This window comes from Oryx dammah, unplaced genomic scaffold, assembly GCF_014754425.2.
Source record: "Oryx dammah isolate SB20612 unplaced genomic scaffold, SCBI_Odam_1.1 HiC_scaffold_5, whole genome shotgun sequence".
Taxonomy (NCBI): Eukaryota; Metazoa; Chordata; class Mammalia; order Artiodactyla; family Bovidae; genus Oryx; species Oryx dammah.
This window is the reverse complement of record NW_024070189.1, coordinates 90,267,941-90,338,200: the sequence shown is the minus strand read 5'-3', so window position 1 is coordinate 90,338,200 and position 70,260 is coordinate 90,267,941. Positions and strand designations below refer to the sequence as shown.

Here is a 70,260-nt window from a genome sequence, read left to right as displayed (position 1 = left end):
GGGTCAGGGAGATTCCCTGGAGAAGGGATAGGCTATCTTCTCAAGTATTCTTGGGCTTCTCTGCTGGCTCAGATGGTAAAGAATCCACCTGCAATGTGGAAGATCTGAGTTCGATCTCTGGTTTCTGAAGATCCCCTAGAGGAGGGCATGGCAACCCACTCCAGTATTCCTGCCTGGAGAATCCCATGGACAGAGGAGGCTGGCGGGCTGCAGTCCAAGGGGTTGCCAAGAGTTGAACACGAGTGAGCAACTAAGCACAGCACAGAGCAACTCTTTTGGTATGTAAGCCCAAGAAGGGTCTTCACCACGCTCCTTCTAGCTCTTTTATGATATCAAAGACATAACAACAATATAAATGTCCATCATGGAGGGGGGATGGGTGAATAAGCTATTTTGCAGCACACTTCACCGCCGTTGTGAAAATGAATGAATCAGAATGACAGCCACCAACGTGAATGCCTTTCAAAACACAGAATGTTAAGCGAGGAAGGCAAGTTGCTGGAAAACATATGAGGATTGATTTATACAAAGCATTCAAATATGTAAAACAATATTGTATAATCCAACCACAAATAAATGTATTTCTAAACAATGCAAACATCTGCATGAGAATAACAAATGCCACACAGACACACAAACACACATATTTATAAAAGTATCGAGTTCATCTAGAAGAAGACACAGGAAGCCAGCAAAACTGGAGAGTAACTCATTGTAAGCACACCCCACATCACATCAAATCTTTTTAATTTTATTTATTTTTAATTAAAAAAATTTTTTGTCACACTGCAAGGCTTGCAAGATCTTAGTTCCCTGACCAGCGATGGAACCTGGGCCCGGCAGTAAAAGTCCTGAGTCCTAGCCATTGGACTGCCAGGGAATTCCCTCAAATCTTTTTAAGTAGTATCCACTAATAAAAAGTAAAGTGTTACCCAAAGTGTTTGTCCGCTCAGTCATGTTCCACTCTTTTCGACCCCATGAACTGTAGCCCACCAGGCTCCTCTGTCCATAGAATTCTCCAGGCAAAAGTACTGGAGTGAGTTGCTGTTTCCTCCCCCACGGGATCTTCCCAACCCAAGGATTGAACCTGGGTCTCTTGTAGCTGGATTCTTTACCATCTGAGCCACCAGGGAAGCCCTAAGAAAGAGTAAAATGTTACCCAAGGCACACATTAAATATAATGTATATATGAATTTATTTGCAATCCAGCAGCTAACCAGTTGATATAAAGACAGCATTTTGAAGTTTTTATTTAAACATGTTACATAATTTCAGTTCTATAGTTTTCATGATACAGAGCCCATAATATTTTTTCCTTAAGTCTGAACTACTTGGGTAAGCCCTAGGTCTTGGGCTATTGACTATAACATATTCCCTGTCTTCCAGAAAACTAGGGTTCAGAGAATTCAAGGTACTGGTTCAAGGTCACACAGCAAGTGAGTTATGGATGTAGAGATAAAACCAAGGTCTTATGAATTTCTTAGGTTTATGTTACAGACAAGGAAATTGACACTCAGAATGGAAAAGGGCTTTGATCGTTTATTTTTCTAAATTGAAGTATAGTATAGTTGATTTACAATTGTGTGCCAATTTCCGCTGTACAGCAAAGTGACTCAGTTATACACACATACTGTTGTTTAGTCATTAAGTCATGTCCGTCTCTTTGCTATCCCATGGACTGTTTCCCTGGCAACAATATGGAGTGGGTTGACATTTCCTTCTCCAGGGGACCTTCCTGACCCAGGGATCAAAACCCCATCTCCTCCACAGGTGAATTCTTCACCACTGAGCCTCCAGGGAAGTCCATACACATACATACATTCTTTCTTCAAATGTTCTTTTCCACTATGGGTTATCACAGGATATTGAATATATTGCCTGTTCTATACATTAGGACCTTGTTGTTTATCCACTCTAAATTTAATAGTTTTTATCTACCGACCTCAAACTCCCAATCCATTCGTCCCCCTCCCCCTTGGCAACCACAGGTTTGTTTTCTGTACCTACGGGTCTGTTTCTGTTTTGTAGATAGGTTCATTTGTGCTGTATTTTAGATTCCACATATAAGTGATATCACTTGGTATTTGTCTTCCTCTTTCTGACTTCCTTTTCTTAGTATGGTAATCTCTAATTGCGTGCTTATCGCTGCAAATGGCCTTTATTTCATCCTTTTTTTGTGGCTGAGTAATATTCCACTGTGTATATTCCACATCTTCTTTGTCTGTTCATCGATCCATGGACATTTAGGTTGTTTACATGTTTTGGCTGTTGTAAACAGTGTTGCTATGAACACAGAGGCGCATGTATCTTCTTGAATTAGAGTTTTGTCCCGGTATAGTCCCAGGAGTGGGATTGCTCGTTCATATTCTATTTTTAGCTCTCTGAGGAACCTCCATACTGTTTGCCCATAGTGGCTGCACCAGTTAACATTTCCACCAACAACGTAGGAGGGTTCAAAGGGCTTTGGAGAGTCCCAAAGGCTCGAGACCAGGTGGACTGTTAAGTGAGCAAACAGACTTGTGGCCTCAATCCCTCACAGTTGTCCCTCCCCGCCCCCACTTCTTCTAGAACCCTCTGTTGGTGGAGGCTGAGAAGAAGGTGTCTTACAACTGCTGCAGCCAGGGCACCATCTGCCTGCAGGTCCAGATGGAAAAGAATACCTTCACGCCGGGGGAAAGGGTCATTTTCACCACGGAAGTCAACAACCAGACCAGCAAGTGCATTAAGACGGTCATCTTCGCCCTCTATGCCCACGTGCACTATGAGGGCTTCACGCCCAACGCGGAGCGCCGCTCCAGGGTGGATAGCAGTGAGCTGCTCAGGCAGGAGGCCAACACCCACATCACGGCCTTCAACACCACCAAGATCGTCAGCACTTTCCACCTCCCACCCGTGCTGTCCGTGAGCGGTAGTGGTTCACAGGACAGCGAGATCATGAACACCCAGTACGAGCTGGTCAGCACCGTCCACCTGCCCTGGTCCCTGACCAGCGTCAAGGCCAAGGTGCCCATCATTATTACCAGCAACCCCGTGGACTCAAACTAGACTGTTGCGGGCTGCCGGACCAGGGCGGTGTTACCAGTGAGCCCGGATCGACAGAATTAAATGCCCAAACGTCTAAATATTAAAAGTTTTATCAGACTCTAAGGTAGATCTTTCCTTCACCTCGCACAAATGGCCTTTGGATGAGTCTGCCTGTGAGCAGCATGTGACCCAAACCTCACCAAGCTCCAGCCATACAGGCATCCACTTCTCCCATCCCAAGAAAGATCTGTAAATGACAGGAGAGGCCAAACCCTTCCAGCCTGACAAAACCTTCCAGGACTTGCCCCGGTTAGCACCCCAGGCCCATCTCCTTGCTTGCTCTAACACTACCTAGATAAGGGATCCCACACTGTGAGATCCTGCCCTCCAGAGGATATTGGCAAAGTCTCGTTGTATTGGTTGTCCTGACTGAAAGGAGCAGCGTGTGCTCCTGGGATCCCCTGGGTGGGGGCCAGGGATGCTGCTCCACAGTGCCCAGGACAGCCCCCATGGAGGATGTGCGTAGTCGCTCAGTCACGTCCAACTCTTTGCAATCCCATGAACTGTAGCCCGCCAGGCTCCTCTGCCCATGAAATCTCCCAGGTAAGAATACTGGGGTGGATTGCCTTTCCCTTCTCCAGAGGATCTTCCCAACCCAGGGATCAAACCTGGGTCTCCCCAGGTTTGCAGGCAGATTCTTTACCCTCTGAGCCACCACGGAAGCCCATAGTGGATGACCCAGCTCCAAAGGTCAGCAGTGCCGTGGGACAGAGACCCGGGCTGGGGCCCTGCCTGGGGACAGATGGTTGCTGAGTCCACAGGCTGGGTCTGTGAGCCTCTTACCCATGTCACATCCCTCCTCTCCTCGCAGCTGCTCCCCTGGGGATCCTCCACATCACTCAGAGTAAAAACCCAAGTCTTCTAGGTTCATCCACCCACATCTCATCCATCACCAAACCACAGAGGCACTTCTCCAACCTGCCCCCTGTTCAGTTCAGTTCAGTTCAGTTCAGTCGCTCAGTCATGTCCGACTCTTTGTGACCCCATGAATCGCAGCACGCCAGGCCTCCCTGTCCATCACCAACTCCTGGAGCTCACTCAGACTCACATCCATTGAGTCGGTGATGCCATCCAGCCATCTCATCCTCTGTTGTCCCCTTCTCCTCCTGCCCCCAATCCCTCCCAGCATCAGAGTCTTTTCTAATGAGACAACTCTGCATGAGATGGCCAAAGTACTGGAGTTTCAGCTTTAGCATCATTCCTTCCAAAGAAATCCCAGGGCTGATCTCCTTCAGAATGGACTGGTTGGATCTCCTTGCAGTCCAAGGGACTCTCAAGAGTTTTCTCCAACACCACAGTTCAAAAGCATCAATTCTTCGGCGCTCAGCTTTCTTCACAGTCCAACTCTCACATCCATACCCCCGGAACCCCCTATTTCTCTCCCCTCTGCCTCCAACTGGCTCCCATCCTTCACCTGGGCCACCTGCACCTGGGTCTCGCGACTCCTAACCTGGTCCCTCACATTCTGTTCTTCCTGAGAACAAAAATCCAGGACACCTGGGTTAATTAAACTTGAATTTCTGAGCAATAATTGTTTTAGCATAAGTATGTTCCCCACCATATTTGGGGTCTCCTGATGCTTTTTAAAAATCATTCGTGAATCACTCATTGTGAATCTGATATGCCAGTTTAACTGAGCATCCTGAATTTCATCTGGGATGGGATTCCCCAAGCAACTAAAAGACACCGCACACAAATCAGGCCATGAAAATCTTTAAACGTCTGATGGCGCTAGTGGTAAAGAACCCTCCAGAGATGTAAAAGTCAGGTTCGATCCCTGGGTCAGGAAGATCCCCTTGGAGGAGGAAATGGTAATCCACTCCAGTACCCTTGCCTGGGAAATCCTGTGGACAGAGGAGCCTGCCTCCATGGGTTCGCAAAGAGTCAGAAATGACTTAGTGACTGGGCACAAGCACTGCTCTGTCGGGTCCCCAAAGCACAGGCCAGGTCCCGCGCAGTCAGGAATGAAGGAATGGGCCAGACTGCTTCTTCTGGGCTAAGGACTCTGAAATATTTCTCCCTGAGCGCCCACAGGCTAGGAAATACCCACACCTGCCCCACCCTTGCCGCAGGCCCTCGGTCAGCAGACAGGAGGCTTAGACACTTGAATGGCTGGCCTGCGGCAACTCATTCAGAGATGCTGTTTTAGATCTAACTCTTTTGAGGAGCAGCAGTACAGATAGAATGCACAGATTTCGTTCTTTTCTGCTTTTGTCTTTGCAAATATTTTTCATGGGAGAGAGCTCTCATTTTCATACACTTAAAAAAAAAATTTACTTGTTTGGCTGCTCCAGGGCCCAGGTGCAGCATGTGAACTCTTAGTTACAGAGTGTAGGATCTAGCTCCCCGACTAGGGACTGAACCAAGAACCCCTGCATTGGGAGCGTGGAGTCTTAGCCACTGGACTACTAGGGAAGTCCCTCAAGGCACTTTATAAGCAGTCTCCAAAAGAGCTTGAGTGGCGGTACTGGCTCCCTGGAGGGGGGTCACTGCTGGGTCAGGATGGGGATGTGATCTACTGATCTACCCTGCTGATTTGGGTGTGTGATCTACCCTTTGCATCGGATAAAGGGATCCAAGTCTGGGGTGGCATCCTCCAGACAGCTGCTGGCTTCCCCAAAATTCAAAAAGGCTTATTTTAGGGATGAGTGGGATGATCTTGCTTGCCTTCGTGTCCTTGGCCCTGACCTGAGCATCCTTGAGGGTCTGAAGGCCAGTTCTGGGCCATCCCCACATCCCTAGAACTAGGTCCAGAAAGACTGTGTTCTTCAAAGCTGCAGGGCCAATGCCTCCTCCAGGAAGCCTTCCAGCCATGCCTCTTGCCCTCCACTGGGTTCCCCCATTGCAGTATCTTCCTCCATTTGGTCTTGACCACTGCAAAGGCCTTTGCCCAGCTTCATCCCATGTGTGGGGGAAATTAAGGTGGGGGTACCACAGCAGAGTCCTCCTCAGGGCCCCCTGCACTGTGCCAATCCCCAAGTGGTAGTTAAATATATAACAAGTGGTTGTTAATATATAATAACAGCCTTTGGGACTCCACTCATCCTGGATGGTGGGATGAAGCGTTTTAAGAAGGCCAGAGATGGATCATAAGATAGCTGGTGAGTGCCCTTCACAGCTGGGGTTTCATCAGGCTAGAGGAGGGTGCCAGTGAATTGGGGGACAGGGGCTCAGATTCTTTCCCATCTCACTGTATTATCCTTGCATGTCTGTGTGCTAAGTCACTTCAGTTGTGTCCAATTTTTTGCAACCCCATGGACTGTAGCCCACCAGGCTCCACCGTCCATGCGGATTCTCCAGGCAAGAATACTGGAGTCAGTTGCCATTCCCTGCTCCAGGGGATCTTCCCAACCCGAGGATCGAATCCATATCTCTTATGACGTTCATTTCTGCAGGCATCCATATCCTACTGCTTGGTCAACATTTTGTACTTTGGAACACTAGGCCAAAGGCATTGGACTTGATCCTCTGGCTGAGACAGAATTGATTGGAGCGCTTTTCTTTAGAGGGGGCTAGAGAGCCAGGATTTGAGAGAGGAGATTTGAAAAATCACTCCACTGACCCTGTTGATGGACTAGAGTTGAAAAAGAAGGCAAGAGTAGCAATACATTCAGGAAGCTGCTGCTGCTGCTAAGTCGCTTAAGTCGTGTCCGACTCTGTGCGACCCTATAGACGGCAGCCCACCAGGCTCCCCTGTCCCTGGGATTCTTCAGGCAAGAACACTGGAGTGGGTTGCCACTTCCTTCTCCAATGCGTGCAAGTGAAAAGTGAAAGTGAAGTCGCTCAGTGGTGTCCGACTCTTCGCGACCCCAGGGACTGCAGCCCACCAGGCTCCTCCATCCATGAGATTTTCCAGGCAAGAGTACTGGAGTGGGGTGCCCTCGCCTTCTCCGCAGGAAGCTGCTAGGTCTGAATAATAACAGAAATAATGAGGACAATAATAATACTGTGGCACAAAGTGGCTCCTTTTCCATCTGTTTCCTTCTTCCGCCTAGGCACATGGCTGGACTACATTTCCCAGCATCCCTTGCACTAAGGCAAGACCATGTGACTGATCCGGCCAATAGGGTATAAGAGGAGGTGGCTTAAGTCTCTTTCATCCTGATTCTTTAAAAACTTCCCACCTGTGGCTTGTTCAGGCTTTCATTTTTTGCTAGCTGTTTACTGCTGCTGCTGCTGCTAAGTCGCCTCAGTCATGCCCGACTCTGTGCGACCCCATGGACTGCAGCCTACCAGGCTCCTCCGTCCATGGGATTTTCCAGGCAAGAGTACTGGAGTGGGGTGCCATTGCCTTCTCCGTTGCTAGGTGTTTGGGGATAGCTATTCGGAAGAGAGCTGCTCAGGAAACTTGATCTGTACTTGACTGTTGCATATTCAAAAAATAAAACTTTAAAAAAGAATGAAATAAAACTTTACTGAATAACCGACCTCCGCTGAAGTTGGGATTTTCTTATTCTGGCCATTTGTTTACTCAAGAATTTCTCCAATTCGGTACCATTAAAATTTGGGATCAGATAAATCTTTAAAGGAGATCAGTTCTGGGTGTTCATTGGAAGGACTAATGTTGAACGTGAAACTCCAATACTTTGGCCACCTGATGTGAAGAGCTGACTCATTGGAAAAGACCTTGATGCTGGAAAAGATTGAAGGCGGGAGGAGAAGGGGACGACAGAGGATGAGATGGTTGGATGGCATCACCGATTCAATGGACATGAGTTTGGGTAAACTCCGGGAGTTGGTGATGGACAGGGAGGCCTGGCGTGCCGGGGTAATGGGGTTGCAAAGAGTCAGACATGACTGAGCGACTGAACTGAACTGAAATGAAATCTTTTTATAGGCGATAGTCCTGTGAATTGCAGGATGCTAAGCAGCATCTCCAGCTTTTACCCACTAGATGCTAGGAGCACCCCACTCCCCGCCCCTGTGCACCCCTCCCACCACAGTTGTGACAACAGAAATTTCCCCAAACATTGTCAAGTGTCCCTGGCTAGGCTGAATCACCCCCAATAAAGAGCCTTTTGTTGTTGTTTTGTTTCAGTCCTGTGCAACTCTTTGCGACCCCATGGACTGTAGCACTGCGAGGCTTCCATGTCCTTCACCATCTCCCGGAGCTCGCTCAAACTGATGTCCATTGAGTTGGTGATGCCATCCAACCATCTCATCCTCTGTCGTCCCTTTCTTCTCCTGCCTTCAATCTTTCCCAACACCAAGATCTTTTCTAATGAGTCGGCTCTTTGCATAAGGTGGCCAAAGTATTGGAGCTTCAGTATCAGTCCTTCCAGTGAATATTCAGGGTTGATTTCCTTTAGGATTGACTGGTTTGATCTCCTTGCAGTCCAAGGGACTCTTTTTAACAGCACAGTTAGAAAGCATCAATTCTTCAGCATTCAGCCTTCTTTATGGTCCAACTCTCACATCCATACAGTCTATTCTGATTATACAAGTAGATACATTTAGGGAGACCCTTGAACATTTTGGGAACAGGGACTCAATGTGGCCGCAACTAAACTCACCACATCATCCTCCCCCATCCCCACCTCCACCTACTCCTCCCTCAGCTTTCTATTTCAATGTAGAGCCCACCTTAGGGTCATCACTGACATTTTCTTTTCCAAAGTCCTGTTTGTCTCACTTCTTGGATAACTATTCAATCCGTCCATCTAATTCTTTCAGTCTCCATCCACGCTTGGTTGCCTGGACTGATGCTGTAGCCACTTCCCAGGGGGCCCTGCTCTCCCTCCTGCCCTCTACAGTGCCTTCGCCACACAGCAGTCAGAGAGACAGCTTTTCAAAATGCAGTTGTGGACTTCTCTAGCGTTCAGTGGTTAGGACTGCACTTCCACTGCCAGGGGCACAGGTTTGGTCCATGGTGGGGGAATTAAGATCACGCATGCCGGGTGGACAAAACAAACAAAGCAAAATGTAGTTGTGATTATAGGCCCAGCTGGGGCTGGGGCAACTGCTCCCAGGAAAACTCCCTCACGTGACAATTGGTGGGAGGCGTCAGTTCCTTGCTAAGTGGCCTTCTTGGGCCTCCTCACAACATGGCACCTGGCTTCCCCTGCAGCGAGTGACAAGAGTGGGGTTGGGGAAAGCTACAGTGCCTTCTATGATCTGGTTTCAGAAGCCTCATAAGTATCAGACACAATCAGTTCTGCCATATTTTGTTAGAAATAAGTCACTAAATTCAGCCTATAGTCATAGGGAAGAGAATTAAGCTCCATATTTTATTTTAGTATTTTTTTAATTGATGCAGCATTATTATTCTTTCTATTTTTTATTCTGGCCACTCTACATGGCATGCAGGATCTTCGTTCCCCCACCAGGGATCAAACTCATGTCCCCTGCAGTGGAAATGGGTCCTAACCACTGGACCATCAGGGGAGTCCCAGGCTTCACCTTTTTAAAGCAATGTCCAAAATGTGTGGACTTAGTTTTAAAAATTACATTTCCCAGCCAATTCCTTGGAAAATTCTGTTGAATCCACTTTCAAAAATCCTTCTAGATAATTACCTTATTATCCTTTCCCTTATCACTATCCTGGTTCAGCAACCCAAGTGTCCATCAAAGGATAAATAAATACACAAGTGTGGTCCATCTATATGGGAATATAATTCAGCTTTAAAAAGGAAGGAGATTTTGACATCTGCTACAAAAAGGATAATCCTTGAGAATATCATGCTCAGCGAAATAAGCCACACACAGATGGACAAACACTGTCTGATTCCACTCACAGGAGGTCCCTAGAGTATTCAGAACCATGGGACAGAAAGTAGGATGATGGGGGTCAGAGGCTGGGGGATGGGGAGTCAGGGTTTCATGGGCACAGAGTTTCAGTTTGGGAAAGTGAGAGTTCTGGAGACGGATGGTGGGGTGGCTGCACGACAATGTGAATACTTACTGCCACTTAGCTGTGCACTTTAACATGGTTTAAATGGTGAATTTTATGTTATATGTATTTTACCACAGTTTGAAATTTGTAAAAAGCACTTAACCCTTCTATGGTGCTTCCCGTGTTCCAGGCACCCTGTTACCTCATTTAATCCTCTCCATCATCTGTGAGTTAGGGATCACAATCCTCAACCCATTTTACAGTTAAGACAACTGAGGATCAGAGAGGAGCAGTGATTTGCCCAAGTGCTTGCAGCCAAGATTAGATGCCCTAACCCCTCTGCATACTGCCCTCGGCAGTTATTATTACTGTTTCCGCTGAAAGTTAAGGACCTGGTTCACAGAGGCACAGAGCTGAGGCAGCTGACATTCCCAGCCACCCTGGCGTCAATGAGAGGCTGAGCTGGAACAGAGACCCTGGAGGGTCTGAGTCCACACAGCCATTGCAGACTTTCTTTGTGAAAATCAGCAAAGGGGCCTGCACTGGGCTGTGGGTTCTAGTCTCCACTTTTGTCTCCTCTCTGGACTTCAGCTTTTCTTACTGCAAAGCTTGAAAGGATGCTAAGGAACCAGCCAAGAGAAATGGGTACCTGGAGCCCAGGAGTCCAAAATACAGGCTCTCTGGGCTTCAGGTTCATCTTTAAAATGAAGATTAGGGAGTTGCCTGGTTGCCTAGTGGTTAACATTCCGAACTTTCCCTGCCATGGCCCGGGTTCAGTGCCTGGTCGGGGAGCAGAGCTGGCAAGCCATGCGATGTGGCCAAAAAAACCCTAAACGCTACTGAGACTGCCAGCTCTGAGGTTCCTATGCTGTGAGGCCTCGCCAGAGTTGCTTCTATTTCTGAGCCTCAGTTTCCCCATCTATAGAACTCAGATTGATCCACCACCTCTCCATTCAGATGTCTCGGGATTAACATCTACAAACAGTATCAGCCTGAGTAAGCGCTCACTCCAGTGGCGATGGCTCCACCATTGCGACCCCAGCTGAGGGTCTTCTGGAAAACTGTGGCCCACACGTGGGGTGGGGGGTGGGCTGCACCCTCCCCGCCGACCGCCTCCCCACTGGGGCCTCAGATTCAGGGGACCACACAGGCGGGCGTTGGGAACACTTCCTGTGTGGTGGCCGCCAGTGCCTACTGGGCCAGGTGTGCCAACCAGAGAAGCAGCTGGGGCTGCCTCACTTCCTGCCCCGGATGGGGGCACCTATCATGCTCCTTTGCCCCCATCCCCAAAATAACATCCCCCCCCCGGAACTGAAGCCACCCGCACCAGCTGCAGCCTTCAACGTAGGGGACATATGACAGGCGGCGCAGGGGTGGGGGGTGGCCAGCAGCTGCCAGCATAGCGCCTGTCTCGCTGGAAATGTCCCCCCCACCCCCTCCTCTGCTGCCACCTCCGGCATTCCAATCCCAAGGGGGTGACCTGGCCTTCCCCAAGGTCCGGACACAGAGCTCCGAGCAGGCAGGACGGCTGGGGGGAGGGGACATCTCTGCCACCCTGGGTGACAAAGGACCCTCTCTGGCCAGAGCCCCTGGACTCAAGGTGCCTCCAATCTTCACCTCAAGGGACCGTTTGAGGGGGAAGGGGCCGGTTGCCAGGACAACAGCACCCCACCTCCACCGGGGAACAAAGGGGCAGCCGAGAGAGCCAAGGACTGCCCGTTCTCTCGCCGCCAACGTGACTGGCACATCCTGGCAGCTGGCGCTCGCAGGGCCGGGCCAGAGCCTCCAGGCCTGGCCACCCCACACAAGGCCACTCAGTGTGGAGGCGGTGGGGGGCAGGTGGCTGCATCCCTGAGGGATCTGGTTCCTGGTTAGCAGCCCCTAGGCCTCTGTCCTTCCGGTACTTTCTGACAAGGAAGTCTGAGCTGCAGAACTTCACAGAAAGGCCAGGGGGCCTCCAATGTCCAGCTCCGAGCTGGATGGGCCACCAGGTTGGAGGGGACAAAGGCCCCGTAGATGTCCTCCTGCTGCCCAGACCCCTGGCCCTGCATTCTGGGCCTGGGGGTGCCCAGTGTGGACCCCGCCTCCCACCCTGCACTAGCCTGGGAGGGGCTGGCCCAGGAAACATCTCCCCTCCCCCAAGCCTCGCAGGGGGCATCGGGCAGCTGGCGCCACCCGGGCGGGAGGGCGGGGACAGGCCAGGGCCTGCATGTTAAAAGACCCCCAGCTTCCCGCAGTGAGCAGACCGTGGAGACAAAACCTTGCCTTCCGCCATCAGACCACAGTCGATCAGGCTGTCCACCCACTGGCCATGGGTGGGGGAGACAAGGGGGCAGGTCTGTCCTGGCTGGGGCAGGGTTACCAGAAAAAAGTACAGGTCCCGCAGGTAAATGAGTTATTTCTCAATGTGTGTCCCTTGCAATCCTTGGGACATATTTATACTGAAGAAATATTAACTGTGTAACCTGAAATTCACATTTGGCCAGGGGTCCTAGATTTTTATATGCTAAACCTGCAATGATAGGCCAGGAGTTCTAGGAGAGGCAAAACTGCTTACCAGTGTCCCCCCAGACTTTCTCCACTGCTGGTCCCAGCCTCAGGGTCACCCCACTGTATGCCCCACCGCTGGATTTCCAGCCAGACGTTCATGTCAACCTTACTTTCCAAACCTTGGCCTGTCACCCTCTAGAAGTGTCTCTCCCAACTTCCCACCACCCCCAACAGACAGGGCCATGAGTTCCTGCCTGCCCCTCAGATATCCATTTGCCCTTCCCTGAATCTCGAAGCTTCCACCCTTGTGTCCCCAGAGATCTGAACAGGGCCCCTCCTCTGCTCTGAATCCAAAGTTGCACCCATTATTCCCACAATTAAGACCCCAAACCTCTGCTGCACACTGGAAGCCCCTTCCCCAGCAGGGCTCCAATCAACCCCTACTACCAATTCCCAGTCCCTCCTTCCTCAAAGGAGCCATGGTTTCCCCAAAGCCTCCTGTTCTCTCAGGTCCCCAGGTAGGGCCCATCGCCCCAACCTGAGTCAGGTCCCATCCCTCCTCTGCCCACAGCCTTTCATGGCTCCCACCTTCTTTAGAGCAAAAGCCCAAGCCCTCCTCTCAGCCCACAAGGTCCTGCACGACCTGCCCATCCCCTCCCTGCCCTCTCCTCCTCCATCTCTCCCCCTTGCTCACTATGCTCCAGTCACGGAGTCTTCCTCGCTGTTCCTCCAACATACCAGGCACAGTCCTGTGCCAGGGCCTTTGCACACCTGTTACTACCGCCTGGAGCACACATCCTCCTGAAAGCCACATAGTTCCTCCAAAAGCCTCGCTTCCTCCAGGTCTCAGCTCAACTGTCACCTCCATGGTAAAGCTTCCCAGGTCTACCTTATTTAAATTGTAAACCACCCCAACTTCCCATCTCCTTTTTCCACTATATTTTTCTCTGTACCTCCTACCACGTTCTAATACACTAAGGGTTGAGAGTTGTACGGGCTCTGTCTCCCCCTTTAGGATGTCAGCTCCATGAGGGCAAGGAGGTTCTGTCTGGCTCACAGCTGTATCCTGAGGAGGGTACACAAGAGGTACTTAATAAATGTGTCTGGAATGAATAATCATCACTGTTTCTGGAATATCCTCCTGTGCCCCCTTTTCTACCTTTCAAGACTTACCTGAAGCAGATGGGCTCATTTTCCTCTTCCAGGTTTCCTCTATCCACAGGATGACCTAAGAAATCCTTCAAATGCTCCAGCATGCCCCTGCTGCCCCTGCTCCAGAAACTTCTGTGGCTCCCCAGTGCCCTCAGGATTCTACCAGCCTGGCCCTTGTTGCTGACCTGTCTAGCTCCGTCTCCCCTCCCTGACACTCCCCAGCCCATGGCCATGGTCTACCCTCTAACTTTACTCTGCAGCTTCACCCTCTCTGTTCTCTCTGCCTGGAACAACTCTCTAATACCTTCACCTGCCTGACCCCTGTTTTCCATCTCTCAGGCCTCAGATTAGATATCACCTCCTCCTAGAAGGCTTCCGGGACCACTCTCCACATCTAAGTCCAGTGCCTTCTCTGGGCCCCACCATCCCCATGCACCCCATCATAGCCCCAACCAACTCTATTTCATCCACCTGGTCACCAGGGGCAACTTGTCATCCATCAGACACAGGAGACCCAGGGCCCGCAGCACTTTCAGGGACCCACAGAATGGTTTCATTTTAATTTCTCTTAAAATCAAAAGAAAAAATGAATAAAATAATACCAACGCAATTGTAAGAGATCATTTTTCCTGAAGGGAGGCATCTGATACAGAACAAGGGTCTCAGGCCTGTCAAGGTCTAAATGGGGGCCCAGCTGCCCCCATGTGGGTCTCCCCACTCAACTATGAGTGCCATGAAGGCAGAGATCGAGACTGGGTCCCCACGGCTGCCTGGCAGTGCTGGCACACAGCAAGCACTTAATAATTGTTTGTTGAACGATTGAATATCCAGTGAGTCGCTGGGTCCTCACAATCAGATCTGACCTGCCTGGTGCATCATAGGAGATGCTTGATAAATGGATGGCTGGAGGAAGGGTCAGAGGGCAGACTGACCGCGGTCCCAATCTGGGAGCAGCAGCGCCACCTTGTGGCATGATTCTGGCCTGCCTTTCCCTGTTCAGTGGAAAAGTCCTGGGAGTTTCAGAACCCTTCCACGGGAAGGGAATTGAGAGGAGGAGAAGGAGAAAGAGAAGGAGGAGGAAGCAGACAGTGATCTCAGAAACAAAGACCTTAGACACAAACCCAGCAGCCACCCATTTGTGGCTGTGTGTCCCAGGGCTGATTACAACACCTCTTGAATCTTCAGTTTCCTCATCCAGAAAATGGGAACAATCAAAATCAAGCTGCTGAATAATGTAAAAAAAAAAAAAAAAGCTCAGAAAACAGCAGCAATTTCTTACCTGCCACCCTAGGGCTCCTGGGAACAGGTGCTGTCCTCAAGGAGCCCCCCACCCAAGGCTGGGAAGTGACAGAGTTTTCAGGACGACAAGGCTGGAGCAGAGAAATGGACATGGGTTTGGGGGTAGGGTTGTCAGGTCCAGTCAAGACAATAAAATAAATAGGATGCCCTGCTCGATTTGAATTTTAGGCCAACTCTGAATAATTTTTTTAGTATAAATAGATCCAGTACTTCACAGAATACACTTAAACCCCCAAAAGGTATATTTTTCTTGACCTGAAATTCAAATTTAATTGTCCATTCTGTGTTTTATGTGGCAACCTTAGCCTGGACGAGCCTGGGGAGGCAGGCAGGAAGGCTTCCAGGAGGAAGAGGCAGTGGTGCTAAGAACCCATGGTGTGGCCACCTTTCCTTCCCCTCCCCACCCACGCGTGCACTCCTGGCTGTGCTCACAAGAGACTGGAGGTGGAGACGATCCCCATACCAGGGTTGAAGATGTGGGACAAAATCATCAAGACCTTATTTTCCAAATCAGAACTGAGTTACATCCCCTTGACCAGGGGTATTTTGGCTACATCCCAGCACTGAAGGCCACTCAGAAGCTGAAGGCTACCTACCAGTCATACATATGTCCTGGTGACTTCCCAGCTGTGTGACCTTGGACAAATCACTTCTCTGAGCTCTGCCCATCCCAGACCCATTCTCCTCTAGCTCTCTCCCTCTCCTCATTTTTCTTGTCAAATCATTTTTTAAAATATTTAATTAATTTATTTGGCTGTGCTGGGTCTTAGTTGTGGCATGTAGGATCTAGTTCCCTGACCGGGGATCAAACCCAGGCCCCCTGCTTTGGGAGCACAAAGTTGTAGCCACTGGACCACCAGGGAAGTCCCTCCATCATGTTTTAACTGCATCTCCAATTCAAAGTTTCATCTAGTCAAAGCTATGGTTTTTCCAGTATTCACTACAGATGTCAGAGTTGGGCTATAAAGAAGGCTGGCTGAGTGCTGAAGAACTGATGTTTTCGAACAATGGTGCTGGAGAAGACTCTTGAGTCCTTTGGACAGTAAGAAGATCAAACCAGTCAATCCTAAAAGAAATCAACCCCAAGTACTCATTGGAAGGACTGATGCTGAAGCTGAAACTCCAATACTTCGGCCACTTGATGCGAAGAGCTGACCCACTGAAAAAGACTCTGACGCTGGGAAAGATTGAAGGCAAGAGGAGGAGGGGGCCACAGAGGATGAGATTGTTGGGTGGCATCACCGACTCAATGGACACGAGTTTGAGCTAACTCTGGGAGACAGTGAAGGACAGGGAAGCCTGGCGTGCTGCAGTCCATGGGGTGGCAAAGATTCAGACATGATTGAGCAACTAAACAATAACAACCAATTGACTAGGCATGGTCCAGCCTCAGGGCCTTTGCATGGGCTGTTTCTATCATCAGAGATCTCCCCAAATTTCTCTGTGGCTCCCTCCTCTCCTCCATCCTTTCTGTACTCAAATGACACTCTAAAAGGCCACCCTTGTCTACCTTATTAAAAAGTGCAACCCCCACATTCTCAATCCTTTGCTTTTCTTGGTAACATTTACCACCACCTGACCCATTGTGCATTGCACTCACTTATCTTGTTTATGGCCCATTCCCCACTGGGTGGTGAGCATCACAAGGCTGGGACCTGCCTTTTGCTCCTGGGCTCCCCACACCCAGCACAGCAGCTCAGTAAGAACTGTCGAATGAATGGCTAGGAAAATGAATGGATGGGGGGGAAAGCATGCCACAAATATGAATTTTTTTTCTTTGATAATTTTATATACTTGATTTAATCATCCTGGGGATTCAGACTCAGAAATCTGACAAGTTGCTTGTAGTTACTTAAACATGTATGTTCAGTTTCTTGGTGTGCAATAGCCACATGGTGTTGGTGGCCACTATACTGGGTGGCACAGAGTTCAAGAACATTCCCAAAATCTCCAAAAACTCTACCACACAGCTCCATTGATTTTCATTTGGTCAAATTTTTTAAGAGGGAGGACACTTTGTCTAAGTCTGGAATCCCCATGGATCTGTGAATACCTTAGAGTGTCTCCCTCAGGGTTAAAATTCTGCTCCCTGGAGAAAAGGCATGCTGTCACTTTTTTTTTTTTTTTAGCAGAAGCACTTACCTTCTGCCTGGTTCCTGGGGCCATTTGAGTTTGAGACCTTGGTTTATAGGCAAAGAAAATAAAGGATTTAGGGGGCTGGTGGTGGGGTGGGGGAATCCCAATGACACGCCTTCAGGAGGGAGTTGATCCAGGAGTCAGAGAGGGTTGGCCCCTGCACTGTCCCTGGTTCCTGCTTTCTGGGCTTCAGCTTCAGTTCAGTTCAGTTCAGTCGCTCAGTTGTGTCCGACTCTTTGTGACCCCATGAACTGCAGCACGCCAGGCCTCCCTGTCCATCACCAACTCCCAGAGTTCACTCAGACTCACATCCATCGAGTCAGTGATGCCATCCAGCCATCTCATCCTCTGTTGTCCCCTTCTCCTCCTGCCCCCAATCCCTCCCAGCATCAGAGTCTTTTCCAATGAGTCAACTCTTCGCATGAGGTGGCCAAACTACTGGAGTTTCAGCTTTAGCATCATTCCTTCCAAAGAAATCCCAGGGCTGATCTCTTTCAGAATGGACTGGTTGGATCTCCTTGCAGTCCAAGGGACTCTCAAGAGTCTTCTCCAACACCACAGTTCAGAAGCATCAATTCTTCAGCGCTCAGCCTTCTTCACAGTCCAACTCTCACATCCATACGTGACCACTGGAAAAACCATAGCCTTGACTAGACGGACCTTAGTCGGCAAAGTAATGTCTCTGCTTTTGAATATGCTGTCTAGGTTGGTCATAACTTTTCTTCCAAGGAATAAGAGTCTTTTAATTTCATGGTTGCAATCACCATCTACAGTGATTTTGGAGCCCCCCAAAATAAAATCTGACACTGTTTCCACTGTTTCCCCATCTATTTCCCATGAAGTGATGGGACCGGATGCCATGATCTTCGTTTTCTGAATGTTGAGCTTTAAGCCAACTTTTTCACTCTCCTCTTTCACTTTCATCAAGAGGCTTTTTAGCTCCTCTTCACTTTCTGCCATAAGGGTGGTGTCATCTGCATATCTGAGGTGATTGATATTTCTCCCGGCAATCTTGATTCCAGCTTGTGCTTCTTCCAGCCCAGCGTTTCTCATGATGTACTCTGCATATAAGTTAAATAGGCAGGGTGACAATATACAGCCTTGACGTACTCCTTTTCCAATTTGGAACCAGTCTGTTGTTCCATGTCCAGTTCTAACTGTTGCTTCCCGACCTGCATACAGATTTCTCAAGAGGCAGGTCAGGTGGTCTGGTATTCCCTCGGCTTACTCAGCTGTAAAATGAGGTGATAAAGGGACACCAATTGTTGTGAGGATTGAGTGGCACGATACAGGTCAGGGCAAGTTGCTCATAATGCTAGATGGGGCCGGCTCCATCACCCTTGTTCGGAGGGGTCGGGATGGAGTGGTGGCGCCTGACAGACGGAGGCCTCACGCAATGATCTCTGAGTTCTCACAGCCTCGATTGGGTAAGGACAGGGGACCCTAGGATCATCTCCCATCGCCGAGTTCCCAGGGTCCCAGACAGGGAAGAGGCTCTCCTGGGCTGGCTCCGGGGTCGTACGGGTGTCGCCAACTGGGTGCACAGTTGGGAGGGCGCCCTAGTCCAGCCTTTCCTGAACTTCACTTGTGGCTCCAAAGCCCGAAGCCGGGCGAGGGGCGTGGCCTGGCGGCAGGCGGCCCCCAACCAGATTGGTCCTCCGACCCGTCACTCCCGGGCGCCCGTCCCCAAATATAAACGCTGGTCTTGGTCCGGCCCAGGACGGTTTTGGAGCTGGCTTTGAAGCAGTGGCGGCTGCGCCCTGGACTTCCCGCTGACCGCGGTGAGAGGCGAGGGACCCCGATTGAGGTGGGGGCAGGGTCCGCTGAGTCCTGGGGTGCCCTAAGGGAGGCAGGCACAGGGAGGGCCTTCCTGGGGACTCTGCTCGTCTCCGCGGCCTGGGGAGGGGTCTCCAGCCTGGGCTGAGCACTCTTCCCTCCCCAGAGAAATTCAACTTCTGGAACAGGCTTCGACGTTCAGACTTTCTTCTCTCAATATCTAGGACTTTGGCGGGGGGGAGGCGCACGAAAGAACACCCTAGAAGTGGCAGCATGGGGCGGGGGGCCAAGTCCCCCGTCCCAAACCACATCCTCCTGCATTGCTGACGCACTTTGGAGACAAGCCGTAGCCCATTCCGCGTAGAAATTCCCCCCCCAACCCCGACCAGGGGAGCAATCCCTCTGCCTAGCAAAGCCCCTTCCTCTCCTGATGGTTTTGCCGCCTGGGGACTTGGCCCCTCCCTTGCCCTCCTTCTGGCACCCCAGCTGACTCTGGGAGGATCTGGGGCCAATCCCGCCCCCTTTTCCTGGGTGGTGTGGCCAGTGGATTGCACAAAGTGGCGGTGGGACGGCCTACCCTTTATCTGAGTCCTTGGGACGTTTGTAAAACCAGAGCCAAGGCTTGGGTTCCTTCTCGGGAGAACTCTGGAAGTTGGATCTTAGCATATCCTGGCTGCAGTTGGACGGCTGCGGGACTCCAGTTTCAGCCAGTTCTTGCTCTCACAGCTGAGGCCCGCTGCAGGCAGGTTGCTGACCCCCAAGGACTTTTATGGGGCAGAGGGGTGTGATATCTGCAATGGCCATCCTTGGTTAAACCGATTCCAGAGGGACTGGATGGACAAAACGGATGGGAGGGAGGACCTGTGTGCTGTCCAGCTGAACTCAGACTCTGGGGAAGATGAGGGGGAGAACAAGAGTGAGGTGATGATCACCCGGGTGGATGTGCCTCCTCTCCCCACTTCCGCTGTGGGGGACCTTTGTACCAAGCAGAAGCTCAATCCTGGCTGGTTTCACCAGTTTCTGTGTGGCAGACAGACTGGTGTGAAATGGATCCGTTTACTGAGTGCCTACTACATGCCAGGTCCCAAGCTAAGTGCGCACGTGCAGTCTCTCCTCCAATCCGCAGGGACTCTGTGCTAGGAATGGTTACCTCCATTTCATAGATGTGGGAAGTGAGGCTCCAAGAAGGGGTGTTGCCTTCCTAAGCTCCCACAGCTAGCAAGTTGCAGAGCTGGGATTAGAACCCAGTTTGGACACCAGAACTGGTGCTCTCAAAACATCGGTTTGCCGGGTTCCACTCGTGTGTGTGCATGCTAAGTCGCTTCAGTCATGTCCAACTCTTTGTGACCCCATGGACTGTAGCCTGTCAGGCTCCTCTGTCCATGGGATTCTCCAGGCAGAAATACTGGAGTGGGCTGCCATTTCCTTCTCCAGGGGATCTTCCCAACCCAGGGTTCGAACCCTCCTCTCTTATGTCTCCTGCCTTGGCAGGCAGGGTTTTTACCCACTTCCCAGGTTCTGAGAAGCCTGGGTTCCACTTCGGGAATGGCAAACACAATGTCTGGAAGAAAATGCTTAGACTCGAGGTCAGGGGTTCACCAGAGGCTTCTAGAATGACCCTGGGGGTCATTCATTGTGAGGGGACTTCTCTGGCGGTCCAGTGGTTAAGACTGTGAGCTTCCACTGCAGGTGGGGCACAGGTTTGATCCCTGGTCAGGGAACATGCCATGTGGTATGACCAAAAAAAAAAAAGAAGCACTTGGGGAACCAGTCTTAAGGAAGGTTTAGCCCCATTTTACAGATAAGAGGACTGAGGTTATCAGGTTATGAGATTATCAGTTACGAGGTTATCAGCTCCTTGCCCACTTGCCCAGCATAGGTGGGGCTGGGACTCCTGAAATGTAATCTGACGAGGCTCTAGTTTTTCCATCTGGCCAGGAAAGTGGAGCACCTGTGGCTGCTGTCTTGCCTGCAAATATGTGCATTAGATTCACCCAGGGAACCTCTCTTTTGTTTTCCCCACATCCCTGAAACTGACACGATGGACCTGCACTGGGGCCAGGCATGGTCTCTCTAGCTTTTATTTTCAACGTTAATTTTTTTTTTGAACAGATAATATTATCTACTTGGCGCACAAGTCAGAGGCTTGCCCCAGCTACACAATCTTTCTTCCTGTGTCTCTTTAAAGATTTATAAGCAAAAACTTTAGCCCCACTCACACCTTTGGTCTCTTAACAATATCTTGTGTTAGTCGCTCAGTAGTGTCTGACTCTTTTGCGACCCCAAGGACTGTAGCCCGCCAGGCTCCTCTGTCCATGGATTCTCCAGGGAAGAATACTAGAGAGGGTAGCCATTCCCTTTTCCACGGCATCTTCCCAGACATGGGCTGTGTCAATTATGTGTAAGTTTTACAGTCTTCAGCCACTGCCCTGGGCTACCATTGTTATCTATCTTTATTGCCCTTCTTTTCAGCAACACAGGTACACACGTCTCTGTCCACGTGGCAGTACAGTATGGGACTGTCCCTGAAGTGAGGTTTCTGGGTCAAAGGGAAGATGTCTTGAAACCCAGTAGTAACTGACAACTTGCCAACTCCAGGGGTTTTGCACTATAATACTGATACAGGTGGGGCTTCCCAGGTGACTCAGCAGTAAAGAATCCACACGCCAATGCAGGAGACTTGATCCCTGCCTGGGGAAGATCCCCTGGAGAAGGAAATGGCAACCTACTCCAGTGTTCTTGCCTGGGAAATCCCACGGACAGAGGAGCCTGGTGGGATACAGTCCACAGGGTCACAAAGAATCGGACACAACTGAGTGACTAAACGACAAAGACAACTGATGCAGGTGAGCCCTTGGAGGGCTGTGTGCAGACCTTGCCTTTTAAGTTGTGGCCCCAAGACCAGCTGCTTGAGCAGCAGCTGGGAGCTTGTTGGAAATGCAGACTTCTGACCTGATGAATCAGCACCATTTTGAACAGGCTCACAAGTGCATGTAATTGATCTGGAGGCAGAGTTCTAGGAAACTGGGTGGGTGGGGAAGCCCTGAGGGCAGGTGTGAACCCGGACTTGCCCATGGAGGGAAGCGAGAAGCAGGCTGTACCCTGACTAGTCCTTCTGTTCACAGCGCACGCTTCTGAGAAATGTCTGCTGACGAGACTGAAGCCACTGCCAGCACCCAGGTGACGGCAGAGGAACCGGTACAGCAGGTGAGGAAGGCCTGGGATCTGTGGGAGGGCCTTCCCACACGGGGAGCCTTGGCAGGAGGCTGCTGGCAGCACAGGGGGGTCGAGAGATACCCTTCCAAGTGGGTTGAGTTCTAGACCCTAGCAGGTACCCCATTAACAGGTGAAGGTGGGAGAACTTGGGGTTCCAAGGGCTCTTGGGAGAACAGGGGTGCAGCTCTGTTTGAACTGCCTGGCTCCCCCAGGCAGTTCTAATGCACATATCAGAGTCCTCCTTCTAAGAAAGTCAGTTTCTATTTCCACTTCTTCTTCCCAGTTTAAATAAAATTCCCCCTGCTACTTTTTTTTTTTTTTTTTGGCCATGCCAGGACTCTTGGGATCTTAGTTCCCCAACCAGGGATCGAACCCAAGCCCTCAGCAGTGAATGCTATGCGTCCTAACCACTGAACTGCCAGAGAGTTTCCCAAAGCCCCTTTTAATAGTTTTTTAAAAATAGAAAGTGAAAGTGGCTCAATCATGTCCGACTCTTTGCGACCCCATGGACTGTAGCCTACCAGGCTCCTCCGTCCATGGGATTTTCTAGGCAAGAATACTGGAGTGGGTTGCCATCTCCTTCTCCAGGAGATCTTCCCAACCCAGGGATTGAACCCGGGTCTCCCACATTGTAGGCAGACGCTTTACCATCTTAGCCACCAGGGAAGAGGTATCATTCGCATACCATAATTGGAGAAGGAAATGGCAGCCCACTCCAGCGTTCTTGCCTGGAGAATTCCATAGAGAGAGGAGCCTGATGGGCTACAGTCCATGGGGTCTCAAAGATTCTGACATGACTAAGTGACTAACACATGCACACACACATACCATAAAATTCATCCTTATGAGGACTTCCCTGGCAGTCCAGTGGTTAAGACTCTGCATGCCCACTGCAGGGGGCATAGGTTCAATCCCTGGTGGGGGAACTAAGATCCCACATGCCCTGTAACAAGGCAAAACAAAACAAAAAGATGATGAAGCATTTTTTAAAAGTTTACCCTTATGAAGAGTACTACTTAATGATTATTAGTAAACTACCCATATGCAGCCGTCACCGCCACACTGGACATTTTCATCTCCCGCCAAAAGAGACCCTGTACCCACCAGCAGTCACTCGTCATTTCTGTTTCTCCTGGGAACCCCTTATCTAGGTTCTGTCTCTGCCGATTTGCCTGTTTTGGACATTTCATATAAATGGAGACATACGCTACAATACCCTTTTGCATCTAGCTCCTTCTTACTGAGCGTTATCTGTTTGAGGTCCCTCTGTGTTGTATTGATAGCATCTGTCGATGCTCTGTTCCCTTACTTTTTTTAAAGTTAATTTTTATTGGAGTATTTTGACTTCCCTGGTGGTCCTTCTGTGTAAAGGACCCTCCTGCCAATGCAGGATGCGAGAGACGAGGGTTCAGTCCTTAGCTTGGGAAGATCCCCTGGAGAAGGAAATGACAGCCCACTGCAGTATTCTTGCCTGGAGAATCCCATGGACGGAGGAGCCAGGTGGGCTGCCATCCGTGGGATCAGAAAAGAATCAGACATGACAGCGACTGAACAACAACAGCAACAGTTGACTTTTATTTATTAATTCAGTTAATAATATAATTTATTAATACAGTGTTGTTCATTTCTGCTATACAGCAAGGTGAGTCAGTTATACGTATATCTACTGTTTTTTAGATTCTATTTTCATAGGTGATTACAGAATATTGAGTAGAATTCTTTGTGCTGTATAGTAGGTCCTTATTAATTTTCTCATTCCTTTTAAAAAATTATGGAAAAATCCACATGACATAAAAATATACTATTTTAACTGTTTTGAAGTGTGCAGGTCAGTGACATTAAGTACATTCATAGTGTACAACCATCATCACTGTCTTATTCCAGAACTCTTTCCTCACCCCAAATTGAAACTCCATACCCACTAATCGTCACGCCCGTTCCCCTCTCCCCCAGCCCCTGACAACCACTAACCTGCTTCCTGCCGATGGATTTACCTATTGGACATCTTGTAGAAGCAAAATAAGTATAACCATGTTTATAAAAGTAGAACCTTCTGGGACTTCCCTGGTGGTCTCAGGGCTTTGTGCTTCCACTGTAGAGGGTGAGGATTGGATCCCTGGTCATGGAGTTGAGATTTCACAAGCCACAAGGCACAGCTGAAAAAAAAGTAGAATCTTCTGCGTTAGGTACCACATAAGTGAAATCATACAGTATTTGTCCTTCTGTGTCTTGCTTGTTTCACCGAATATAATGTCCTCAAGGTTTACCCGTGTTGTGTCAGAATTTCCTTTTTAAGGCTGAATCCTATTCCACTGTGTGCATGGACCACAGGACACTCGGCTTGCTTCCACGTTTTAGCCATTGTGAATAAAGCTTCTTTGACCATGGGTATACAGATGTCTCTTTGAGATTCTGTTTTCAATGCTTTTGTCTATATACCCAGAAGTGGAACTGCTGGATCATATGATAATTCCATTTTTAGTTTTCTGAGGATCACCATAGTGTTGCCCATAGTGGCAGCATCATTTTGCTTTCCCGCTAATAGCACACAAGGCCTTCAATTTCTCCACATTCCCACCATCGCTTATTAATATCTGTTCATTTGATAGTAGCCATCACAGTGAGTGTGGGGTGTGAGGTGGTATCTCATTGTAGTTTTGACTTGAATTTTCCTAACGAATTGTGATGTGGAGAGTCTTTTGTGCCTGTTAGCCCTTCGAAGGCTATATTTGTGTGTGTGTGTGGGGGGGTGCTTTTCTCTAGCTGTGGCAAGTGGGGGCTTCTCATCGCGGTGGCTTCTCTTGTTGTGGAGCGCGGGCTTTAGGACGCAGGGCTCAACAGTTTCAGCTCCTGGGCTCTCGAGCACAGGCTATTAGTTGTGGTGCACAGGCTTGGTTGCTCCGTGGCATGTGGGATCTTCCTGGACCAGGGATGGAACCTGTACCTCTTGCACCGGCAGGTGAATTCTTTACCACTGAGCCACCAGGGAAGTCCTTGGAGGCTGTGAATTTTTAAAAACATGCTTTATACCACATTTTCTTTATCCATTCACGAATTCATGGACATTTAGATTTTTTCCATTTCTTGGCTGTTGTGAGTAGTGCTGGTGAAAACATCCATGTACAAGTCTTATGTGGACATGTGTTTTCCTGTCTCTAGGGTAGACTCATAGAAGCAGCATTGCTGGATTTTGTGGTAAATTTGTAACTAACTTCTAAAGAGACCTCCTGGGCAAATGCTGAAGGAGGACTGCCTGAGTCCAAGGTCCAGCTTTGCCATTGGCTAATTTTGTGACCTTGGATGACTTACTTAGCTTCTTCTTGCCCCAGTTTACCTGTCTGTAAAATTGGTATAATACTCCCAACCTCCTGGGACTGGCGATTGAACAAATTCTACAGGTAGCATCTATGAGACTTAAGTCTTCTGTATGCGTCTTCACATGGGTCACCTTTGCAACTCCTTTAGGACAGAAATGAATTCTCATTTTATGGGTCAGGAAACTGAGGCTCACAAGGCCTGTCTGACCACTCAGTTCTGCTCTTGTAGGTTCTGTTCAGTTCAGTGGCTCAGTCGTGTCTGACTCTTTGTGACCCCATGAATCGCAGCACACCAGGCCTCCCTGTCCATCACCAACTCCCGGAGTTCACTCAGACTCATGTCCATCGAGTCGGTGATGCCATCCAGCCATCTCATCCTCTGTCGTCCCCTTTTCCTCCTGCCCCCAATCCCTCCCAACATCAGAGTCTTTTCCAATGAGTCAACTCTTCGCATGAGGTGGCCAAAGTACTGGAGTTTCAGCTTTAGCATCAGTCCTTCCAATAAACACCCAGGACTGATCTCCTTTAGAATGGACTGGTCGGATCTTCTTGCAGTCCAAGGGACTCTCAAGAGTCTTCTCCAACACCACAGTTCAAAAGCATCAATTCTTCGGCGCTCAGCTTTCTTCACAGTCCAACTCTCACATCCATACATGACCACAGGAAAAACCATAGCCTTGACTAGATGGACCTTTGTTGGCAAAGTAATGTCTCTGCTTTTGAATATGCTGTCTAGGTAGGTCATAACTTTCCTTCCGAGGAGTAAGCATCTTTTAATTTCATGGCTGCAATCACCATCTGCAGTGATTTTTGGAGCCCCGAAAAATAAAGTCTGACACTGTTTCTACTGTTTCCCCATCTATTTCCCATGAAGTGATGGGACCAGATGCCATTATCTTAATTTTCTGAATGTTGAGCTTTAAGCCAACTTTTTCACTCTCCTCTTTCACTTTCTTGTAAGTTAAGAATGGCTATATTCAATACATAAATGAATGGGAATAGCCATGTGCCAATAAAACTTTATTTACAAAAACCAGGTAGCATGGAATATCATACCATGAAGCAGTGAGGTACTGACATGCAGTGCAATGTGGACGAAACTTGAAAGTATGTTCAGTGAGGGAAACCAGGCACAGAAAGACAGATACTGTCTGATCCCACTCACAAGAGGTCCTTAGAGGAGTCAAATCCATAGAGACACGTAGATGGTGGGGCCAGGGGCTAAGAGAGGGGAATCCGTGTTTAAAGGGGACAGAGTTTCAGTTTAAGAAGCTGAGAATCTGGAGACAGATGCTGGCAACGGTTGCACAGCAATGTAAGTATACTTAATGCCACTGAGCTGTGCATGTAATTATTTAAATGGTAAATTTTATGTGTATTTTACCACAATTTTTTAAAAAAGGAGTAAAGCACTGGCACACGCTACTACATGGAGGAACCTTGAAACTGTCCCTGTGTGAGAGAGGCCAGACACAAAAGGCCATGTGTGATTCCATTTTTTTGTGAGGTGTCCTGAACAGGCAAAAATCCAGGGTCAGAAAGTGGATTCATGGTTACCAGGGGCCGGTAGGCAAGGGTGTGATAGTCAGTGACAGCAAGTTTCTTTTGCGAGTGATCAATAAGTTCTGAAATTAGACAGAGTTACTCAACCTTGTGAACACACTAAAACCCTCTGAATCATGCATTTCAAAATGGTGAAATTCTCTGACATTTGAACTAGATTTCAATAATGCTGTTAGAAAAAAAAAAAAAAACAGGCAAAAGGAAAAGCAGGTAGTGGGCTGGCCCTGGGGTGGGGGATTGGGGGCATAGTTTACTGACGTCAGTTTTAGACCTGAGCTCCAGGACAGTGGGGTTCTCATGTCTTGTCACTGCCTGGCACACTGTGGGTGTCAAGGTCATGTTCAAACAAGTGAGCTGCCAGGCCGAGATAGAGGAAGCGCCTGGCGGAACCAGGGAGTTCCTGGCTTGTGCAACCAAATGAGCGCAGAGGGAGGGGGAGACGAGCCATGTCCGCGGCCTGAGCCTCTCTGCCCGTAGCCCAGCGTGGTGGACCGCGTGGCCGGCATGCCCCTCATCAGCTCCACCTGCAACATGGTGTCCGCCGCCTACACATCCACCAAGGAGAGCCACCCCCACGTCAAGACTGTCTGTGACGCGGCCGAGAAGGGGGTGAAGACCCTCACGGCTGCCGCGGTCAGTGGAGCCCAGCCCATCCTGTCCAAGCTGGAACCCCAGCGTGAGTGAAGCATGGGAGCCCATGGACCGTCCACTCCGGCCTATTTCCGGGTGGGGGAGGCGGGGCAGTGTCTGTGGACTCTCCTAGAGACCCCAAGGGATGTACATGCGCAGTAACCATCAGCTGTCTATCTTCCCCACCCCTATCCCCACCCCCACAGTCACCTCGGCCAGTGAATACGCCCACAGAGGGCTGGACAAACTGGAGGAGAATCTGCCCATCCTGCAGCAGCCGCCGGAGAAGGTGACTAACCCCCTCCATGAAGGGCGGGGTGGGGAGGATGCTCCGTTAAGACTGGGGGCCTACCTGGGTAGGGGGTCTGTGGTCTCAGCTTAACCCATAGCAGACAAACGTGACAGCATTTATTCTCCCACCCTCTCCCCATTGGACAGCTGGAGGAACATTCTGAACACCAGCCAGGTATGCCCACAGCCCCCTTGGGTCTTCCACCTTGCCTGGAGCAAAAGCCAGAATGTTTCTGGTGGTCCCACCTGGTCTAGCTCCACTGCCTCCTGACCTTCTACGCCCACCTCAGTTGCTCCATTCTGTCCGCGCTGGCCTCCATCCTCCAGTTCAGTCACATTAGTGCCCACATGTACGGGACAGGGTGATGGATACAGAGCCCTTGCCTTCATGGAACTTTCATCTTGGGGAGGCAGGGAAAAGCAGAGACAGTGAACACACGCATCTCAGAGCTGCCTCAGGACCTTTGCACATGACGTTCCTTCTCTGTGGACCAGGCTGCCCGGTCTCTGAACTTTCTCTGCACATGTTCTTTCTCTGCACCATCCAATATGGAAACCAACAACCGTATGTGGGTGTTGGGCCCTTAGAAGGTGGCCAGTATGACTGAGGAACTCAGTTACTAATTTTAATCATTTTAAATTTTGTTTTTTATCTCATCTATTTCCTTTGGATTTTTTGATGTGGACCGTCTTTGAAGTTTTTATTGAATTTGTTAGTCTTGCTTCTATTTTATGATTTGGTTTTCTGGCCCCAAGGCATGTAGACAGACTGGATTAGGATCCACTATAGTGGCCTCATTTTACCTTAATTACTGCCTTAGACTTCTCATCGCTAAATATGGTCACATTCTGAAGTCCTGGGGGCTTCAGTACCCTTCAGCCCAGAACACCATGGGGAGAAGTGGAGGCCCAGAGAGGTCGAGTGATTTGCCTGAGGATACACAGCTAGGATATATCAAGCCAAGGACTCTAAGAGGGCCATCCAGCCCCAGAGCATGTGATCTTAACTGCTCTCCCCCTCCAGGGTCACCCGGGAGCTGGAGCGCCTCCCTCCAGCCCACCCCTTCTAGAGGTTGGGCTGCAGGGGTCGGGGCACCCAGGTACGAGGGGAGAATGGAGATGCTGATGCTGGCCCTTCTTGTAGGTCCTGGCAGACACCAAGGAGCTTGTGTCGTCCAAGGTGTCAGGGGCCCGACAGGCTGTGTCCAGCACGGTGTCCAGTGCCAAGGACACTGTGGCCTCCCGAGTCACCGAGGCAGTGGACGTCACCCGGGGTGCTGTGCAGAGCGGTGTAGACTTGACCAAGTCCATGGTGGCCAGTGGCGTCCACTCGGTCGTGGGTTCCCGTGTGGGCCAGATGGTGCTGAGCGGAGTGGACACAGTGCTGGGCAAGTCGGAGGAGTGGGTGGACAACCACCTGCCCATGACGGACGCTGAGCTCGGTGAGTGCAGGCCTTGACTCTGGGGCCCCTCCCCAGACCATCTGATATGGGTCCCTCCTAGCCACCTGGAGTCTGTCCCTCACAGGCTGGCGTCTGGTCCCTGCCCCCTCTCCCCTTCTGTCTTAGCCCGCCTGAGTCAGCTTGGTTCCTCTGCCATGGTGCACGGTATCTGTCCTCCCTGAAGCAGCCTCCAGAGGGCGCCTATGAGCACTCAAGTCAGGCCCCTCCTCTTCCCGCAGCCCTCCAGGGCTCCCATCTCCCTGTTGGTAACAGCCTCAATCCTCCTGGAAGCTCCCTTGTTCTTACCCACCTGCTCTCATTCATTCTGCTCCAGCCTCACTGGCCTCCTTGCCCATCCTTGACCATGTTCCCACACCAGGGCCTTTGCACTGGCCTTTTCTTCTACCAGGAACCCTTACATGACATCTAGATGGCTCGTTCCCTTCCGACTCCAGCTTTGTGCTTACATGCTACAACCCCCCCATAAGACCTCTAAAATCACACTATTCCTTGTTCATATTGTGTCCTGAAACCTCAGCTTGGCTCTGATTTTTCTCTAGTCATCAATTCCACAAAGCAGAAGTTGTGTCCCCTGTCTGGTGCCCAGCAGGTGCTCAAGTCCCCGAATAAAATCACTGAAACTATTCTCTATCATTCCACCCATACCCAGGCATCTATTTGTTTGTTCAAACCCCGAGCACCGGTTATATGCCAAACCCGCTTCCAGGTTCTAGGGATATGTCAGTGAACAAAGTTTTGCCCTCATGGAACCTAAGGGGTACAGAAATTAGATTAAAGGAGATGTTTCTGAGGAGGTGACCTTGCCCTGAGGTTTATGAAGCTGTGCTGATGTCTGAGCAGAGAGACCAGGGGACAGGGTGGTGCCTGATGTGTGTGGGAGGAGCAGGGAGGAGGCAGATGTGGCTGGAGCAGAGTGAGCCTGGGAGAGAGAGGGAGGAGGGAAGGGCAGTGAGGGTACGGGAGCAGATGATGAGCCATGGGAGGACTTCGTCTTTTACCCCTAGGGCGATGGGAACCCTGGAAGACTGAGCAGAGGGGGCGGGGCCTGACTCAGTGTTCACAGGCGCCCTCTGGTGGCTATTATGGGAAAGACACCGGGGTGGGAAGCGAAGGAGACAGGTTCAGGTGACCCTGCAGGTCTAGGTGAGCTGTGATGGAGCTGGACCAGATGGTGGCAGGAATAAACCAGGGGTGAAAGTTGAGACAAAGCGGCCAGTCCTACTCGTGGTTTCATATACCTATGGCTCGTGGAGTTGGCCTTGGCCCTGCGTTCAAGGCAGAGCCATCCTTTGCACACCGTGATGGGGACTTCCAGCCATACCAGTATTGCACACACCAGTGCCCATGGCAACAAGGGTCCCCGAGGGCCATGTGTACCCAGACCCCACGCTCCATCCAGGGGAAGCAGGGCCAATGATCTCAGGCCCTGCAGCTCCTGGGTTGAGGGTCTCATGTCACTTGGCCTTTGAGTTTTTAAAACTTTACCCTGTATCTCTTGAAGGAAGGGATCCGGCTGATGTCTTCCATCTTGCACACCAAGTTCAGTGCCTGCTGGCCCCTCCTAGTGCTCAGACAGAGTAAGATGCAGCTGTGAGTCTTGGTCAGCAGAAGGCAGGGGAAGATGCAGAGTCTGCAGGGAGGCAGGTTGTGAGCCAGGCCTGGGAGCCACTTTAGAGAACAGATCTATCTGGCCAGCTTTGATTTTCTTTCTTTTGTGTCCATCTGCTAAGGATGAACAGCTTTCCTGGTGGCTCAGTGGTAAAGAATTTGCCTGCCAATGCAAGAGACGTGGGTTAGATCCGTGGGTGGGGAAGATCCCTTGGAGGAAGGAATGGCAACCAGCTCCACTAATCTGGCCTGGGAAATCCCATGGACAAAGGAACCTGGCGGGCTACAGTCCAGGGGATCACAAGGAGTCAGACACGACTTAGTGAATAAACAACAGCAACTAAGAATGAAATCATTGTGCAGAGCGGGGCTTCAGGTGCTAGGGAGTCTGTGAGTTAAGGTGCCATGTTATAGCTGGGACGCTACTCATGGGCTCCTGCCAGAACAGCCCTGCTCCCCTCATCTCCTGGGTCTCCCCTTTGCCAAGGGCACCTGCCCCCTCCAGGGGCCCTGCCAGCTTGCTCCCACATGCCTGGACTCTGCCAGACAGTTCAGTTCAGTTGCTCAGTCGTGTCTGACCCTCTGTGACCCCGTGGCCTGCAGCACACCAGGCTTCCCTGCTGGTTACCAACTCCCAGAGCTTGCTCAAACTCATGTCCATCAAGTTGGTGACACCATCCAACCATCTCATCCTCTGTTGCCCCCACATCAGGTCTTTTCCAATGAGTCATTTCTCATTGGTCTTTTCCAGTGAGTCAGTTGCCAGACAACCTTGGCCTAAATAACAAAGCTGCTTTCACTTCTGAGGGCAGAGCTCCAGGGTTCGCAGAGGGCCATGGAAAAGTTGTGACCAGTAGCCTGGGTTCAGAATATTGTTGGTTTGGATTTAGTATTTGCAGACTTGCCTTTGGTCAGGAGAATGGGGCAGGTTTGTTTTTCCCAAGATGCCAACTTTTGTTTTTGTTGCTTTTAAATGTCCCAGGTGTTTAGTATTTTTGTTCGGTTATTTGTTTGTTTTGTACATTGTATAATCCTTTTTTTGAAGTTAAAAAAATTTTTTTTGAAATATAATTGATTTACAATTTGTGGTAGTTTCAAGTATACAGCAAAGTAATTCCATTTTACATACATACATGAATATATTCTTTTTTAGATTCTTTTCCATTAGAGGAAGAGAATATACTACAGGATATTGAGTATAGTTCCCTTTGCTATAGTAGGTCCTTGTTAGTTATCTTTCTCATTTAGTTTTTACTTTTATTTACTTTTTAAAAAATCATTTATTTATTTTATTGGGCTGCTCTGGGTCTTAGTTGCAGAATGCAAACCAAATCTTCAATTTTTGTCATGGCAGGCAGGATCTTTAGTTGCAGCAGGTGAACTCTCAGTTGTGGTATGTGGGATCTAGCTCCCTGACCAGGGGTTGAACCTGGGCTCCCTGCACTGGGAGCTTGGAGTCTGGACCACTGGACCACCAGGGGGGTTCCTTTTTTTCTTTTTAAGTATAACTTTTTTTCAGGGGACCACATTTTCTTGACAGGCCAGGTGGTAAATAATTTGGGCTTTTTTGGGCCATACAGCCTTTGTTCCAACTATGCAACTCTGTCATTGTAGCACAGAAGCATAGTCAGTAGGTAAATGAATGGGTATGACTACATGTCAACAAAATTTTGTTGACGAAAGTAGCTGGCATTCAGCCCAGGGGCTGTATTTGCAGACCCTGCTACAGGGCATTTCAAATCCAGATAAGGTTACTTACAAAACTCAGACTTTAAGAGCTACTATATTAAAGTCTACAGGGAGCAGAATAAGATAGGGAAAAACTATCAAGACAGATGGATTTCCATCCTATTACCTTGTAAGTTTACGGGTATTTTCTGGACTAGACAGTCCTAACTTTTCCTTAACTGGTGTGAAGATGGTTCTCTTGTGGCTCAGACTTCTCCTCATGGAGAGTCAAGTATCATGGACAAGAACATGGGGCCTCGCGTCAGATCTTAACTTGTGGAGCCCCAGCTGGGTGACCTTCGGCAAGTCAACTAATCTCTCTGAGCCCCAGTTTCCCCATCTGTAAAAATGGGATGACAGCGCTTCCCTATTAGAACTGTTAAGATTTAACAAGAATACATGTGAGGAACATGCCTGGTGGTCCAGTAGTTAATAATCCGGGCTTCCAATGTAGGGGGCACAGGTTTGATTCCTGGTCGGGGAACTAAGATTCCCGAATGCTACACAGCATGGCCAGGAAAAAAAAAAAAGACAAAATGCATGCAGAGACCTGCTGCTGCTGCTAAGTCGCTTCAGTCGTGTCCGACTCTGTGCGACTCCATAGACGGCAGCCCACCAGGCTCCCCTGTCCCTGGGATTCTCAAGGTAAGAACACTGGAGTGGGTTGCCATTGCCTTCTCCAATGCATGAAAGTGAAAAGTGAAAGTGAAGTCGCTCAGTCGTGTCCGACTCTTAGCGACCCCATGGACTGCAGCCTACCAGGCTCCTCCATCCATGGGATTTTCCAGGCAAGAGTACTGGACTGGGGTGCCATCGCCTTCTCCAATGCAGAGCACCTAGAACATTGTAAAAGATTAACCACTGTTAATATATGCTAGGACCTATACAGGCAGCATTGGCCAACTTTTTTTGTAAAGGCTCAGATAATGAATATATTTTTAAAAATATTTATTTACTTATTTGGTTGTACGGGGTCTTAGTTGCAGCACACGAGATCTTTAGTTGAGGCACGCAAACTCTTGGTTGCAACGTGCGGAATCTAGTTCCCTGACCAGAGATCGAATCCAGGCCTCCTGCACTGGATGCGGAGTCTTAGCCACTGGACCAACCAGGAATTCCCAGACAATATTTTCATCTCTGCAGGCTAAGAGGCCACATACTCTGCTACTATAGTTTGAAAGCCGCTGTAGACAGTGTATAACGAACATGCACAATTGTCACAGGTTGGATCATATAAAACTGGAGGCAGGACAGATACAGTCCAAGGATCATAGTTTTCAGACCCTCACATTAGTCTAAGGCCTCTTAATCCCAGGATATTTGGCCCCCATCCTACCCATTTCACAGATGAGGAAAAAGCCAAGGCAGGGAGATCCTTTTACCCTTGTAGACCAGGGCATAAACTCTGCCTTCACCATGCTTCTCCTGCCTCCCCACCACAGCCCGCCTCGCCACATCCCTTGAGGGCTTCGACATCGCCTCGGTGGCCCAGCAGCGCCAGGAGCAGAGCTACTTCGTGAGGCTGGGCTCCCTGTCGGAGAGGCTGCGCCAGCGGGCCTACGAACACTCTCTGGGCAAACTGCAGAACACCAGGCAGAAGGCACAGGAGGCCTTGCACCAGCTGTCACAGACGCTTATCCTGGTGAGGTCCATGGTGAGAGGGTTTGGTGGCGAGGGCAGTGGTAAGCAGCATACGCCCCAGTGAGCCCTCCTCAAGCCTGGTGGTTTATTCCTCCCCATTCTGCATATCTGCTTGGGCCGGCTCATGCGGTTGCAGTCGTGGTTGAATTTGCTGGGGCTGCTGTAACCAAGTACCCCGAACTGGGCAGCTTAACACACATTCACTGCCTCACAGTTCTAGGGGCTGAGAGTTCAAGATCCAGATGTCAGCAGGGTTGGTTCTTTCTGAGGCCTTGCTCCTTGGCGTGTGGATGGTGTCTTCTCTCTGTGCCCTCACCTGCTCATCCCTCCATGCGTCTGTGTCCTAACATCCCCCTTAAAAAAAAAAAAATTTCGTTCGTTTATTTTCTTTTTGGCCACGCTGTGCGTCATGCAGAAGCTTAGTTCCCTCCCCGACCAGCAATTGAACCTGTGGCCGCTGCAGTGGGGCCTCAGAGTCTTAATCACTGCACCACCAGGGAAGTCCACCTAAGAGCCCCTTTTTATTTAAGGACACCAGTCATATAAAAACGTTGTTGTTCAGTTGCTAAGTCATGTCTGACTCTTTGTAACCCCATGGACTCTAGCACACCAGGCTTCCCTGTCCTTCACTATCTCCCGGAGTTTGCTCAGATTCATGTCCATTGAGTCAATGAAGCCATGCAACCATCTCATCCTCTGTGACCTCAACCTGTCCCAGTGTCAAGGTCTTTTCCATTGAGTCAGCTCTTCACATCAGGTGGCCAAAGTATTGGAGCTTCAGCATCAGCATCAGTCCTTCCAATGAATATTCAGGGTTGATTTCTTTTAAGATTGACTGGTTTGATCTCCTTGCAGTCCAAGGGACTCTCAAGAGTCTCCTGCAACACATTTCGAAGGCATCAGTTCTTCAGCACTCAGCCTTTTTTATGGTCCAACTTTCACATCTATACATGACTACTGGAAAAACCATAGCTTTGGCTATATAGACCTTTGTTGGCAAAGTGATGTCTCTGCTTTTTAATATGCTGTTTAGATTTGTCATAGCCTTTCTTCCAAGGAGCAAGCATCTTTTAGGTCTACCCTAATGATCTCATTTTAGCTTAATCACTTTGAAGACATGTCTTCAAATGCAGTCACAGCCTAAGGTCCTAGGGTTCAGGGCTCCAACCCCCTGGGCTCCCTGTGGATTCCTGCCTCTTCCAGCATTCCTGTGGATCCCCAGGGGCTCTCCCAGCTTCATTCACGCCCTGAGGCAGCCACTGTCTATCTCCCTCTGCCCCAGATGGAAACCATCAAGCAGGGCGTCGATCAGAAGCTGGTGGAGGGTCAGGAGAAACTACACCAGATGTGGCTTGGCTGGAACCAGAAGCGGCTGCAGGGCCCGGAGGAGGACGCAGCCAAGCCAGAGGTACCTACCTGGGGTGGCACTGGGCGCTTGGGGCCCTGGCTCCCCTCTCCACACGCTTTCCCCAGCCTCTCCTCCCATTAAGTGCCTTCAGGACCTGATGACAACTCCTCCAGGATACCTGCCTGGATTTCTACTCTTGGGTGTGCGTATTGCTTCTGAACCACAGGGCACTTGATTGGGATGGGTCTCTACCTGCTGATTTCTAAGCCATGCTCCATTTTCTTGAGTCCTGACTCCTCGGGTTTCCCAGGTGACTCAGCGATAAAAGAATCTGCCTGCCGGTGCAGGAGGTGCAGGAGACGCCGGTTCAATCCCTGGGTCGGGAAGATCCCCCGGAGGAGGAAAGGGCAATCCACTCCAGTATTTTTGCCTGGAAAATCCCATGAACAGAGGCTCTTGGCCGACTACAGTCCATAGGGTCACGGAGTCAGACTCGTGACCCTCTCCCCCGTCCCAGCGTCCCATGACACCCTTCATATGTGCCCGCCAGGCTCCTCAGGACAGCTCCTCACTAGCACGCTCTGGCCCCTCCAGCCCATGGCAAGCGCTGGTCTCTTGAACGAGCCCTGACTTTTGCCACCTGTGGTGCCCCTCATCCAGGCTTTCATTGAGTTGCTGCCTTAAACAATTCTCGTGCCTCATTCTGAACCATAGCCTCTCTGTGTTAGGGACTCTTTTAATATCCTAGCACTGCAGGTTCTCAGCCTAACCTCGCTGGGCCTCAATTTCCCCATCTGTGAATGGGGTGCAGGACCATCTGCAGGGTCATTAAGGTGAAATGAACATACGTGTTTATAGCAGTATTTGAGTCACAACAGCCACAAAGTGGAACAGCCCAGATGTCCACCAGCAGATGATGCAGCACAAAATGTGGTCCTTCCACATGGGAGCATCACTCAGCTGTGAAAAGGAGGGAAGCCTGACACTCACTACCACATGGACGGACCCTGAGAACACGATACTCAGTGAGAGAAGCAGGCACAGAAGGACGCACCGGGTGGGATTTCGTTGATGGGAAACGTCCAGAACAGGCCGATCTGTTGACACAGAGAGTGGATGAGTGGTTGCTGGGAGCTGGGAGAGGGGTAAGTGGGGAGGGAGTGTCTTTTTCTTTCTGTGCTTTTTATTTTTTGGTCAAGCCAGAAGGCTTTTGAGATCTTAGTTCCCTGACCAGGGATCAAACCTGTGCCCCTGGCAGTGAGAGCTCAGAGTCCTAACCATTGGACTCCCAAGGAATTCCCTTTTTTTTTTGGAGTTTCTTTTGGGGTGATGGAATGTTCTGAAATTAGATAGAAGGGCTGGTTGCACTACCTGGTGAATGTACTATATAAAAAAAAAATCACTGAATTGTTCACTTAAAAGCGTGAGTTTCCTGGTATATGAGTTATTTTACACACACACACTTTGACACATAAGGCACAAAGTGTTAAAAAAATGATATTTCTAAAGATATTGTGAGTATCTCTGTAAAACTGTTGTGCATTCAGACCCTAACCACTTAAAACCATCAACCCCAACCCCCCAACTGCTGAAGAGAAAATAGATACTGATCTTGGCAGAACCTCCTGGCCAGGTTCAAAGCCAGAGTCCTCAGCTGACCAGGCTCAGGACAGTCTAGGGTCCCTACCTGCTTTGATTTCTTCCCCAGACTCAGGAATTTTCAAGGACTCTTATCTCAGCTATGGTCTCCCCAACTACTTACATCTTCTCCCTCAAAAGTTCTTCCAGACCTTCTCATTAAAAAAAAAAAAACACCACTTTTTCAAAAACAAATTTATTGAGGTGTAAAATTCAGTATCTTGTACTTTAAAAAAGTTTTGAGGGAATTCCCTGGTGGTCCAGTGTGTTAAGGACTCAGGACTTTCGCTGCTGTGGCCCGGGTTCAATCCCTGGTTCAGGGAACTAAGATCCCACATACTGTACAGTGAGACCAGAATTAAATAAAGGAGTTTTGAGATATAATTCGCATACTGTATAACTGACCCATTTAAAGTGTACAATTTAGTGGTTTTTAGTGTATTCATGGGTTGTATGACTATGAACTGTGTTAATAATTCAGAGCATTCGCATCACCCCAAGAGGAGACTGTCTCCCCAGTATCATAACAGCCCGTTTCTGTCTTCCTCCATGCCCTGGAAACCACAGATGTACTTTGTCTCTATGGATATTTCATATCAGTGGAATCATACACCATGTGGCCGTCTGTGTCTGGCTCCTCTCACTGAGCATCCTGTCTTTAAGGTTCATCCACGTGGCAGCAGGTGTCAGGGCTTCACCCCTTTATATGGCGGAAGAACGTCGCGGTGTGTGAATGAACCACATTTTGTGTCCCCGTTTGCCAGCAGATGGGCATTTGGGTTGTTTCCGCTTTCGGCAGCTGTGAATAACACCCCTTTGAGCATTTGTGTACCAGTCTTGGCACAGACATGCATTTTCTTTTCTCTCGGGCGGAAGTCTAGGGGGTGGAATTGCTGAGTCAAGTGCTTACTTAGGCTTACAGTTTACCATTTTGAGGAACTGTCAGATCATCTCCCAAAGTGACTGCTGCGCTCCAATATATGAGGGTTCCAATTTCTTCCCATCCTCGCCAGGGCCTGTTCGATCTTTTTTTTTTTTTTTTCAGATTTATTTGGCTGTTCCAGGGCTTAGTTGTGGCATTCAGGATCTTGAGTTGCAACATTCAGGATCTAGTTCCCTGGCCAGGAATGGAACACGGACCCCATGTATTGGGAGCATGGAGTCTTAACCACTGGACTACCAGGGAAGTCCCATATGTGTCTTTTTTTTTAAACAATTTTTTTTTGTTTTTCGGCTGTGCTGGGTGTTTGTTGTTGCACGGACTTTCCCTAGCTGCAGCAAGTGGGAGCTGTTCTTTGTTTTGGTGCACAGGGCTCTTTCTGCAGTGGCTGCTTTTGTTGCAGAGCACAGGCTCCGGGGTGTACGGGCTTGGTTGCCCCAAGGCATGTGGGAACCTTCCCAGACCAGGAATCGAACCGGTGTCCCCTGCTTTGGCAGGCAGATTCTTAACCAGTGGACCACCAGGGAAGCCCCCATATCCGTCTTTTTTGACCCAAATCATCCTAGTATGGGTGAGGTGTGTCTCATTGTGGGTTTGAGCCACACTTCCCTGATGCCTAATGAGGCTGAACATCTTTTCATGTGCTTATTGTTCTGTGTATCTTCTTTGAAAATATCTCTGTGCCTGTTTTTCAATTTGACCAGCAATTATCTGGCACAGTTTGAAACTCAAAGCACTGGTATTCTGAGCCTCCGTGCCCTCGGGAAAGGCTTTCCCCAAGGTGGGTGGAATATCCCCATTTCCTCTTTCCTGGGCTTTGGGTCCTGCTGTTGTTCAGTCGTGTCAAAAGTCGTGTCTGACTTTTTGCCACCCTGTGGACAGTAGCCTTCCAGGCTCCTCTGTCCATGGGATTTTCTCAGGCAAGAATACTGCAGTGGGTTGCCATTTCCTTCTCCAGGGGATCTTCCCGAACCAGGGATCGAACCCACATCTCCTGCATTGACAGGTGGATTCTTTACTGCTGAGCCACCTGGGAAGCCCTTTGAGTCCTGTTACCCCCAAAGAAAAGGGTCTTGATGTCACGCCCCCACCCGCCCCTTCTCAGCAGGTCGAGTCTCAGACACTCGCCATGTTCCGTGACATCACCCAGCAGCTCCAGACCACCTGTGCCTCACTGGGCTCCAGCCTCCAGGGTCTGCCCGCCCACATCAAGGACCAGGCGCTACAGGCTCGCCAGCAGGTAGAGGACCTCCAAGCCACCTTCTCTGGCATCCACTCCTTCCAGGATCTGTCCAGCAGCGTCCTGACACGGAGCCGCGAGCAGGTGGCCAGGGCCCGAGAGGCCCTGGACCACTTGGTGGAGTATGTGGCCCAGAACACACCCATCACGTGGCTGGTGGGCCCCTTCGCCCCCGGAGTCGTCGAGAAAGCCCCAGAAAAGAAGAAATAGGAGAGGCTGGAGGAGGGCTCAGAGGGCTCCGGCCTTCTCCGAGGGGCTGGCGAGTGACAGGGGACCCTCACTGGGAACGCACCTCAGGAAGCTGAGGTTCTCAGATCTGACCTGTCCCTCATCCTCTCCATGCTTGGAGGAAGCGTGTCCTGAGCATCACATCTGTCATCAGGACAAGAGTTCTAGGGAAAAAAATGTTTTTTTCTAGAGGGTTCCAAATTTTTCTTCTTCCTTAAAAACCAGTAATATAGTTCTTACATCCCACACCCTTTTTCTACATTGAGGCCCCTGGATATCAGCCTGAAGCTAGTAGACTTGGACCTCTGGGAGGTGGGCCTCTTAGGGGTGAGGTGGGGGCAGGGCAGCTGACAGTCTGGAGCAGGAGGGAGGGAGCTCAGGCCTGCTCAGCAAGCCCTGGGTTCAGGACGCTTCAGTGCTGCCTTAATAAATTTTACCTGCAAAGTCCAGGCCTCATATATATGTGTATATGTGTGTGTGTGGTTTTTTAATTTTTCAGCAACTGGACAACTCTGGAGCCTCTGTATGGCCTTCTTGGGCTGTGGGGGGTCTTTCATCTCCCCCTTACTCATCTGCCAGAGTCTTGCCCCCATTGTCACATCCCAGGCAGCCAGAGGATGGGATAAGCCTACCCGCTTTTCCTGAACTGGGCCTTCTCAGGCGTGTGGGGGAACTGTGTGACCCCCGAAAGATGCTGATGACCTGATTTCTCATCTGGCAAAGGAGACTTTACAAATGGGATTCAGTTAACACATTACTGACCAGACATGTTAATATGTCTTTTTTCACCTGAAAGTTATTGACTGGAGACGTATCAGTATGTTTTTAGAGAATGATACCATTATCATCAGGCTTCCCTGGTGGCTCAGGTGGTAAAGAATCCACCTGCCAATGCAAGGGACACGGGTTTGATCCCTAGGTCTGGAAGATCCCCTGGAGAATGGAATGGCAACCCACTCCAGTGTTCTTGCCTGGAGAATCTCATGGACAGAGGAGCCTGGCAGACTACAGTCCCTGGGGTCGTAAAGAGTCAGACATGACTGAGCAACTAACACACACACATACACACAGATATAATATATATACATATAAATTATATAAGAGACTCCAAACTTCTGACCCCTAGAACCATCAGATGATAACGTGTGCGGCTTCCAGCCGCTGTGTTTGTGGCCATTTGTTACAGCAGACTCAGGGAACTTGTCCTGGCTTTGAGGAGTTCAAGGTTGCCAGTTTGGGGTTTCCAAAATTTCTATCCATTTCTGGGACTGGCCGTTTTCCCACTGCTGTGCTAATGTTTGCTTACAGAGAAAACACAGTGACCAAATTCTCCACCCACTTTGGCCCAGGGCCATTCTGTACACTTCACATACAAACCTTTTTGGTCTTGTGCTTTATTTTATTTCATTTAAATTAATTTTTTTAGGCTGTGCCATGTGGGATCTTAGTTCCCCTGCCAGGGGTCGAACTCAGGCACCCTGCATTGGGAGTGTGAAATCTTGACTACTGGACTGCCAGGGAAGTCCCTGGTATTGAGCTTTACAGATGGAGCACGCAGTGGGGAAGGGTCCGCCTACCGTCAGCCATGTTGGTGATGGTAAGACGTTGTGCTCATTCTGTTTATGACATGCTCTCAAGGGCTCGGTGTCCTGTGCTGGCCTGGCCATACTGGACTCCATCTTGGTGATGGGGCGTGGGTCCACTGGTCAGCTCCTTGGTCCCTGCTGTGTGACCCTGGGTGGGGTCTTTTGCCTCTCTAGCCCTAAGTTTCATTGATAACCAGCTCAGTGCAGTTCTGTGCAAAGATTCTGTGGAGTGGTGTGCTTAAAGATCCTAAGGTCAGGACCTCCCTGGTGGTCCAGTGTTTAAGAACTTCATCTTGCAACGCAGGAGGTGCAGCAGGTTTGATCCCTGGTTGAGCTAAGATCCCACCTTATGGCCAGAAAAACACCGAAACATAAAACAGAAGCAATGTTGTAACAAATTCAATCAAGACTTTTAAAAGCGGTTCACATCAGGGGCTTCCCTGGTGGCTGAGTGGTGAAGAATCTGCCTGCCAATGCAGGAGACGGGGGTTTGATCCCTGATCCAGGAAGATTCCACGTGTTGCAACTACTGAGCCTGTGCTCTGGAGCCCTCGAGCTGCAACCACCGAAGCCCAGACACCCTAGAGTCCATGCTCTGCAACAAGAGAAGCTACTGCAGTGAGAAGCCAGTGCGCTGCAACTAGAGGGTAGCCCCTGCTCAGCACAAACAGAGAAAAACCTGAGCAGCAAAGGAGACCCAGTGCAGCCAGAAATAAAGTTACATTAATAGAACAATATTGCATTGTGTATTTGAAAGTTGCTGAGAGTAGGTCTTAAAGTTCTCATCATAAGAAAAGGAAAATGTTTATGTGAGGTGATAGATGTTACCTAGACATATTGTGGTCCTTTCACGATATATTCAATATATTGCATGTGTTAGCCACTCAGTCTTGTCCAACTCTTTGTGACCCCATGAACTGTAGCCCACCGGGCTCCTCTGTCTGTGGGATTCTCCAGGCAAGAGTACTGCAGTGGGTTGCCATTTCCTTCTCCAGGGGATCTTCCCAACCCAATCTGGCATTGCAGACAGATTTTCTACCATCTGAGCCACCAGGGAAGCCCAATATATACATACATCAAATCGTTATGTTGTACATCTAAGTTTAATGCTCTATTGTACATCAATTATTTTTCAAAATAAAAAAAACAAAAGATTAAACATTTTGGGGCAGTAGTAAGAAAAAGAACACATAAAACTAAATTCAAAATTAGATGCCATGGAAAATTTGCCTGTCAACTCTTAGAAATGAATACTTGCTGTGTGTCAGGCAGTGTGGTAAAATGATTTAGAGTAAAAGTCTGCAAACCAGCCCGAGGGCCAATACTATCCAAAGAATTTGTCTGTTGGCATGACTCACAAGCTAAGAATCTGTACATTTTTAAAGCAAAATTACACAACGGACACCTCCTGTATCCTGAAAAGCTGAAAAGACTTACTATCTAATCCTTTACAGGAATAGCTTGCCAACCTGCTTGAGACCACCATACTGGCCTTCTTCCCATTCCATCTTACTGCTTAGACTTAACTTTCTCCCAGTAAGTAAAGATGGGAACAAGGATGAATTACTGATATTCACAAGGATGTGGTTGAAACTCACAGGCATGATGCTCAGGGAGAGAAGGCAGATGCAAACACACCCACACACTGGTTCTCTTTTGCTGAAGTTTCAAAATCAAAACTAAAGCTATGATGAGAGAAACCAGGCGGGCGGTTGTCCTGTGGGTAGGGACAAAGAGGGGGCCCTCGGAGACTTGTAGCGGTTGGAATCACCTCTAATGTATCTCGGCAAGGAAGTTGGTTACAGGAGTGTGTGAAATACGAAGGGCTTCCCTGGTGGCTCAGACAGTAAAGAATCTTGCTGCAAATGTAGAAGACCCAGATTTGATCTCTGTGTCGCAAAGAGTGTGTACACGCCCCCAAACCCACTGAGGTGTCCCTTTAAGCTTTATAGACTTCAGTGCTTGTGAATTACACATCAATACAAATTAAGAAAGAGAAAGTAGCATGGTGGTAGAGATGGGGGAAGTAAGCCCTTTGGTTCACTTCCGGGGGGAGTACAAACAGGGATACGCTTTTGGACAAAAAAAAATCTCTGGCAGTGTTTAGTAAGAGTGAGAGTGTTTCTTCTCCATATCTGAAAAGATCCAGAAGTTCCTGTTCTTTGTAGTTATCCTAGAAGCTCTTAGAAACCCTTTCAATGAAGTCACCTAGTCTTTTTTTTTTTTTTTTTGGCCCCAGTTCAGTTCAGTTCAGTCACTTAGTTGTGTCTGACTCTTTGCGACCCCATGGACTGCAGCACTGCCAGGCTTCCCTGTCCATCACCAACTCCCGGAGTTTACCCAAACTCATGCCCATTGAATCGGTGATGCCATCCAGCCATCTCATCCTCTGCCATCCCCTTCTCCTCCAGCCTTCAATCTTTCCCAGCATCAGGGTCTTTTCAAATGAGTCAGCTCTCCACATTAGGTGGCCAAGGTATTGGAGTTTCAGCTTCAACATCAGTCCTTCCAATGATTATTCAGGGTTAATTTCCTTTAGAATGGACTGGTTGGATCTCCTTGCAGTCCAAGGGACTCTCAAGAGTCTTCTCCAACACCACAGTTCAAAAGCATCAATTCTTTGGCACTCAGCTTTCTTTATAGTCCAACTCTCACATCCATACATGACTACTGGAAAAACCATAGCCTTGACTAGACAGACCTTTGTTGGCAAAGTAATGTCTCTGCTTTTGAATATGCTGTCTAGGTTGGTCATAGCTTTTCTTCCAAGGAGCAAGCGTCTTTTAATTTCATGGCTGCAATCACTATCTGCAGTGATTTTGGAGCCCCCCAAATAAAGTCAGCCACTGTTTCCACTGTTTTCCCGTCTATTTGCCATGAAGTGATGGAACCAGATGCCATGATCTTAGTTTTCTGAATGTTGAGCTTTAAGCCAACTTTTTCACTCTCCTCTTTCACTTTCATCAAGAAGCTCTTTAGTTCCTCTTCACTTTCTGCCATAAGGGTGGTGTCATCTGCATATCTGAGGTTATTGATATTTCTCCCAGGAATCTTGATTCCAGTTTGTGCTTCCTCCAGCCCAGCGTTTCTCATGATGTACTCTGCATAGAAGTTAAATAGGCAGGGTGACAATATACAGCCTTGACGTACCCCTTTTCCTATTTGGAACCAGTCTGTTGTTCCATGTCCAGTTCTAACTGTTGCTTCCTGACCTGCATCTCAAGAGGCAGGTCAGGTGGTCTGGTATTCCCATCTCTTGAAGAACTTTCCACAGTTTATTGTGATCCACACAGTCGAACGCTTTGCCATAGTCAATAAAGCAGAAATAGATATTTTTCTGGAACTGTCTTGCTTTTTCAGTGATCCAGCAGATGTTGGCAATTTGACCTCTGGTTCCTCTGCCTTTTCTAAAATCAGCTTGAATATCTGGAATGTCACGGTATTGTTGAAGCCTTGGAGAATTTTGAGCATTACTTTACTGGAGTGTGAGATGAGTGCAATTGTGCGGTAGTTTGAGCATTCTTTGGCATTGCCTTTCTTTGGGATTGGAATGAAAACTGACCTTTTCCAGTCCTGTGGCCACTGCTGAGTTTTCCAAATTTGCTGACATATTGAGTGCAGCACTTTCACAGCATCATCTTTCAGGATTTGAAATGGCTCAACTCTTTTGGCCCTGACCAGAGATCAAACCTGTGCCCCCTTGTGGTGGAAGTATGGAACCATCGGACCCTCAGGGAAGCCCCATCACCTAATCCTTTCATCAATCCCGTGAAGCAGGCGCTGTTACCGTGGCTATGTTACAAGGGAAGGAAGCTGAGGCATGGCTCAGAGGACTCGCCCGTGGCCCCAGCTCATAGCTGGTAAGTATCAGAAGAAGGATCTGAACCCAGCACTCACTCAGACTCCCCCTCCCCCTCCCCTGCTCTGTGTTCATAGCTACTAATGTATAAGGCGTCTATGCCTGTTTTCGGGGAACATTGGCAACGACCAGCTTGTCCAATAACAGCTGCTGTGCTCAGTCGTGTCTGACTCTTTGCGACCCCGTGGACTGGAGCCCCCCAGGCTCCTCTGTCCATGAGATTCTCCAGGCAAGGATACTGGACTAGATACTGGGTTGCCATTTCCTTCTCCAGGGAACTTCCCTACCCAAGGATGAACCCCGCATTTCCTGCACTGGCAGGCAGAATCTTTACCACTGAGCCACTGGGAAGCCCCTGAACAATGACAGAGGACTCAGCACACTGTGATACAGCAATGCTTAATGAGACCACAACGCGCTTTAAAAGAACAAAGTTTGGGGACATCCCTTGTGGTCCAGTGGTTAGGTCTCCATGCTTCTACTGGAGGGGGAATGGTTTTGATCCCTGGTCAGGGAGCTAGGTTTCCCCAAGCTGCATGGTTTGGTCAAAATAAAAAAGTTTGGGTTACATATACTGGCTTAGAAAAGGGTTGGAGACAGTCACCAGCGCCTGTGTGCTAAGTTTCTTCAGTTGTGTCTGACTCTTTGCAACCCTATGGACCAGAATCTGCCAGGCTCCTCTGTCCAGTAGATTCTCCAGGCAAGAATACTGGAGTGGGTTTTCATTTCCTACTCCAGGGGATCTTCCCGATCCAGGAATCGAATCCAAGTCTCCTGCCTCTCCTATGTGAGTTGTTTCAACTAGCTCCACCTGGGAAGCCCATAGTCACCCGGAATAAAGCTAAATATTAACACCATCAATGTCCAGGGTCAGCAAACTACTATCACTGTCCAGCCCACTGCCTGGTTTTGTAAATAAAGTTTTATTGACACACAGCCACACTCATTTATTGACGTATCACCTGTGACTGCTTTGGGGTTACAAGGAATGGCAGCGTCAGATAGTTGTAATGAAGACGCTATGGTCCATTGTTGGACAGTATTTTACTCTCTGGTCCTTCACAGGAAAAACTTTGCTGACTTCTGGCCAATTTGGATAAACAGCAAAGCCAGACCAAAGTGAGTTGAAGACGAGTGAGTGACTGAACAACGGCAATAGACCTACCAGGAACGATTGTTTTAAGACACGGATCAGACGACCACCAAGATGTGTTTGTTGTGGGAACAGCCACGTAATGGGTGCTCCAAAAAGTGGCTGTGCGGGTGTGGGGAGAGGTGTGGGAAGATGGGTTGGATGCCTTCTCCCCGTCCAGCTTGGGAGGCCCCAAGGGCATGGACCACTTCTTCCCCCACGCCGACCCCAAGGTGTCCCCAGAGCCTAGACATGCCTAGCACACAGTATGGGTTCAATAAAATTTCTCCCTCTTAGGAGACTAGGAATAAGTGAGGCATTGTGGTGCGGGAGGGGGCAGGCCGACAGAGTGGGACTTAGCATCTAGATAATTTACATTTCATCTCTCTCCCAAAAACCTTTCAGTGAACTTTGGCCTGGAATCCATGCACTGCTTGGGAGATCTAATGATAAAATTCAGGGTGTCCAATGTACCAATGAGGGGGGAAACCCTCATATCTTTATTCTCACTGACTCTAACTGATATTTATCATTTCCTCAATTATGAATGAAGTTCTTGTGGCTTTGTCTCAAGTAGAAAACCACAGACATTTTCATATCAGGTCACATTGCCTCAAGTGGCTCAAAATACGGTTGACCCTTTGTTACTATTGCAAAATCACTGGAGGGATGAGGTCTTGTTTATGTGGTGATACACAGAGAGGTGGAACCCTAAGTTCTGTTTGTTTGCTTGGGTATAGCTCTATTTCAGGAGTCTTTTTGAAGTTATTGTCTTGCAAGTGTTTGAAAGCAATTTTTTATTGTGGTGAAATATAGTAAACATGAAACTTACCTTTTAGCCTTTTTTCTTTTCCCTTTGGTTTTTTTGTTTTGGCAGCACCATGTGACATGTGGGATCTTAATTCCTAGACCAGGGATCAAAGCCACACCCCCTCCAGTGGAAGCGAAGAGTCTTAGCCACTGGACCACCAGGGAAGTACCAACATTTAACCATTTTTAAGTGCAAAGCTCAGTGACATTAAGTACTTTCACTTTGTTGTGAAACCATCCCCACCATCCATCTCCTGGACTTTCTCATCTTCCCAAACTGAAACTTTGTCCCCACGAAACACCGACTCCCCTTCTCCCTGCTGGTGGCACCTACCACCTCCTTTCTGTTTCTATGAATCTGACCCCCCTAGGGGCCCTGAGTAGAATCACACAATATTCGTCCTTCCCTCTCTAGTTGATCTCACTGAGCACAATATCTTTAAGGTTCATTCACATCATTGTAGCCTGTGTCAGAATTTCCTTCCTTTTAAAGGTTGAATAATACCTCATTGTGTGGGTAGACTCCATTTCTTTTATCCATTCATTCAAGGATGAATCACTAAGCTGTATTTTTTTAAAAGTATTTTAATAAGTATATTTCATATACATGTCTGAGTCCCTTTGCTGTCCACCTGAAACTATCATAACATTGTTAATCGACTATACTCCATATAAAATAGAAAGTTAAAAATATATATATTTAAACATAATGGACTTTGTTGTAACCTCCTGTGTTGGGTTTAATGAATCTAACAAATGGTACTTTTATTATTATTATTTTTTTCAAATGGTACTTTTAAAATCGAAGTGTTGTTGCTCAGTCGCTAAGTTGTGTGACTCTTTGAGACCACATGGATTGAGGCACACCAGGCTTCCCTGTCCTTCACTATCTCCTGGAGTTTGCTCAAACTCATGTCCATTGAGTTGGTGATGCTATCTGACCATCTCATCCTCTGCTGCCCCCTTCTCCTCCTGCCCTCAGTCTTTCCCAGCATTAGGGTCTTTCCCAATGAGTTGACTCTTTGCCTCAGGTGGCCAAAGTATTGGAGCTTCGGCTTTAGCATCAGTCCTTCCAATGCATATTCAGAGTTGATTTCCTTTAGGATTGACTGGTTTGCTCTCCTTGCTGTCCAAGGGACTCAAATAGAAGTATAGTTGATTTACAATGTTGTGTTAGCTTCAGGTGTATAGCAAATTGAAAAACATACATATATTTTTCAGATTCTCTTCCATTATATGTTATTACAGGATATTGAATGTAATTCCCTGTGCTCTACAGTAGAACCATATTAGCTGGTTGGGAAGATCCCCTCGAGGAGGGCAAGGCAACCCACTCCAGTATTTCCGCCTGGAGCATCCCATGGACAGAAGAGCCTGGTGGGCTAGAGTTGGCAGGCTGCAGTCCACAGGGTCGCACAATCGGATACAACTGAAGCAATTTAGCACTCATGAAGCTCTTAATCCTAAATTCCTGATTAACCTCACCCACACCCCTTTTCCTTTGGGTAACCAGAAGTTTTTTTTTTTTATAACATGGTATTTTGATAAGAGATTCCAGGCGACAAAGGGGCCCAATAGAAGGTATTATTTATGGCTTTTGTAGGCACCTTCCTCCATTAAAAAAAAATTACATTTTACAACTGTGTTGGTTTAAAGACACATGTAATCTAAGCTAGATTATATTCTTTTTTTTTCTTTCTGATTTTAAAAGAAATTAAAACATTTTCACGGGTCCCTCTGAGCACGATGGGCTCTCAACACTGGTTTAACTGTGCCAGATAGATATTGTAAGCCCTGGGTCTAGGACCTTCCAAAAAGTTAGGACTCCTGTGAATTTAATTTTATGTGTATTTTTTATTACTTTGTTTGTTTGTTTGTTTTTGGTTACAGGCTTTAGTTAGTTCTGCTCCCGGTGAATTTTAAAACGTCACGTTTGCGGCTTCAAGATAATGCCCTCTTGCAAATTCCCTGGCGGTCCTCTGATTCCGACTCTGCCCTTTCATTGACGAGGGCCCAGGTTCAAGCCCTGCTGAGGGTACTAAGATCCCGCGGGGTGACTCGGCCAAAAAATATATATATGCCATCATGCTGTCTGACCCTCTTCCAACCACAAAAGCGTCCCCAAACCCCTCCAGGGTGGCCATGATTCCCACCCTCACCCCTGCCCCCAATTATCCCATCCTTTTTGTTCATTTCCTGGAAAACATTAATTACCCATTGAGATGCACTAAATTGTGGTTCTTTCTCACTAGACTGTGGGTCCCCGCCGACAGGGTTTTGTCCCTGTGGAGCCCCGTGGTGGTCTCCCGCGGCCGGGCCCCCGAGAGGTCCCCGAACACGGTCTACGTGGCAGCCGGGGAGGCAGAGAGGACGTCGCTGGGGCGCCTCAGGGACTTTCCCTGTCCCGCTGGGAAAGCGTGATCTCACTCGGTTCCTCCCTCCTCGCCGGACGCGGAAGGGGCGGGCGGAGGCCGTGCGCCTGGGGCTACAGGCGCGCCCTCTGCGCTGTGCCTTCCGCGGGCATCGCCACCAGGCCGTCCGGCCACCAACCTCCGCCCCGAGGACGCGAGGCGTGGGGCCGGTCGCTCCCGCGACCCCAGGTAGGTGAGGAAGGGGCGAGGGCCTGGGGGGATGGGAGACCCCCGCAAGCCTGCAGGGGCAGGGGGCCTGGCACCCCGCAACCCTCGCCACGGTCAAGGCCAGCTGCCCTCCTTGGAAGCTTTGGACGTCCTGGCGATGCATGTTCAGGTCCGCCGCCCCATCGCTGCAGCTCCCCTCCCTGGCCCAAGTCCTCCTCGCCCCTACTCTTCCTCAACACCCGGAGTCCTCCCCAGCAGGCTGTTTCCCTCCCAATACCCCTTTCCTCCTCCTCGTTTCTGATATCTTCCAAACGCGGCGCTCTCTCTGCCCCAGCTCGGGTTCCTCCCGCCCCGGGATCACACTCACACCGCCCTCTCCTCCAGGGCACCGAATTCCCACTTTTTCCAGCGGCTGCGGGGACCCCTTCCCAGGCGCAGCGCACTTCTTTCAGTGGGTCTCATCCATCAGATGGGTGCCATCCCATCCAGATGGGTCTCCGGGAATGGTCAGCTCCTCATTCCCTAGACCTCCCCGCGGGGTACGGGGTTCGTTGGTACTGGCCCAGGATTGGATCCAGGTCTGCTCACTTGTGGCTGCTGGCACCACTCAGGGCCTGGCTGGCCCCAGACCTTCTTCTAGGCACCTGCACTCCTTCTCTCTCCTTGTGGCTGAGCAGGGGTTTGGGGGAGGGGCGCCCCAGTGACCTGGGCAGGCTGAAGTGTGAGTTCTAGAGTTTGGGGGAAGATTGGTGGAAGCCCCAGGCTCCAGAGCCTGCCCGGGCTTCTGTGTCCTCCTCCGAATTAGGGCCATTCTTTCATCCTTCAACAAACATTTATGGAGCACCTGCTGTGTGCCAGTAGACAGTGTTCAGTACGTTGGGCACACAGTAGGGGCCAAATAGTGTCCTCGTGGAACCACAGTGGGCAGAAACCGTGGCCCGTGTGTGTGCTAAGTGCAGGGGGCAGGTATCTGATCCCTTCTTTAGTGGACAGGCTTGATAATTCCTCAGATCCAGGTGTGGGAAGGGGACTACACATAGTAGGTGCTCAGTGAATAAAGGGGGCTTTATTCTGATGGCTCAGATGGTAAAGCAATGCAGGAGATGTGGGTTCAATCCCTGGATCCGGAAGTTCCCCTGGAGAAGGGAATGGCAACCCACTCCAGTATTCTTGCCTGGAGAATCTCATGGACAGAGAAGTCTGGTGGGCTACCATCCATGGGGTCGAAAAGAGTCGGATAGGGCTTAGCAACTAACGCCCACAATGAATCAAGGCAAGGACCCTGTAGCCAGGCTGTCTGGTTTAAATTCCTGCCTCTTTACTTTCTACCTGTGTGATCCTGGGCAAGTCACTCAGCCTCTCTGTGCTTCCCTTTACCCCTGGTAAACAGGCTTTTTTTTTTAAAGTAGTCTTAACTCACAGGGTTGGCTTTTGCTTTGCAGAATGTGCGGCGTATAGCAGGTGCTGAAGAAACACTTACTGAATAAATGCCCCTTGAGTCTTTTACACATTTTTCAGAGATAGTCTGGTTATGGTTTAACTTCCATATCTCTTTGGAACTTTAAAAAATTTTTTTTCTTTCTTTAAAAAAATATCTATTTATTTGACTGTACCAGGTCTTAATTGAGGCAACTGGGATCTTGGGTCTTGTTTGCAGCATGCAGGATCTTTAGTTGCAGCAAGCAAAACTCTTCGTTGTAGCGTATGGAGTCTAGTTCCCTGACTGGGGATCGAACCTGGGCTCCCCGCATTGGGAGTGCGTAGTCCTAACCACTGGACCACCAAAGAATGCCTTATTATATTGTTACTCTAAACCCTCACACATGACAAGGGCCCCTTTCCTGCTGGTTTTACACACAAGGAAACTGAGGCTGAAAAACAGGCTCCTACAAGCTGGCAGGTGGCAGAGCCAGGTTCCTCACTCTTGTGGCTGCTCCCCTGCCGCCCAGGCGCCCACTGTCAGGTATGAAGTGGACTCTGCCCTGGAGGCCGTGGAAAGTAGGGCAGAATGAAAGCCAGGTTTCCTGAAGGCTGGGGTGACCGCTGGGCAGGGCATATTGAGTGGATGGGGAACACGCTGGGGGAGACAGTGTCTAGGGAGGGGGCACTGAGTCTGGGCTTAGGCTGGCAGACAGGGAGATGGAGAAGAAGGAGGGTGTGATCTTAGGCAGTTTGCCAGGAGGGCAAGCAGGAGTGGTCGTGCCTGGCTGCTTCTCAGTCTGGCTGCACTGTGTGCTTTCGCACAAACCCAGCCCTGAGTCTCTGCTGCGGGGGCCTCTAGCTCGGGGCCTCAGCTGGGGCGGGGGGCCAGGGTGGGGCAGTCATCATGCACCTCAAGGCTCGTGGAACAGTCAGGATGTGCCAGGCATTGGTCTATACCATCTCTACGTGGATTAACTCATTAGATCTATGGCAGCCCTCGTAGGAAGGGCTTATCTTTGTACCCAATCCACAGAGGAGGAGACTCAGGCACTGACGTGTATACGGCCAGCCCAAGGTCATAACCTGGAGGCAATACAGCTGAGGCCTGAACCCCAAGGGCACGCTCTGTCTGACTGCTCTCTGTTGCCCTGGAGGTGACTCATTTCAGACGGGTGATCTGTAAAAGGGGATAGCCTTTGGCTCCCAGACCAGCGCAGCCGGCAGAGTCTCGCTAACTGTCCAAATTCCGAGAGAAACCAAAACATCTGAGTTTCACACACAATCTCCTCTGTTTAATGTCGACAGGTATTTCAGATTGACTTCTCACACTGTTGCTGGTGAAGTCGGGAGTTGGTAAGTTTCATTTTTCCTTTTTAGCATTTTTTAAGATTTTTTTTTTAATGTGGACCATTTAAAAAGTCTATTGAATGTGTTACAACATGGCTTCTGTTTCACATCTTGGTCTTTTGGTCATGAGGTTATGTGAGATCTTAGCTCCCCAGCCGAGGATTGAACCTACACACCCGTCATTGGAAGGCAAAGTCTTAACCACTGGACCACCAGGGAATTCCCTCCTTTTAACATTTTATAGACGTAGAATTCAGAATAGGACACAGATCCTAAGTATTGAACTTGAATTTTCAGAGTGAAGACTGCATGAAATAGAACTTAATGTCCAGCCCCTCTCGTGTCCCATCCTTCACACTCTATCAGCTGTTGTCCTTTATCAGTTAAAAATTGGAGGGTGCATGTCAACATGTGTCTGATTTTTTTATCTTTTTTGAAATTAATTTTTATTAGAGTATGGTTGATTTTAGTTCGGGTGTACCGGAAAGTGAGTCAATTCTACATATACATATAGCCACTCTTTTTTTTTTTTTTTTTAAGCTTCTGTCCCTGGATATGTCATTACAGAGTACTGAGTAGAGTCCCCTGTGATTTTTTTCTTTTTAAGTTACTACACACACAGCTGTTTCTAGGAGCCACTGAGAGGTGGAAAGAAAGTTGATCCAAGGGTCAAAACTGCAAGTAATTTGGATATTTCCATAAGTTTTGGCTGACTTGTGGGCCCTTCTGAAAGTAAGAGTGTTGTCCTTTTTGACCCCATTTTGCTGATGATGGTAACTCACATCAGAGGTAGGAGAAAGTATACACTTTGCCTTTTTCGTACTGCTCACTTGCACCTGCATTATAGCAAGTTGTCTGTCTTCCGCTTTCCTCCAGGACACTCTGGCCGTGAGATCATTGCACGGGCTATTTTAATTATAACTAGACAAATCTGTTTCTCAGGCCATGTAACCAGGTCCATGGAAGCTAGACTCTCTGGTGATACACTTTGGAGACCACAGGGTTAGTGGGTTTAGATTCAGGCAGCCTGGGTTCCCATCCACCTGTGCTCCTTACATACCTTTTCTCATACGAATTCTTCCCCCCGCCTAATATTTATTATTTATTTATCTGGCTGCACTGGGTCTTAGGACATTAGTTCCCTCACCAGGTATCAAACCCGGGCCCCCTGCCTTAGGAGCACAGAGTCTTGACCACTGGACCATCAGGGAAGTCCCATTCTTGTACTAATTCTTCAAGGTCTGGTATGTATTTTTTCAGAGCTCGACTCAAACTCTCTTTTTATATATATGTATATAGTTTAAGTGAAATCTTAGCTTACTGAAACAAAGCTGGGTTTAACGGGGTGAAATTTTTTCTTTTTTTCACGCCGCCCAACTTTTCCATTTTCAGTTCAGTTCAGTTGCTCAGTCATGTCCGACTCTTTGCGACCCCATGAACTGCAGCACGCCAGGCCTCCCTGTCCATCACCAACCCCCGGAGTCCACCCAAACCCATGTCCATCAAGTTGGTGATGCCATCCAACCATCTCATCCTCTGTCGTCCCCTTCTCCTCCTGCCCTCAATCTTTCCCAGCATCAGGGTCTTTTCCAATGAGTTAGCTCTTTGCATCAGGTGGCCAAAGTATTGGAGTTTTAGCTTCAACATCAGTCCTTCCAATGAACACCCAGGACTGATCTCCTTTAGGATGGACTGGTTGGATCTCCTTGCAGTCCAAGGGACTCTCAAGAGTCTTCTCCAACACCACAGTTCAAAAGCATCAATTCTTCAGTGCTCAGCTTTCTTTATAGTCCAACTCTCACATCCACACATGACCAGTGGAAAAACCATAGCCTTGACTAGACGGACCTTTGTTGGCAAAGTAACGTCTCTGCTTTTGAATATGCTGTCTAGGTTGGTCATAACTTTCCTTCCAAGGAGTAAGCATCTTTTAATTTCATGGCTGCAATCATCATCTGCAGTGATTTGGGAGCCCAGAAAAATAGAGTCAGCCATCATTTCCACTGTTTCCTCATCTATCTGCCATGAAGTGATGGGACCAGATGCCATGATCTTAGTTTTCTGAATGTTGAGCTTTAAGCCAACTTTTTCACTCTCCTCTTTCACTTTCATCAAGAGGCTCTTTAGTTCCTCTTCACTTTCTGCCATAAGGGTGGTGTCATCTGCATATCTGAGGTTATTGATATTTCTCCCAGCAATCTTGATTTTACCTTGTGCTTCTTCCAGCCCCAGCATTTCTCATGATGTACTCTGCATAGAAGTTAAATAAGCAGGGTGACAATATACAGCCTTGATGTACTCCTTTTCCTATTTGGAACCAGTCTGTTGTTCCATGTCCAGTTCTAACTATTGCTTCCTGGCCTGCATACAGATTTCTCAAGAGGCAGGTCAGGTGGTCTGGTATTTCATCTCTTGAAGAATTTTCCACAGTTTATTGTGATCCACACAGTCAAAGACTTTGGCATAGTCAATAAAGCAGAAATAGATATTTTTCTGGAACTCTCTTGCTTTGTCGATGATCCAGCGGATGTTGGCAATTTGATCTCTGGTTCCCCTGCCTTTTCTAAAACCAGCTTGAACATCAGGAAGTTCATGGTTCACGTATTGCTGAAGGCTGGCTTGGAGAATTTTGAGCATTACCTTACTAGTGTGTGAGATGAGTGTAATTGTGTGGTAGTTTGAGCATTCTTTGGCATTGGAATGAAAACTGACCTTTTCCAGTCCTGTAGCCACTGCTGAGTTTTCCAAATTTGCTGGCATATTGAGTGCAGCACTTCCACAGCATCATCTTTCAGGATTTGAAATAGCTCAACTGGAATTCCATCACCTCCACTAGCTTTGTTCATAGTGATGCTTCCTAAGGCCCACTCGACTTCACATTCCAGGATGTCTGGCTCTAGGTGAGTGATCACACCATCGTGATTATCTGGGTTGTGAAGATATTTTTTGTACAGTTCTTCTGTGTATTCTTGCCACCTCTTCTTAATATCTTCTGCTTCTGTTAGGTTCCTACCATTTCTGTCCTCTATTAAGCCCATCTTTGCATGAAATGTTCCCTTGGTATCTCTAATTTTCTTGAAGATATCTCTAGTTTCCCATTCTATTGTTTCCCTCTATTTCTTTGCACTGATCGCTGAGGAAGGCTTTCTTATCTCTCCTTGCTATTTTTTGGAACTCTGCATTCAAATAGGTATATCTTTCCTTTTCTCCTTTGCTTTTCACTTCTCTTCTTTTCACAGCTATTTGTAAGGCCTCCTCAGACAGCCATTTTGCTTTTTTGCATTTCTTTTTCTTGGGGATGGTCTTGATCCCTGTCTCCTGTACAATGTCATGAACCTCTGTCCATAGTTCTTCAGGCACTCTATCAGATCTAGTCCCTTAAATCTATTTCTCACTTCCACTGTATAGTCAGTCTTAAGGGATTTGATTTAGGTCATACCTGAATGGTCTAGTGGTTTTCTCCACTTTCTTCAATTTCAGTCTGAATTTGGCAATAAGGAGTTCATGATCTGAGCCACAATCAGCTCCCGGTGTTGTTTTTGCTGACTGTATAGAGCTTCTCCATCTTTGGCTGCAGAGAATATAATCAATCTGATTTCGGTGTCGACCATCTGGTGATGTCCATGTGTAGACTCTTCTGTTGTGTTGTTGGAAGAGGGTGTTTGCTATGACCAGTGCATTCTCTTGGCAGAACTCTATTAGCCTTTGCCCTGCTTCATTCTGTACTCCAAGGCCAAATTTGCCTGTTAAAATTGAATAAAATGTAATATTTACTTTCTCCTTGGCAACTTGTAGCCACATATCCAGTGCTCAGTAGCCACACAGAGCTGGAACTGCCATAACAAAGTCCCTCAGGTGTGGGGCTTAAATACCAGAAATTTATACTCTCATGGTCTGGAAGCTGGAAGTCCAAGATGACGGTGCAGGCAGGACTGGTTCCCTCTGAGGCCTCTCTCCTTGGCTTGCAAATGGCTGTCTTCTCTCTCTGTGTCCTCAAGAGATCCTCTGTCTGGGGTGTCTGTGTCCTAATCCCGGACTGGGCTTCCCTAGTGGCTCAGTGGTAAAGAATCTACCTGCAAGGCAAGAGATGCAGGAGACCTAGGTTTGATTCCTGGGTGGGAAGACCCTCTGGAGAAGGAAACAGCAACCCACTCCAGTATTCTTGCTTGGAGAATCCCATGGACAGAGGAGCCTGGCAGGCTACAGTCCGTGGGGTTGCAAAGAGTGGGACACGACTGAGCGTGCGCTCACACACACATACACACACACACTTAATGGATTAGGGCCCCACCCTAGTAACCTCATTTTAACTTGATTACCTCTGTAAAGATCCCATCTCCACTGCAGTAACATCCTGAGGTCCTGGAGGTTAGAGTTTTAACATCTAAACTTGGGGAGGGGGACCCAATTCAACTAATGACAGCCAGTTGGGATTCCCTGGTGGACCAGTGGTTGAGACTGTGTTTCCAGTGTAGGGAGCAAGGATTCAGTGCTTGGTCAGGGAACTAAGATTCTGAATGCTGCATGGCAAGGCCAAAACAAACAAACAAAAACAACCAGTTATGCTCCATAGTAATTATATGGGCTAGTGTGTGTCTCAGTCATATTCAGCTCTTTTCGATCCTATGGACTGTAGCCCACCAGGCTCCTCTGTCCATAGGATTCTCCAGGCAAGAATACTGGAGTGGGTTGTCATTTCCTTCTCCAGGGGATTTTTCTGACCCAGGGAATGAACCCGCGTCTCTTATGCCTCCTGCATTGACAGGCAGGTTCTTTATCACTAGCACCACCTGGGAAGCCCACGTGGGCTCCAGTGACAGGCATTTTGGTTCTCGGATTAGAAACACCAGTGTCATAGCACTGTTCTGCCCATCCCTAACTGTGCAATCAAAGTTTGCCCCTCTGTGGCGTGGAAAAAGAAAAATCTTAGACCTCTTTTGTAGCCCAGGTGTTGGCAGACTTTTCCTGGAAAGGATGAGAGTATCTATTGTCGTCTGTAGGGGCTACATGGTCTCTGCGGCAGCTACTCAGCGGAAAGCATCCCTGGGCCCCAGGTCAATGAGTGAGCATGCCTGTGTTCCAGGAAAGCTCCACTAAAACAGCCTGTGGCCTGGGCTTTGTGACCCCTGTCCTAGGCAGCTGTACAGTGTCACTGGGGCAGGCTTGACCAAAAATCTGACAGAGAAGAGGGAGTGAGCTGTGGGGATACACAGTGTTCTAGGCAGAGGAGCAGCCCGTGAGAAGGCCCTGAGATAGGACGGTGTCTGGCAAGTTTGAAGGACCATAGGAAGGACAGTGTGGCAATTAAGAAATATAATATACTAGGTTGGGACTTCCCTTGCGGTCCAGTGGTTACGACTCTGTGCTTCCACTGCAGGGGGTACAGGTTTGATCCCTGGTTGGGGAAACTAAGATCCCACATGTGGTGTAAATAAATATACTTGTTTGTATATTATGTATATATGTGGCTTCCGAGGTGGCTCAGTGGTAAAGAATCTGTCTGCCAATGCAGAAGGCCCAGGGTTGATCCCTGGATCGGGAAGATCCCCTGAAGAAGGAAATGGGAACCCACTCCAGTACTCTTGCCTGGAAAATCCCATGGACAGAGGAGCCTGGTGGGCTACAGTCCATGGGGTCACAAAGGTTTGGACACAACTGAGCATGCATTTTTTATATACATATACCTACTTTGTTGCCATATATTACCATATATTTGCTCTTGACAGAAGTAAAAACATTTATGAAAAGAAAAAAGGAACTCTTTGCAGTAATATATGGCTCATATTGAGTCTTTATGGAAAAATAATTCAGAAACCAAGGAAGCACATAAGCAATACTCGTTCTCCTTTTTATAGTTATGACTCTACTTTAAAAATATATATTTCTTTATATATTATTTATTTGGTCGTGCTGGGTCTTAGTTGCAGCATGTGGGATCTAGTTCCCTGACCAGGGATTGAACCTGGGCCCCTGTATTGAGAGCTTGGAGTCTTAGCCAAGGGATTGCCAGGGAAATCCCTTTACTATTGACAAATGAAGCATTGAAATGTTGATCTTCAGTCTAGTGGGCAGAAGCGGTTTTGTTGCTTTGCTTTTGTCATAGATTATATATAATAATAGTATTTTATATACAATTTATAAATTGGACTGGATTGTCAGCTCCAAGAGGGAAGAGTATTCCTTTTTTATTCTTTCTGTCCTGATATGATCAGTAGTGTCCAATACATGGCAGATGCTGGAAAATTACCTCTTGAATGAATAAATGAATGTTATGTATATATACTTTCTTCTTCACAGACTTCCTTTATTACTTGCAATAAATATGTTTAGAGTTTTTACCTGTGGATGGCACAATGGCTTGCTTTTTTTTTTTTTAAGCTCACCAGGTCTCTTAAAAATATCTGAATCAATTGCTAACTTGGCACAACTGAGCAGATTCCTGAAAATCTGTATTTCTGGCTTGTCTTGAAGTGTTAGCACATGTGGTCCCGCTGAGCCCATTTGTCTTCTTGGCAGTACGCATGAGGAAAGGCCACCGCATTTAGACAGGTTGAGGTGGTTCTAGGTTTTCGAGTTAAAGCCCAAGTGCCCTCTCCCCCACACCCCCAGACCCACAAGACCCTGCATCCCCTGCCGGTCACCTCCCTGCCCTCCCCTCCACCTTCTCTCCTCCTTGCTCACTCTGCTCCAGCTACACAGGCCTCCTCGATGCTCCTCCAACACACCAGACACAGTCCAGCCCCAGGGCCTTTGCACAGGCTATTCCCTCTGCCTGAATCTCTCTTCCCTCAGATGTTCGATGGGTGACTTTCTCCCCATGTTTGTGTCTCTTCTCATCAAGACCTTCCTAAACCGTGTTGTTTAAAACTGCACACGGGATTTCCCTTGTGCTCCAGTTGCTAAGACTCTGCGTTCCCAGTGCAGGGGTCCCAGGTCAGGGAAGTAGTCCCACACGCCACAGCTAAGACCTGGTGCAGCCAAATAAATAAATATTAAAAACAAAACTGCACACACCCACCCCTTGATTCTTGGGGTCCATGACCCTCCTCCCCTCGTTTCTCTGTGGCATTTATACAGTATAAATGTGATATACCGTGAATTTCACTCATGTCTCTGTTGACCACTTGTCCCCCCCACTAGGAAGTCAGTGCCACTTTTTGGGGTCTCTGTTATTTCTCCATCCCCATAAGCATTTCCACATGTCAGGCCGCTTCAATTTTCAAAACCAACCAGACAGCTGTTCACCTCCTCGTGGGTTTTCCCCAGCACCGCCTCACCCTCTGCGCCTTCTTGGCCACTTCTCCTCTGCCCACTCTGCTCAGTCACGTCTCCCTTAACCCTCCACCCTCTGGCTCTCTCTGCTCTGTGCCTGGCTTTCCTGAAATCATTGACCTTTGTCCCGGACCCTACGACATTTGCTAAAAATGAATTTGCCAAAAAAAAAAAAAATGCTGAGTCATCTATACAGTGACGTGTGTGATTTGTCAGTCAAGGGGGTTGATGGATGAATCAGCTCTTGATCCAGACCAGGGATCCTCCACGTCAGGGCTTAGCAGCATCTAGGGCCAGGTCATCCCCTTGGGGACAGGGAGGTCATCCTGGGTGCTGTGGAATATTGAGCTGCGTCCCTGGCACCCACCCACTCAATGCCAGGAGCCTCCTTCGATGCAGTTGTGACAAGCAGAACTGTCCCCAGATGTTGCCAAGTGTCCCCTGTGGGGATAGAGTTGTCCATGGTGGAGATGCACTGGTTTTGGCTCTTGGGGCGGGGGGGTCTCATCATGGGCACCAGGGTGGAACAGGAAGTTGGCATAGTTGAGGGGCAAAGAAAGTGTTCTTAGCCCCCTGGACTGGGAGTGAGGCTGTTCATTTTTACAGGTCTGAACGTGATATACCTGGAGCACCTGGGGACTTAAATTTGGGAGTTTAGGACACTTTCCATGATGTCTTGTTCTGTGCCCTTGGGAGAAACCTTCTCTCTGTGCCTGCCTTTTTTTTTTTTTTTGCCACACCACGTGGCTTATGGGATCTTAGTTCCCTGGGCTGCTCTGCTGTGCTGTGCTAAGTTGCTTCCATTGTGTCTGACTCTTTGTGACCCCCATGGACTGTAGCCCGCCAGGCTCCTCTGTCCATGGGATTCTCCAGGCAAGAATACTGGAGGGGGTTGCTATGCCCTCTTCCAGGGGATCTTCCCGACCCGGGGATCAAACCCAAGTCTCCTGCATCTCCTGCATTGCAGGCGGGTTCCTTATCACTAGTGCCACCTGGGAAGCCCTTAGTTCCCTGACCAGGGATGAAACCCAGGCCCGCCTGCAAGTGGAAGCACTGAGTCCTGAGCATTGGACCATGAGGAAAGTCCCGCTCTGCCTGTTTTCTTTTTTTGAATTTATTTTTGGCTGCACCGGGTCTTTGTCGCTGCATGGGGGCATCCTCCAGTTGTCCCGAGCGGGGGCTACTCTGTAGCTGCGGTGCCGGGTTATTCACTGCGGTGGCTTCTCTTGTTGCGGAGCACAGGCTCTAGGCCCTCAGGCTTCAGCAGTTGCAGCCCAAGGGCTTAATTGCCCTGAGGCATGTGGGATCTTCCTGGACCGAAGACTGAACATGTGTCTCCTGCACTGGCTGTGCTGGGCTGTGCTTAGTCGCTCAGTCATGTCCGACTTTTTGCGACCTCATGAACTGTAGCCCACCAGGCTCCTCTATCCATGGGGATTCTCCAGACAAGAATACTGGAGCGGGTTGCCATGCCTTTCTCCTGGAGATCTTCCCAACCCAGGGATCGAACCCAGGTCGCCTGCATTGCAGGCAGATTCTGTACCAGCTGAGCCACCGGGAAAACCCAAGAATACTGAAGTGAGTAGCCTATTCCTTCTCCAGCGGATATTCCCGACCCAGGAATTGAACTGGGGTCTCCTGCATTGCAGGCAGATTCTTTACCAACTGAGCTATCGGGAAAACTGGTGGTTGGGAGGCAGACAGAAAATGTAAAAGGTTTAACACGCAGGAAAAGGTCACCCAGTGGCCAGTTCTGTTGTGGGGGGACATGGAGAAGACAGACTGGGATAGAGAACCAGGGTGGTCACGGAGGGCTCCCTGAGGTGGTGTCATTGTACCTGGGGGCTGAGGATGAGATTTGGGTCACCCAGGCAAAGGTCTCAGTGCTCCAAGCAGAGGGAATGGTGTGTGAAAAGAGCCTGTGGTGGGAACCAACTTGGCATTTTTCAAGAAATGGAGAGAAGAGGAAAGAGCCTCCAAAGGCTTGGCAGCAGTGTTAGTCATAGACCTGACCCTTGGTCATGATTAACTTTATAGTAATAATAAAACATGTATCAGTTAGCTATTGCTATTCCAACAAATTACCCCAGAACTTTGTGGCTTCAAAACACACACATTTATTATCTCACACAGTTTCTGAATATTAGGAATCTGGGGGTCAGATGAGCTGGATGGTTCTGTCTCTAGGTCTCTGATAAACTTGCAGTCAGGCTGTCTTCCTGGCTGCATCATCTGAAGACTCAACTGGGGCTGGATTCTGAGATTGGCACCCCCATGTGGCTGCTGGTGGTGGTGGTTTAGTCACAATTGGCTTTTCTCTCTGTACCACTGTTTGGTGGTGGTGGTGGTTTAGTGGCTGGTGGTGAGAAGCCTCAGTTCCTCCCCAGGTGGGCCCTTTATATCAGGGTTTGCCCCTGACAGAGTGACAGAGAGAATGACTAAGAAGGAAGCCAGTGTCTTTTATTTATTTTTTAAAATTTTATTTATTTTGGCTGTACCAATATGGCATGTGCGATCTTAGTTCCCCAACTAGGGATCGAACTCACACCCTCTGCAATGGAAATGCAGAATCTTAACCACAGGACTGCCAGGGAAATCCCAAGCCAGTGTCTTTCATAACCTAATGTCACAAGTAACGCCTCATCACTTCTGCCATATTCTATCAAACTCACAGAACTCTAGGACCACATTGGAAGGACCACCCTGGACTGTGAATACCAGGATGTGGGGTAACCGGTGTCACCTAGGAGACTACTTCCTGAGTGACAGGTATTGAGTGCCTGCTGACTTCCATTCATGGGACTCAGAACTTTCCATATGTTAACGCTACTCAGCTCCCTGAAACACTCCCCTAAGTGGGCTTATTAGCATCCTAATAGGCAGTGTAGTCCTGTGGTTAAGCACATTAGCCCCAGCCTCTGGAACCAGACAATTGAGTGAAGTGAAAGTGAAGTCGCTCAGTCATGTCCGACTCTGCGACCCGTGGACTGTAGCCCACCAGGCTCTTCCATCCATGGGATTCTCCAGGCAAGAATACTGGAGTGGGTTGCCATTTCCTTCTCCAGGGGATCTTCCCGACCCAGGGATTGAACCCAGGTCTCCCACATTGCAGGCAGACACTTTAATCTCTGAGCCACCAGGGAAGCTGAGCAGGGAAGCTGGAACCAGACAGCTGGGGTTCAGATCCCAGCGCTGGGATTTCTCTGGCAGTCCGATGGTTAAGACTCCGTGCTTTCACTCTAAGGGGTGCAGGTTCCATCCCTGGCTGGGGAACTAAAATCTCCTATGCCATGTGGCAAAATATCAAACAAACAACTAAACAAACCCCAGATCTCTCACTGGCTGTGACTTGGGGCAAATGCCTTCACTTCTCTGGCTTACCTTTTTCCTCTGTGAATGGAAAAAATATTAGTTGCTCAGTAGTGTCGGACCCTTTTCAACTTCATGGAACGTAGCCTGCCAGGCTCCTCTGTCTGTGGGATTCTCCAGGCAAAGATACTGGAGTGGGTAGCCATTTCCTTCTCCAGAGGATCTTCCTGGGAATGCCTACCCACTCCAGTATTCTTGCTTGCAGACTTTCCAATTGTGGCACTTGGGCTTCCGAGCCTGGGCTCAGTAGCTCTGCTGCACGTGGAGTCTTAGTTCCCCGATCAGGGATCGAACCCACATCCCCTGCATTGCAGGGCAGATTCTGAACCACTGGACCACCAGGGCAGTCCGGGTCTGCTGGGTTTCGGTGGCATTGGGGGGGTGACATCTGGACTGCCTCTCAGAGCCCCCTTTCTGGTGATAAGCATGTCTTTCTGCTTCACAGGTCAGCTCTACAGCCCCCAGGGGTCCTGGTACCCGTGAGCAGGGTGGAGACACCGGGCCTGCAGTGCAGCGGGGCAGGGTGCGGAACATGACTTCATCATCCAGCGCTTCTCCCGCAGCCGCTGGAGGCCACGCCCACCTGAGCCCATGGCGTGCACCGGCCCTTCGCTCTCTGGAGCCTTTGACATTCTAGGCGCGGCGGGTCAGGACAAGCTCTTGTATCTTAAGCACAAACTGAAGACCCTGAGGCCCGGCTGCCGTGGGGCGTACCTCCTGCACGCCATGGTGCTCCTGAAGCTGGGCCAGGAGACCGAGGCCAGGATCTCCCTGGAGGCGCTGAAGGCGGATTCGGTGGCCCAACTGGTGGCCCGCCAGTGGGCTGGGGTGGACAGTACCGAGGCTCCAGAGGAGCCCCCAGACGTGTCCTGGGCCGTTGCTAGGGTGTACCACCTTCTCGCCAAGGAGAAGCTGTGTCCCGCGACTATGCGAGAGGAGGCCTACCGGGCAGCCCTCCTCGCTTTCAGCTCCAGGGACGACCTCCAGCTGGGGGAGCTCCAGGAGGAGGCCCGGGACCGGTGCGGGTGGGACGTCCTTGGGGATCTGGGAGGAGTCCAAACACTGCGTTCCGATCCGGGCTGCCTCCCGCCGTCCTCGGCCTCACTTTCCCGGACGCGCAGCGACCCGCAGCCCATAGCGCACCTTTCGGGCTGGAGCAGAGCGTGTTCCCTAAGATCCACTGGCAGCCCGGCCTCCCTGGTCAGCAACTTGGAAATCAGTCAGTCGCCCACCATGGCCCTCCTGAGCGCGCACCACAGCCCCCACGGGCCCAGCAAGCTGTGTGACCATCCCCAGGCCAGCGTGGTGCCCGAGCCTGCCCCTTTGGGTTGCCAGGAACCCGAGGAGATGAGCTGGCCCCCATCGGTGGAGGCTGCAGGCTCCCCGGTGCGGCCAAGCAGCCCAGGCCCCGGGCTTCCCGAGGTGACCACCGATGCCTGCCCCGCCAGCCCGCACGACCCACCAGAAGTTCCGGAAATAAGTGCCCACTATCCGGTAGAGTGTACGGATGTGCCAGCAGCCCCGAAATCTCTCCCCTCACCTTCCAAAAACGCCTGCCTAGTCACAGATCAGACGCCAGTCCAACTTTCAGAGGAAGACACTGCTTACCTGTCGGCTCAGCCATGCCCACCAACTCCTTCCATGCCCCAAACATCCCCATCCTTTCCTTCCCCATCAACGTCTCCCTTTCCTTCCCCATCGACCCCTCCTAAGGCTCACTCGACCCCTCCTAAGGCTCACCCGACCTCTCCTACGGCTCACGCGACCCCTCCTACGGCTCACTCGACCCCTCCTACGGCTCACCCGACCCCTCCTACGGCTCACCCGACCCCTCCTACGGCTCACTCGACCCCTCCTAAGGCTCACCCGACCTCTCCTACCGCTCACCCGACCCCTCCTACGGCTCACCCGACCGTCTGGAACCCAGAGCCCCCTCCTCCGGAGCTGGAGTCGTCAGAGCAGAAATTCTATAACTTTGTGGTGCTCCACGCCAGTGCAGACGAGCACATCGCATTGCGCGTGCGCGAGAGGCTGGAGGCGCTGGGCGTGCGCGATGGGGCCACGTTCTGCGAGGATTTCCAGGTGCCCGGGCGTGGCGAGCTGCACTGCCTGCAGGACGCTCTAGACCACTCGGCATTCATCATCCTGCTGCTCACCTCCAACTTCGACTGCCGCCTGAGCCAGCATCAGACAAACCAGTCTCTGATGAGCAGCCTCACGCGCCACGGATGGCAGGACTGCGTGATTCCCTTCCTGCCCCTGGAGAGTTCCCTGGCCCAGCTCAGCCCCAGCACGTCTAGCCTGCTTACCGGCCTGGTGTTGCTGGACGAGCACTCCAAGATCTTCGCCAGGAAGGTGACCAACACCTTCAAGCCCCAGATGCTGCGGGCCCGCAAGGCCAAGTGGAGGAAGGAACAGGATGCCCGGGCACTGCGGGAACAGAGCCAACAGCTGGAAAGTGAACGGCAGCACGCAGCGGTGTGGGGCGCGGCGCACTCGGCTTACGTCCATAGCTACCTGGCCTACCAGACCCAGGTGGAGAAGCTCCAGGTTGCTTTGGCGAACTACATGCCATTTGGAACTCAGCTGCCCTTTGGGGGACAGGGGTCCCTGGGAACCCCACCATCACCCTTTCCCACCCTGCCGGGTCATCAGCCACCGCCCCTACCTCCTTGGCTGGGGGGCACGCCCCCACCGATCTTCCCGCAGCCCCCACCGATCTTCCCGCAACCCCCGCCGACCTTCCCGCAACCCCTGCCGACCTTCCCGCAACCCCCGCCGACCTTCCCGCAACCCCCGCCGACCTTCCCGCAACCCCCACCGGCCTTCCCACAGCCCCCGGACTTCTCACAGGCACCACCTGCGCGTCCTCAGAGCCCTGGGCTCCAGCCCCTCATCATACACCATGCACAGATGGTACAGCTGGGGGTCAACAACCACATGTGGAATCAGAGAGGGACCCAGGCACCCGAGGACAAGATGAGGGAAAGGGAATGACCAAGTGACTGGATCCGATGACCTCGGCTTTGACCACCCCCCTTCATCTCTAGGGGCGGTGGAACACGGGGTTGTTTGCTGCTTTCAGGACACTGCAGGGCAGAACTTCCATCTCAGGAAGTAGAGCAAAAGGGGCCCCATGACTTTCTGGCCCTGGGGGTGGCCAGGACTGGATATGAGTTTATAAATTCTCTCTCTTCCCCTCTCTCTAGATGGTGGTGATGGGGAATGAGCTGGGGGTATGGGTATGGTGTTTCAACTGTAATAAATATTTATTGAATGCTTTGATAGCACCATTGTACTCAGGAAGGCCTGCTCCTTGCCACTTGGGACTTCCCTGGTGGCCCAGTGGTTAAGACTCTCCGCTTCCAATGCAGGGGACACGGGTTCCATACCTTGTCAGCGAACTGAGATCCCACATGCCATGCTGTGTGGCCAAAAGCAAAACAAAAAACAAACAAAAAAAACAGATGGCTACTATTGCCATAAAAGGAACAGGAGCTGAAATTTTGGTTTCACTTCATTGGTCAGGATGTAATCCCCTGGACCATCCCCAGGTGCAAGGGAAGCTGGGAAATAAAATGTTCTCACTGGCCATGTGCTTTGCCAAAAGTGTTGGTTCTAATTCTAGAGAAGGTGGAGAGAAAACACATTGAGAGTACATTTAACTGTTTCTATTGCAGCCCTTTTTTGGGGAAGAAGGGTTCTGCATTGATGCTCTTACCTTGAAGGCTGGGCTCAGATCACACTGTGAATTCTTGTACAAGTGCCTTCACCTCTCTTGAGTCTCTGCTTTCTCATCTGTGAAATGGGTTTATGAGGCCATTGTTTCAAGGTCATCAGCAGATTGTGGGCGATTGCACTGAAATACCAGGGACAGTGTAAAGTGCTTGTTAACTTTGTGTCTGATATGAAGGGGATTAATCTTTTTAAGGGTCTCTTATTCTCTTTTGAGGAGAAGGCAATGGCACCCCACTCTAGTACTCTTGCCTGGAAAATCCCATGGACGGAGGAGCCTGGTGGGCTGCACTCCATGGGGTCGCTGAGGGTCAGACACGACTGAGTGACTTCACTTTCACTTTTCACTTTCATGTGTTTGGAGAAGGAAATGGCAACCCACTCCAGTGTTCTTGCCTGGAGAATCCCAGGGACAGGGGAGCCTGGTGGGCTGCCGTCTATGGGGTCACACAGAGTCGGACACGACTGAAGCGACTTAGCAGCAGCAGCAGCATTCTCTTTTGAGAGTAAGAATAGAATTAACAGTTTGTTGAGCACTTACCATTTATCCATTCTGGAGGCTTTACATATGTAAACATTCTAATCCTCAAAAATGACCTCCCTGGGACTTTCCTGGTGGTCCAGTGGTTAAGACTCCAACGTCCACTGGAGGGGATGTGGTTTCCATCCCCGGTCAGGGAACTAAGATCCCACATGCCCTAGGGTGCAGCAAAAATAAATAAATAAATAAATAAAGATCCCCTCCCCGGCCCCCCGGGAGTAAAAGATTCTGTTACTGGTCCCGTTTTGCAGATGGGGAAAACCAAGGCTGAGAGAGGTGAATTCTGGCCCCAAAGCCACGCCGATTGTAAATGGGGAGATTGCAATGCCGTAGTCAGATTTCCGAGGGAGGAAATGAGACCAGCCCAGGAAGGGTGTATGTGGGCCAGGTGTGTAGGCCTTCTCTGGCCCAACAGCAGGATTTGAACACTGCCTTAGCATGCCCTTTCTTCCACCAGCCACCCCAAAGGGCGGGCCTGGTGTGAGTCACCCAGGCTGTCACGCACCATTTGCTATTTTAGTAGCTGACTCAGATTTTGTCAAGGATCTGCTCCTGAACTGGCCTTCCCCCAGTGAAGGGAAATCTGGAAAGATTAGATTTTTGGTTGGGGTGGGGGTCAAGGGAATAGATGGTTTCCCTTTTTTTCTCTTCTTTTTGACCCTGCAGTGCGTCTTACAGGATCTTAGTTCCCTGACCAACAACTGAACCTGGTTGACCCCAGTGAAGACGCTGAGTCCCAACCACTGGGCCACCAGGGAAGTCCCAAACAGAAAGTTTCTGATGACTGAGGCTAGGATCTGCCACAATTCATCAGACACTTGCCATTTTTTCAGTTGACCAGTATTTATTGAGCTCCTGCTGTGTGCCAGAATCATCCCAGATATTGGGGTGCAGTAGGGGCAAATGTGAACTGTCCCTACTCTATTTTCAATTGCAGGCGGAGGTGGAGGGGAGGGAGCAGCGAATGAGTCATCAAATGAGGAAGTGAGGTAGTTTCAGTAAGTGAGGAGACTTCCTAGGAAATAAACAGGGCACCTAATGGTAGTTCCTGACGAGGAAGAACTTTGGCCCAGATAGCCAGGAAGGGCTTCTCTGAGGAGGTTGCATTACAGCCAATATCTAGAGAAAGAAAAGGAGCTGGTCATCATGGGAAGAACTTGGAAAGGAAGGTGATCTTCTGGGCAGAGGAAACAGGCTGTGCAAAGACCCTGGGGCAGGACCGCACATACTGTTGCATGAACAGCAAAGACAAAGTAGGTGAGGGGGATAGAGGGAGGAGGTCCGGGAGAGAGGGCACAGGCAGGTCGTGCAGGGCTTTGTGGGATGCAGGAGGACTTCGGTTTTTGCTCTCAGGGAGTTGCGAGCCCTGGAGGGCTATGGGCAAAAGAGGGGCGGAGTCTGACTCAGGTGCTCACATGAGCCCTCTGGTGGGTGCTGCAGGGAGGGCAGACTGGGGAGCGAGGCCGAAGCTGCGAGTCCAGGCCAGTGAGGCTGGGGGCTAGACCCCAGTGGAGGCAGAAGAGGGAGGAGAAGTGGGCACATTCAGAAAGTGAGCTTTTATTCCGTCCCCAAAATGTTGTGAGTCACAAGTCACAGCCCTTTTTCTGGGCCGCATCTTTCTCACCTGTGCCGTGGACCTGGCAAGCTTCGGTCTGGAACTCTGGTAGGTACATCACTGCATCAACTCAATGTATTTAAAAGATGATCATTTTGAAAGCCCTGAGCTGAGGGCTTCACGTAGTGGATGGCATCCCAGGTGGCTCAGTGGTATCGAATCCGCCTGCCAATGCAGGAGACATGAGTTTGATCTCTGGGTCGGGAAGATCCCCTAGAGGAGGAAATGGCAACCTGCTCCAGTATTCTTACCTGGAAAATTCCATGGACAGAGGAACCTGGCAGGCTAGGTCCATGGAGTAGCAAAGAATTGAACACGACTGAGTGACCGAGCTTGCAGGCCTGCACTCACTTCATTCTCTCAATGGCCATGGGAGCTAGAAACAGTGTTCCCAGTTTACAGATGAGGAAACTGAGGTCAGGAGGGGTGGTGTCATTTATCTAAGATCATACAGCTCACAAGCAGTCTTTGGGGGCAGGATAAGGAGCCAGGTGTCTCTCTACTGGATTTTAGCAGCTTGTGAATTTATGGCCTTGATTTTAAAAAATCCTTTGAACTATTCCTGTTCACTTCATTACTTGCTAATATCTGGCTTCTCCACTACAGCCTGCCCACCCTGAGGGAGCTTGGGGTTGATCTGTCTTGGTCACTGCAGCATTTCCAGAACCTACCACAGACCGTGGCGCACAATAACTGTTCAGTAAAGTGAATCCTTTTGACAGACAGTTGGTGAGCATGTGCTGTGGGCAGGTCCTGCTGAGCACTGTGGTCACAGGCCTGGTCCCTGCCCCCATGGAGCTTACTGGGCAGTAAGTGGAGAGGATGTGGATTCTTCATCCATTTAGCCAACCGACATTTATTGAGCTCCTACAATGTGCAGGCCCTTGGACATAGGGCTGACTGAATGGTCACCCCCTTAGGTGACCTGAGACACCTCTGTGCTGTCCTCCCAGGGGTCATGGAGCAGTTTCAGAGACAGAGTTACAGGGTGGTCAGGACTGATAAAGTGTAGGGAGCTCAAAGGGGATCCTTGACCAGCCTGGGGGGCATTAAGAGACCTTCTGGAAGGAGGAAGTCAGCTGACACCAGAGGCTTATGTCAGAATGAACCATTGGTGGACAAAAGTGTCCCTGGGGGTGGGCACAGCACTGGCAAAGGCCTGGAAGGGAGACCCTGTAGGGACAGTCAACTTCACAGGAGGCCACGATTCCTGCTGCTCCAGCGCCCCCTGGTGGCCACCTCCAGCTCAGCGACCAGCCCACCTCACGGCTCCATGGGCCTGGGGGTGCTTCCTCTAAGCCAAACAGCCCTGAAGGGAAAACAGAGGAGGGGCTTCCCTGGTGGTCCAGTAGTTAAGAATCCACCTTGCAATG

General features: G+C 49.6%; 3 protein-coding genes across 7 annotated transcripts in view; all 3 read left to right on the top strand.

Moving 5' to 3' along the window:
- The window catches only part of ARRDC5 (arrestin domain containing 5), an 18,514-nt gene extending 15,409 nt beyond the window's left edge, over positions 1–3,105 (top strand). The window contains 1 exon segment of the mRNA XM_040241611.1: positions 2,569–3,105. Coding sequence (XP_040097545.1) covers positions 2,569–3,105 — 537 coding nt within the window.
- A 15,574-nt stretch (positions 3,106–18,679) lies between these two features.
- PLIN3 (perilipin 3) lies at positions 18,680–40,078 on the top strand. 4 transcript variants are annotated; one of them, XM_040242029.1, is made up of 8 exons: positions 18,680–18,774; positions 21,895–21,976; positions 27,343–27,541; positions 27,702–27,784; positions 28,931–29,228; positions 34,028–34,227; positions 35,509–35,634; positions 39,261–40,078. In XM_040242029.1, the coding sequence occupies exons 2-8, from the start codon at positions 21,911–21,913 to the stop codon at positions 39,600–39,602; spliced, it is 1,314 nt and encodes a 437-aa protein (XP_040097963.1). In that variant the 5' UTR covers positions 18,680–18,774; positions 21,895–21,910; the 3' UTR covers positions 39,603–40,078. The 4 variants fall into 4 exon arrangements, with proteins under 4 accessions (XP_040097963.1, XP_040097961.1, XP_040097962.1 ...); XM_040242027.1 differs by having other exon boundaries at positions 39,258–40,078; XM_040242028.1 differs by having other exon boundaries at positions 18,719–18,800; positions 39,258–40,078.
- Positions 40,079–49,464: 9,386 nt separating this feature from the next.
- On the top strand, positions 49,465–66,298 carry TICAM1 (toll like receptor adaptor molecule 1). Of its 2 annotated transcripts, none has more exons than XM_040242024.1 (2): positions 49,465–49,607; positions 63,442–66,298. In XM_040242024.1, the coding sequence occupies exon 2, from the start codon at positions 63,588–63,590 to the stop codon at positions 65,991–65,993; it is 2,406 nt and encodes an 801-aa protein (XP_040097958.1). In that variant the 5' UTR covers positions 49,465–49,607; positions 63,442–63,587; the 3' UTR covers positions 65,994–66,298. The 2 variants fall into 2 exon arrangements, with proteins under 2 accessions (XP_040097958.1, XP_040097959.1); XM_040242025.1 differs by lacking the exon at positions 49,465–49,607 and adding an exon at positions 51,800–52,361.
- The last annotated feature ends 3,962 nt before the right edge of the window (positions 66,299–70,260 follow it).

What these genes read in the sequence shown, in the direction of transcription:
- PLIN3 (XM_040242027.1), top strand. Translation starts at nt 21,911, where the DNA reads ATGTCTGCTGACGAGACTGAAGCCACTGCCAGCACCCAGGTGACGGCA. An exon ending in GTCCAAGCTGGAACCCCAGC is followed by an intron (nt 27,542 to 27,701) that starts GTGAGTGAAGCA and finishes CCACCCCCACAG; the next exon opens with TCACCTCGGCCAGTGAATAC. An exon ending in TGCAGCAGCCGCCGGAGAAG is followed by an intron (nt 27,785 to 28,930) that starts GTGACTAACCCC and finishes CCCTTCTTGTAG; the next exon opens with GTCCTGGCAGACACCAAGGA.
- TICAM1 (XM_040242024.1), top strand. Translation starts at nt 63,588, where the DNA reads ATGGCGTGCACCGGCCCTTCGCTCTCTGGAGCCTTTGACATTCTAGGC.